The 72089-nt window shown below is 49.2% G+C and overlaps 1 protein-coding gene and 1 pseudogene across 1 annotated transcript; one reads left to right on the top strand and one right to left on the bottom strand.

Annotated features, from left to right (window-relative positions):
• Positions 1–14837: 14837 nt before the first annotated feature.
• On the top strand, positions 14838–47996 carry LOC130129082 (uncharacterized protein K02A2.6-like; annotated as a pseudogene).
• A 192-nt stretch (positions 47997–48188) lies between these two features.
• thap7 (THAP domain containing 7) lies at positions 48189–56253 on the bottom strand. The gene is made up of 5 exons (XM_056298837.1): positions 56189–56253; positions 55724–55803; positions 55412–55549; positions 55139–55249; positions 48189–50343 (listed from the first exon to the last, which is right to left on the bottom strand). Exons 2-5 carry the CDS (start codon positions 55801–55803, stop codon positions 48756–48758), a joined length of 1917 nt encoding a protein of 638 aa, XP_056154812.1. The 5' UTR covers positions 56189–56253; the 3' UTR covers positions 48189–48755.
• Positions 56254–72089: the final 15836 nt, after the last annotated feature.

Raw genomic sequence — 72089 nt, 5'->3', positions numbered from 1 at the left:
ACATCGCCTGGGCCTCCGGTACCATCATGGAGTGGAGCTCCTCCTGTCATGCCCAATGTCTCCAGGCGGCTCCCGCCCCATCCCCCCGACGTGCCCCTAGTACCCCGCCTCCCGACCTTTCCTCTGTTCCCCCTGAGTACCATGAGTTAGGTGAGGTTTTCAGCAAGACCCGAGCCCAATCTCTTCCTCCTCATCGGCCTTATGACTGTGCTATCGACCTCCACTCTGGGGCACCCCTCCCAAGCAGTCGTCTGTACAGTCTGACCATACTCGCGAAAGCTGCGATGGACGAGTACATCTCCGAGTCCTTGGCAGCGGGGCTCATTCGGCCCTCGTCCTCCCAGGTGGCAGCTGGATTCTTTTTCGTGAAGAAGGAGGACGGGGGCCTCCGACCCTGCATTGACTATCGCCAACTCAATGAGATAACCGTCAAAAACAAGTACCCCCTTCCTCTCATGAGTTCCACCCTTGAGCCCCTCACCCAGGCTACAGTCTTCACTAAGCTGGACCTCCGGTGTGCCTATCATCTGGTCCGGATCCGGAAGGGGGACGAGTGGAAGACAGCCTTTAAGATGCCCCGGGGTCATTACGAGTACCTGGTCATGCCGTTCGGCCTCACCAACGCCCCGGCGGTATTCCAGGCTCTCATGAATGACATTCTCCGCGACATGCTCGACGAGTTTGTGGTGGTGTACCTCGATGACATCCTCATCTTCTCCAGCACCCTCGAGGAACATGTCCAGCATGTCCGCCGGGTACTCGAACGTCTCCTCCGGATCCGGCTCTTCGTTAAGGCAGAGAAGTGCCGGTTCCATTCCCCTTCCGTTGACTACCTGGGCTTCGTCGTTGAGAGGGGACAGACCCGGGCCGACCCCCGCAAGATTCAGGCTGTGGTGGACTGGCCCGATCCCACATCACGGAAGGAATTACAGAGCTTCCTGGGGTTTGCGAACTTCTATCGGAGGTTCATCCGGAACTACAGCTGCGTGGCAGAACCTCTCACCAGGCTGACCTCCCCCTCCCAGCCTTCATCTGGTCCCCGGCTGCCCGCTCTGCGTTCCAGTCCCTCAAGGAGAAGTTCACCAGCGCCCCGGTCCTGCTCCACCCCGACCCCAAGAGGCAGTTCATCGTAGAGGTGGACGCCTCGGACCCGGGTTGGGGGCTGTCCTCGCCCAGCGGTCAGCGTCTGACCAGAAGGTCCACCCATGCGCCTTCTTCTCTCGCCGGTTCCTCCCCACCGAGGAGAACTACTGTTACATTTCACGTACTCCAAAATGGCTGAGAGGGTTATTGCATTGTGACATCATCCACAATAGCTCGCTGGAAAAAAGAAAAACGATGGAGGTGCATTCCCCGTGCCAATCCCGGACAATATGACCCTCTGTGGTCATATGTCCTCCCACCGACCCCGTATTGGCACGCCCACCGGAAGCGCTATTCCTCTTTCCATCTCCAACTAAATGAGATCGGTCGATGGCTGTTTCTCTCTCGCTGGGACTACGAGGAAAACTGCAAATACGCAAGTAATCTAGTGATATACTGGTATATTAGATACTAACTTATAGTTAGCTTACCTTTTATCGCCAAGATGTTCGTTAATCCGGTCGATCTGGCCGGATTCTACGCTTAGTGCGGGTGTGTTAAACCGGCGACGCTCCAATGGGACCCCCATCCGGACTGTGTCTCCCATATCCCGCATGTTCACTACACGGGCTACTTGAGGGATGTAGACCGTAATGAGATCGACTGCAATTTCTGTAAAACCATCAGAGGATCGGGGCGCCAAAGGTGGGCTGCCCTGTACCGTCAAAGATGGGGACTTGCAGATCCCTTCGCACCTGCTAACGAGGCGGCTAGCATGGTGCTACCTAGCTATAGCCATGGGGCGGAGGCTAGCAACATCCCTCCGATGCTTCCTAGCTACAGTCACGGGACGGCGGCTAGCATTAGCATCCCTCCGGAGCCAGAGGCTATCCCACCATCCGGGATAGTTAGAGAGGACTGGATCAATGAGATCCTATCTCTCCCTGGTGAATCCGTGGCATGTTATTCGGCGGGTGCGGAACCCGAGGATTCACTGCCTGAGGAAGTAGACGATCAGGGCGTGGAAGACGACCAGCCAAGTTCGTCTCAACCAAACAAAGATGGCGACGCCATGCAACGTGGGTCCGAAACATTCCTCGCCAGTTTCCGCGATCTGTTCGCGCGAGCGGTCAAGTCTGCCGACATCGTTACCGAGCCGGGCAATCCTCCAGATCCGGTGGTAGCCGATTTTCCACGAATGGCAGAGAGGGTCAGGGACTCCACTCTACCACCTTATCCTCACATCGAACGAGCGTTTAAGCGGGCGGAGGCGGATCCGCTACTTAAATCGTCCTCAAAGTTCAGTCAGAAGGGGGTTGACGTCTTAGCAGTCGAGGTTAGGAACCTCAACTACAAAGACTGGAAAATTCCGCAACCAGAGAGGGACGTTTTATCGTTCAACCCTAACACCAAGGTGGGGTCTCGCGATACTCCCAAACACCCTTCGCAGTGGGGCCAACAGGTGGATCGTTACGCGTGTGATGCATGGCACGCCAGTACACGCGCAGCTGGACTCGTCTCAACGGCTGGGATGATAACGGCGTACATGCGCAAGCTCTGCAGCCTATCAAACGTCGAGCAAAGCAAAGCCGCCATCGCTACAGCAGGTATCGACGGGGCCGAGTTCCGTGACGTAGTGGCCAGCGAAGCAGGTTGTGAGTACATCTTGGAAATGGAACGCATAGCTGACTCCCTGGGATCGCTGCTGTATTCCATCGCTCTAGAGTGCGGTTCTAGCGCAGCGGCCTCCACCCTTTCGCGCAGACGTCTCTGGCTAGAGACAGCCGGGGTAAAAGAGGAATTCTGCAAGGAGTGGCTGGCCCACTCCTGCGCAGGGAACCAGGGCCTGTTTGGAACGACCCCGGACATTATCAGCAAATACAAGGCCGCCCAGGCCGAGCACGAAACCTTGCACAAGGAGCTTCTCCCGATGATGAAGAACCCGCCTACCCCTAAGCCCGCGGTGGGCACAGGGCAGGGGGACAAGCCTGCGCGCAAGCAGAAATGGAGAGAGACTTATCCAAAAAGAGGTGGTAAAGTGGGGCGCGGGCGTGGACAGGGCTCACGTCCAAACTCCCAGTCTTCCACAGATCCAGCGGCCAAGGCGGCCAAGCCGGACAGCACAGACACTTCCAAGAAGGGAGCTGCCAAGTGACGTGTTTCGGCAGGATGTTACGACCCACACCAACAGACTGATTCCAGAGCCGTCTCCGGCGATATAGACGCTTGTTCAGGGGACACAGCGTGCGCAGGGCTAAACACTGCGCCTTTTATTTTGGTTTCTGATGCACAGTCTACTTGTTCTATTCCAAAGGTTGTGAATGTGAATAAAAGTTTTTATGTTGGTGATGATGGTGATTGCGTTTTAAAAGGTTTGAAACGCAAGTCTGATTGTCTGTCTGAATCTTTAGGTAAAGATGATGATAACAATGTAATAACATCCCTGCTGGAAATATTGGATGATAATGACATGAGCGCAAATGAGCCCCTGGGAGGGGACTATGAGGCGACAATGTTTAGTCTCTCTGATGGGTCAAATGGTAATTTGGAAAGGTTCAAAACGCCAATTCCCCCATCTGGGTCTCCTTTACAAGGACGAAGCCCCCCCATGGATGCAGGGCATGGCGGGCGGGGCTTCCCCAGACCCTTTACGCGCAACTTAAACGCGCTACCTGAACAGCAAGGTACAGGAGGCAACGAGACCTCTGTCACGCATGTTACACAGATGGAAGGATTTGGTCCCGTCGGCTTTTGTTTTGGATCAGATAGCCCACGGACACCAAATCCTATTCGAGAACGGTATTGTACCCCCGTACTTGGGAATAGTGCATACGGAACCGGGGTCGGTGGCCGAAGCACAAATCCTAGACAACGAACTCAGAGTTACTCTCGAAAGGGGCAATCACGGTGGTTCCTCGCCTAGAAAGAGAAGACGGGTTTTACAGCCGTTACTTTCTGGTCCCGAAGAAGGATGGGGGCATGCGCCCAATCCTAGATTTGAAACCCTTCAACAAGTATGTAGAGAAGGTCAGTTTCAAAATGCTATGTTGTGCTCGCGCACCAGAACCTGACCCGTGTGGCGAAACCCAAGACAGACGGAGCCGAGATGACTTCAAAAGCTACAAAGGGAGGTTTTATTGTGGGAGGGAAATGTATGGTGAAAAAAAAGGCGTTCTGTTAGTGGGATGTGTGAATAAACTATGTGTGGTGTCCCGTGGTTTGCGTGAATAACTATGTGTGAGTGTTTTTAGCCAATGTGTGGTGCGGTATGTAAATGACCAGGAGGTGTTGAAAAAAATGTGCGTGCACCTGGCGAGAAAGGCCAGTCCGTGATCCAAGAGGGGTTGTCCGAGAAAGTCCAGGTCCGAGAAGTCGAGTCCGAAAGGAGGGGTCCAGATAGAGGGACAAGGGGGGAGATCGCAGGAGAGGTCCGGGGAGAAACGTGAAGGTCGCTGGGGACGAGGGAGACGCGGGGAGCCGTGGAAATCGCGGAGGGAGAGTCTTGGGAGGAAACAGAGACACGAAGATAAGACACTGGGGAATAAACAGAAAGCAAGGAACGCTGGAGGGCTTGTCAGAACTTTACCGCAGGGTTCAGTACGTCGAAGCACTGAGAGACGTTCTGGGAGGCTTCTTGTAGAAGGCTGCCTGATTGCCGCAGGTGTGCCTGATGGATGATGGCAAACACCTGGTGCAGTGCAGCGCTCGTCTCCTCAGAGCGCGAGCCGAGCGCTCGGATGTTTCCGGCACGTCCGAGCTGGGGGAGTGGCTTGAACGTGCCGGGGAGGCAGCTCGGGGCGGTGTAAGCACAACAGGACCCCCCTTCCTACGGGAGACACCGGGCGACCGTCCGATGGCGTTGGGGTGGGCCCGATAGAACTCCTCCAGGAGTGCAGGGTCGGCCAGGTAGGACCGGGGAACCCAGCTGCGGTCCTCGGGCCCATAGCCAACCCAGTCCACCAGGTATTGGTACCCACGCCCCCGGCGGCGTACGGCGAGCAGCTGGTCGACATCCCAGACCATGTCACCACCGTCGAGGACCCTGGGGGGTGGAGGAGCTTGGACAGGGGGAGACAGGGGGCTGGTGGCTACCGGTTTGAGGCGCGAGACATGGAAGACGGGATGGATCTTGAGTGAGGAAGGGAGATGGAGACGCACCGCCGAAGGGTTGACGATGCGGTCGATGGTGTAGGGACCGACGTAGCGGGGAGCCAGCTTTCGGTTGAGGGTAGGGAGGGGCAGGTCCCGGGCCAGGAGCCATACCCTCTGGCCAGGTCGATAAGCTGGGGCCGGCACTCTCCGCCGGTTGGCGCTGCGCCGGGCCCGCTCTGTAGCTCGCAACATAGCGGCCCGGGCGGTCTTCCAAACGCGCCGACATCGGCAGAGATGGGCCCTCGTGGACGGGACCGCCACCTCCAACTCCTGATGGGGGAACAGAGGGGGTTGATAGCCCAGGGAACACTCGAAGGGGGACAAACCGGTAGCCGAACTCTCCATGGAGTTGAGCGAGTACTCCACCCAGGGCAGGTACTTGCTCCAGGAGGCGGGGTTGCTGGTGGTAACGCAACGCAAAGCCGCCTCCAGGGCTTGATTGGCCCGCTCTGCCTGCCCATTGGTCTGGGGGTGATACCCGGAGGAGAGGCTGACCGTGGCCCCAATCCCCTTACAGAAGGCCTGCCATACCTTCGAAGTGAACTGGGGACCACGGTCAGAGACAATGTCCAGGGGAATCCCATGAGGTCGGACGACGTGGGAGACGAGATGGTCCGCCGTCTCGGCTGCAGAGGGGAGTTTGGTGAGGGCAACAAAATGGACGGCCTTGGAAAACCGGTCGACAATGGTCAGAATGGTGTCATTGCCTTGGGACACGGGGAGGCCAGTTACGAAGTCCAAGGCAATGTGGGACCAAGTTCGGCTGGGGACAGGAAGGGGGCGCAGGAGACCTGCTGGAGGGCGATGGAGAGCCTTGCTGCGGGCGCAGGTGGTGCAGGCTGCCACGAACTCTCTGGTGTCTGCCTCCATGGTGGGCCACCAGAAACCCCTGCGGATGAAGGCCGCCGTTCGGTAGACACCGGGGTGGCAGGCAAGATGGCTGGAGTGGCCCCACTCCAGCACCTGGGGCCGGACAGAGGGAGGCACAAATAGCCGGTTCCGGGGTCCATTGCCTGGGTCGGGATGGGCGCGCTGGGCCCTTCTCACCACTGATTCGATGGCCCAGGTGACGGCACCCACCACCCGGGCCGGGGGAAGGATGGTGTCTGGGGCGTCAGGGGACCCCTCGGGAAACAGACGGGAGAGGGCGTCTGCCCTGACGTTCTTGGTGCCCGGGCGGTAGGTGAGGGTGAAGTCGAACCGGCTGAAGAAGAGAGCCCAGCGCGCCTGCCTGGGGTTGAGCCTCTTAGCCGTCCGTACGTAGGTCAGGTTTTTGTGATCGGACCATACGATGAACGGCTGCCCTGCTCCCTCCAGCCAGTGTCTCCACTCCTCTAGGGCGGCGTGGACGGCCAGCAACTCCCTGTTGCCGATGTCATAATTCTTCTCCGCAGGACTGAAACGCCGGGAGAAGAAGGCGCACGGGTGGATCTTCTGGTCCTCCTCCGACCGCTGGGAGAGGACGGCTCCGATGCCCGTGTCCGATGCGTCCACCTCCACGATGAACTGTCTGCACGGGTCCGGGTGGGCGAGCACCGGAGCCGTTGTGAACGGCCTCTTCAGGGCCAAGAAGGCGGCTTCCGCCTCCGAGGTCCAGGAGAAGGGGCGGAGGTTGGAGGTGAGTGCAGTGAGGGGGGCGGCCACACGGCTGAACCCCCTGATGAAGCGCCGGTAGAAGTTTGCAAACCCCAGGAAGCGCTGGAGTTGCGTCCTGTTGGTGGGCCGTGCCCACTCCTCCACCGCTCGGGTCTTCCTGGGGTCAGTGCGGACGAGCCCCTTCTCCACGATGTGGCCAAGGAACTCCACGGAGGCGGAGTGGAACACGCACTTCTCGGCTTTCACGAAGAGCCTGTTCTCCAGCAGCCGTTGGAGGACCAGGCGGACATGCTGGTGGTGTTCCTCCTCAGTCCTGGAGACAACGAGTATGTCATCCAGGTACACCACCGCGAACGTGTTCAGCATGTCCCGGAGCACGTCGTTGACCAATGCCTGGAATACGGCCGGGGCGTTGGTGAGGCCGAAGGGCATAACGAGGTACTCGAAATGCCCCAGGTGGGTGTTGAAGGCCGTCTTCCATTCATCCCCTTCCCGGATGCGCACCAGGTGGTACGCGCTGCGCAGGTCCAGCTTCGTGAACACCGTGGCGTGAGTGAGTGGCTCGAACGTGGAACTCATAAGGGGGAGTGGGTATTTATTTTTCACCGTGATATTATTTAACATTCGATAATCTATGCAAGGCCTCAGGCTGCCCTCCTTCTTTGCCACAAAAAAGAAGCCCGCCGCCACCGGGGAAGACGAGGGCCTTACGATTCCTGAGGCCAGGGACTCTGTGATATAATTGCGCATAGCACCCTTCTCTGGGACGGAGAGGTTATACAACCGACCGGTGGGAAGGGCGGCCCCGGGAAAGAGATCTATGGCGCAATCATAGGGACGGTGAGGGGGGAGGGAAAGTGCACTCTCTTTACTAAATACAGGGGCTAAATCGCGATAAATGGAAGGAACACCAGTGAGATCCGTGGGAGGAGGCACGGGTCTGAGGCCGCTGGACGGGGAGTGGGCGGAGCGAAGGCAGTTGGCATGACACGCAACGCTCCAACCCAAAATCCGCCCAGTAGACCAAGAGATGTAGGGATCGTGCCGTTCCAACCACGGTCTTCCTAACACCAGGGGCGCTGTGGGGGCGTGCAAAACCAAGAAACGGATAGCTTCCACGTGATTACCCGAAAGAGTGAGGGTGAGGGAAGCAGTGCTGTGTGTGATTTTACCAAGTGAACGTCCATCTAGGGCTTGGGCTGTGAGGGGTGTGTCTAGGGGGACGAGTGGAATGCCGGCCTGCCGGGCCAGCGAGATGTCCATCAAACACTCGTCCGCCCCCGAATCCAGGAGTGCACCAACAGACAGTGAGCGGTTACCCCAGGTGAGAGTGACCGGAAAAAGGTGGTTGTGCTCCTTCTTGGGCTGGGGGCTGAGGAAGGGTCGTCAGGCTCACTAGGACACCCCTCACTAGTGAGCCGGGTCTTTTTGGGCGAGTTGGGCAGGCCTTGATATAGTGGCCCGACCTCCCGCAGTAGAGGCAGAGGTGGCCATGCATCCTCTGCTCCCTAACTTCCAGCGGGAGCCGTGACCGACCCAACTGCATGGGCTCCTCCTCCGGCCTGGACCCAGAAGCCACCCAGGGTTGCGAGGGGGAGTGTGAGGGTGGAGAGAGCCCACGGGACGCTGACCCAGGGAAGGCACCGGTAGGACGGACGGGGGTTGGTCTATGGGAGGGGCCAGCGCGCGGGGCGCGTTCCTGGCGCCGCTCCCGCAGCCGTTCGTCCATCTGGAGGGCGAGGGTGACGAGCTCGTTGAAGGAGGCAGGGCGGTCCCGAACGATAAGATCTTTGATGGGCTCGCTCAGCCCCCTCCTGTACGCGCTCTTGAGCGCAGTGTCATCCCACCCACTGTCTGCCGCGAGTATCCTTACCTCCAGGGAATACTCTGCCACCGACCTGGCTCCCTGTTGGATGGAATGGAGGCGGCCGGCAGCGTCCTGCCCGTCAGCTGGGTGGTCGAACACCAGATTGAACTCGCGGCGGAAGGCACCATAGTCCGAGGCGAGCTGCTCGGTATGGCCTACTGCCGCTATGGCCCAGCTGAGGGCTTTGCCGGTGAGGAGGGACATGACAAGGGCTACCTTGGTATCTCCTGTCCTATACCTAGCTGGCTGGTGTTTGAACAGGAGCTCACACTGAACAAGGAAACCCCTGCACAGCTCGAACTCCCCACCGAAGGCCTTGGGGCAGGGGAGGTTAGGCTCACACCGGGGGTTCAGTGGGGGTTGACTCGGAGGGGGAACGTCAGGACCAGGAACGGGGAAACCGGAGGCCGAGCTGGGGGCAGAGACCGAGGCCAGGGCAGGGTGGTCGCTCATCCTGGAGACCGCTGTGGAGAGTGCAGCGATCTGCGCGGTGAGGGCATCTAACGCGCTCGTCGCGGCCTGGGAGCCGGACTGAAGATCGCTGATCTCTCCGGTGACACGGGTGAAGGCAGTAGTAAGCTCTGAGCTGAGAGAGGCAAGTTGGCAACTGTGACTTCTTACTACTGCCTCTAGGGGGACGGAGCTCTGGGGCGTCACAGGGACCGTCCGCTCCTTGGGTTTGCCTGGGTCCATAATGGCTTCGACGTTCTGTTGTGCTCGCGCACCAGAACCTGACCCGTGTGGCGAAACCCAAGACAGACAGACACGAGATGACTTCAAAAGCTACAAAGGGAGGTTTTATTGTGGGAGGGAAATGTATGGTGAAAAAAAGGTGTTCTGTTAGTGGGATGTGTGAATAAACTATGTGTGGTGTCCCGTGGTTTGCGTGAATAACTATGTGTGAGTGTTTTTAGCCAATGTGTGGTGCGGTATGTAAATGACCAGGAGGTGTTGAAAAAAATGTGCGTGCACCTGGCGAGAAAGTCCAGTCCGTGATCCAAGAGGGGTTGTCCGAGAAAGTCCAGGTCCGAGATCCGGGAAGTCGAGTCCGAAAGGAAGGGTCCAGATAGAGGGACAAGGGGGGAGATCGCAGGAGAGGTCCGGGGAGAAACGTGAAGGTCGCTGGGGACGAGGGAGACGCGGGGAGCCGTGGAAATCGCGGAGGGAGAGTCTTGGGAGGAAACAGAGACACGAAGATAAGACACTGGGGAATAAACAGAATGCAAGGAACGCTGGAGGGCTTGTCAGAACTTTACCGCAGGGTTCAGTACGTCGAAGCACTGAGAGACGTTCTAGGAGGCTTCTTGTAGAAGGCTGCCTGATTGCCACAGGTGTGCCTGATGGATGATGGCAAACACCTGGTGCAGTGCAGCGCTCGTCTCCTCAGAGCGCGAGCCGAGCGCTCGGATGTTTCCGGCACGTCCGAGCTGGGGGAGTGGCTTGAACGTGCCGGGGAGGCAGCTCGGGGCGGTGTAAGCACAACATGCTACGCACACCGGTTCTGCTGTCAATGGTGACACAGTCCGATTGGCTAACTTCGGTCGACCAAAAGATGCTTTCTATCATTGTCCGATTGCGGAAAGACACAGAAAGTATCTTCGGTTCTGTTACCGGGGTCAGTGTTACCAGTACACATGCCTCCCGTTCGGATATCGCCTCTCTCCTCTGACATTCACAAGGTGTGTGAAAGCAGCGCTCGGAGTGTTGATGTGCAAAGGTATGCGCTTGGCATGGTTCCTAGACGACCTGTTGGTGTTGGCCCGGTCGCCGGAACAAGCAATACTCCATACTCAGGAGTTGATGGAATTCATGGAGTACATGGGTTTCACTATCAACATAAAGAAGAGCGCGCCATGGCCTTCGTGCCAGGCAACGTATCTGGGTCTGAGTTTGGATACGGTATCCATGCACGCAACCCTTACGCAAGAGAGATGGCATTCCACCAGGACCACGTTAGCACATTTCGTCCCGGGGACATATGTCACTTATCGGATGATCAGGAGGCTGCTGGGCCTTCTGGCATCGGCTCACCAAGTTGTTCCTTTAGGTCTGTTGTTCATGAGGAGACTGCAATTGTGGTTCGCAGTTCACTTCTTGAAATACGGCAACGAACGCCGGTACAACAACCACCTTATCCTGGTCCCGCGCGTGGTAGCGCAGGACCTAGACCACTGGAACAGAGCCTGCGTGGACATGTCTGGGGTCCCTATGGGCCCCAGGGGACCCGAGGTAACGATTTATACGGATGCGTCCCTCTCGGGTTGGGGGGCCATCCTTGGCTACAAAACAGCGCGAGGAGTGTGGCCGTCTGGGGAGAAGGTCCACATCAACGCGCGCGAGACGGAGACAATTTGGCTGGCTATCCAGCATTTCGCTCAGGATCTCGTAGGCCGTCACATACTGATAATGACAGACAGCATGACGGCCAAGGCCTACATCAACCGCCAAGGCGGTATGAAGTCCAAGCGTTGCAGAGAGTTGGCCATGCAAATTTGGATTTGGGTCAACAGCAACGCGCTATCAATCAGGGCGCTTCATGTTCCTGGGAAGGACAACGAAGCAGCGGACATCCTCTCGAGAGGCGGTCCGCATGCGGACAATTGGAGCCTCAACCCAGCCATAGTGGCTATGATCTGGGAGAGGTTCGGGGTAGCTCAAGTGGATCTGTTCGCATCGAAACTCAATTACAAGTGCCCTCGTTGGTACTCGATGCTCCCGTCCGACCTAGTGCCGTTGGGGGTCAACGCGCTTGGACTAGATCCATGACCCGAGGAGATGCTTTACGCATTCCCCCCGCGCAGGTGCCTCCTAGACCTGGTGGTCAAGTTCGAGCGCACAGGGGGTCGGTTAGTTCTCGTGGCCCCGTACGAACCGAGCACCCCGTGGTTTCCGCGAATAGTGCCCTGGATAGTAGGCGAGAGGTTCGACGTCCCGGAGTGGGCGGACGCGCTCACGCAAGCAGGAGGGCTGCTACGGGAGGGCCCCTGGATAGGAGGCTCCCGATTAGCGGCGTGGATGCTTACAAAGCCAGGCTCTTAGCTATGGGACTTAGTGCGCAAGTGATTCGTGTCATCTTAGCGGCGCGTAAAGACTCCACGTATTCCAGGTACCAGGGGTACTGGAATCGATTTGACCAATTTTGCGCTGAACGCGACATGGACCCTTTGTCAGTAGGGATTGGCCCTATACTGACTTTTGTGGAGGTCTGTAGGAGTGATAGACTATGGTCTTTCTCCTCGGTCAAAGTCTGTGTATCAGCTCTCACGTTCTTCCGGGGGGAAGATCGAGGGTAGCACGGTTTTCACGCACCCGCTCATGACGCAGTACCTGTTGGGTGCTAAGAAGCTCTCAGCTAAGGAGCTTACGAGAGCTGAAACTTGGGATGCTTCCCTTGTTCTGCGCGCACTATAGAAAGATCCCTTTGAACCCATGTCTACGGCAGACATGCGTTATGTCTCGGCTAAGCTGGCTGTGCTCTTGGTACTTACCACCGCAGCGAGGGGTTGTGAGCTCACTGCACTCACCATCAAGGGGATGGTGTTTTCTGGTGATCTGATGGTCACGCTCTTTACAGACCCCAGTTTCGTGCCCAAAACTGTGTCTGTCCTGACGAGTAGGGCCCCGGTGGTGATACACGCGTTTCATCCGTCACCGGTGACTAGGGATGAGAAACGCTTGCACCTCTCGTGTCCTGTACGGGCTTTACGCATTTACATGCGGCGCACAGCAGATATTCGTAGGTCTGACAGGCTGCTGTTGACCTACAGAGTGAGCAAACCAGGTTATGCCCTTTCAACCCAGAGGCTAGCACACTGGCTGGTGGATGGTATTACGGAGGCGTATACCAAAGCGGGTAAAACAGCTCCTAAGCTGAAGGCGCATTCTACCCGAGGGACTGCTACGTCGATAGCTGTGTTGTCAGGTATCGACTGGGAGGTCATCCGCCAGGCGGCGGTTTGGAGTGGTGAGACCACTTTCTTACGGCATTATTACCGGCACGTTAATGTGCGGTCGGTTGCCGACGCTGTTCTGGAGCATCTCATCAGAACGCGTACCCCTTCCCACCAGGGGTTTGAAGGGTTCATTGGACGGCTAGGGAACGGAGGCACGAATCCTGTCGTTGTTCAATGCAATAACCCTCTCAGCCATTTTGGAGTACGTGAAATGTAACTTTGGGTTCGCGAAGCGAACCCTAGTTATATGAACAACGACAAAATGGCTGAGAATAGAGCCGCTCTCCTCCTACCCGGGCCACAGGTGTGGTGCTCATTTAGTTGGAGATGGTTCGACTTACAAAGAGGAATAGCGCTTCCGGTGGGCGTGCCAATACGGGGTCGGTGGGAGGACATATGACCACAGGGGGTCATATTGTCCGGGATTGGCACGGGGAATGCACCTCCATCGTTTTTCTTTTTTTCAGCGAGCTATTGTGGATGATGTCACAATGCAATAACCCTCTCAGCCATTTTGTCGTTGTTCATATAACTAGGGTTCGCTTCGCGAACCCAAAGTTATGTATGGATGAGGCTATTCTACCAGTGACCACTAGGTGGCACCTGTATTCGATATTGCTGTTGTCTGGGTTGTAACCAACAGAAGAAGAGTTCCTAGTAAAGCATGGAAATGAACAGCCGTGTGTGCGTTGTGGTCCCTGCATCGTGTGTGAAATTGTTTACACCATAGTGTTATTAGCCAGCTACATAATATAAATTGGCGACGAGATGTGGAGTAGAAACTTTTAGGCACCAAAGTAGCCGTGAAAAGGGAAGTTTTCTACTTGTTTGGACGAAGTCATCCACGCAGTTGTAGCGGAGAAGAAAGGGAAAAGGAACCAGAAGGACGCATCATGGCGGGAATTATTGGCGGTATGGAACCATTTGAGGAATCCGGTGAACAATGGGCAACGTATATTGAGCGTTTTGAGAATTATATCCTGGCTAATGAGATCAGGGATGCTAAGAAGGTGCCGGTTCTATTGAGTGTGATAGGGCCAAAGACCTACGAATTATTGCGCAGTCTGATTGCTCCAGATAAGCCTGGGGAGAAGACGTATGGTGACGTTGTAAAAGTGTTGAGAGGACATTTCGCCCCCAAACCGATAGTGATAGCAGAGAGATTCCGTTTCCACAAGAGGAATCAGGAGGACGGTGAGTCGGTGGCTCAGTATGTTGCTGTGCTTAAAGGACTTTCCGAGCATTGTGAGTTTGGTGGCTAGTTAGAGGATGCACTACGGGACAGGTTTGTTTGTGGACTGAAAAGTGACACGGTTCAGAAGCGCCTGTTGACCGAGGACAATTTGACCTTTCAGAAAGCGGTCACTTATGCAGTTTCAGCAGAAAAAGTGGCGCGTGACGCACAACAGTTGAGCGGCTCGTTAAAGGTAAATGCCGTTCTCTCTCAAACATCCCATGCCAAATGCAGGCGGTGTGGAAAGACAAATCATAGTGGTGATAACTGTTGGTATAAAGATAGAGACTGCCATCAATGCGGCAGGAAAGGCCACATTGGTCGCATGTGTAAAAGTAAACCCAAGAATGACTATGGCAGAGAGAGGAAATACAGAGAAGGGAAACCGGAGTTTAAAGGCAAAAGCAACACATCCAAACACAGTGGGAGAGACAAGAAGAAGAAAGTGCATTGTGTGGAGGCCAGTGACAATGAAGGTACAAGTGAAGGGACTAAATCTGACAATGATAACAAATTGCCATGTTATGCACTGTTTCGTAAGGGTAAATATTCACGTATATCTGTGTTACCGGAAATAAAAGGTAAGAAAATAGAAATGGAATTAGACACAGGGGCTGCTGTATCTTTAATTTCATGGGAACAGTATAAAAGTACAATGAAAAAGGTGCCATTGCAGCCTACTGATGTAGTCCTTAGGACGTATACAGGTGAACCTTTGTTACCAGAAGGGGTTATTAATGTGAAAGTAAACCTGAATAAGCAAACAGCTGAGTTACCATTGTATGTTGTAAAAGTGAATGCAGCTCCACTATTTGGTAGAGAGTGGCTGAGAGCTATTAAGCTTAACTGGAAAGACTTAAAAACTGTGTATGGTGTACAACTTGAAAAGAAAGACAGTTTAGATGCTGTACTAAAGCGGCATTCTGCTGTGTTCTCGGATGGGTTGGGTTCAATGAAAGACATTAAGGCGAGAGTGACTCTTAATAGCGTACCCAAATTCTGCCCACCACGTAATGTGCCCTATGCTCTGAGATCCAAAGTAGATGCTGAACTGACCCGCCTCACTGACCTTGGCGTGATCTCACCAGTGGAGCATAGTGACTGGGCCACACCCGTAGTTCCTGTCAACAAGAAGGATGGCACGGTGAGACTTTGTGGTGATTTCAAAGTCACCCTCAACCAAGCACTCTGTGTGGACAAGTATCCTATTCCACGCATTGAGGATCTCTTTGCATCGCTAGCTGGAGGTCAACGCTTCAGTAAACTGGACTTGTCAAACGCATACCTACAGATGGAAGTAGTGGAGGAGTCGAGGAAGCTACTGACTATTTCCACACAAAAAGGACTTTTCTGCTACAACCGCTTGCCCTTTGGTATTGCGTCGGCACCAGCGTTGTTCCAGAAGGCTATGGATCAAGTGCTCGTTGGATTGCCATTCACGCACTGTTATCTCGATGACATTCTGGTTAGTGGGCCAGATGAAGAGACCCACCTGAAAGCCCTGGACGACGTTCTCACGAGACTGGAGGAGTATGGTCTCCATGTCAAAAAGGATAAGTGCATGTTTTTCCAGGAGTCAGTAGAGTATCTAGGTCATATCATCGATGCTGCCGGGCTCCACAAGTCGCCAGAGAAGGAACGCGCTGTTGTGGAGGCACCGGCACCCACCAACGTTAGCCAACTACGCTCGCTCCTCGGAATGATAAACTGCTATGGACGTTTCATCCCGGACCTGGCAACCATCCTGCAACCACTGAACGCACTGCTGCACAAAGGGAAGAAATGGCAGTGGACTACAGCTTGTGAGGCAGCGTTCCGAAAAGTGAAAGAGCTCATGGTATCTCAGAAGGTGCTAACCCACTACAACCCTGAACTGCCCCTCCGTCTAGCCTGTGACGCTTCACCCTATGGGGTAGGGGCTGTACTCTCTCACGTCATGCCTGATGGTGTAGAGAAACCTATCGCTTATGCGTGAAGAACACTCAGCAAAGCAGAGCAGAACTACGCCCAGATTGAGCGAGAGGCGCTGGGGATAGTCTTTGGCATACGTAAGTTTCACCAGTATCTCTATGGTAACAAGTTCACTCTACTCACAGACCATCGCCCGCTGACCTCCATTCTCAGTCCAGTGAGGAGTACGCCATCGATGGCCGCAGCCCGCATGCAGCGCTGGGCACTCCTCTTGTCAGCGCATGATTACACTATAGAGTATCGTAAGGCTTCAGCACATACTAATGCAGATGGACTGTCAAGGTTGCCACTTCCAGACACTCACGATGACCAGATAGACACCATAGATGTGTTTTACATGTCACAGTACCAATCAGTACCACTGATATCCAAAACAACACTAGATCTGACCCTACACTGTCTCGCGTACTAGAGATGGTCACTACTGGACATTTTCCAAACACGAAAAACAGAGATACTGAACTGTCTGTTTTCCTGACTCGTCAAAATGACCTCACAATCCAACAGGGATGCCTCATGTGGGGCACACGAGTGGTAGTGCCACCCAAGCTACAGCCCCGGGTGCTCAACGAGCTACATACAGCACACCCAGGGGTAGTGAGGATGAAAAGCTTGGCACGGTCGTATGTCTGGTGGCCAGGTATTGACTCTCAGATCGAGCTCCAGGCCAAATCCTGCCACTCATGCCAGAGTAGTCAGAGAACCGAGTCTTGCCCCTCTACATCCATGGATGTGGCCTTCCAGTCCTTGGGAAAGGATTCACGTAGACTTTGCTGGTCCATTTGAAGGACACATGTATCTTGTGGTAGTAGATGCTCATTCTAAATGGCCCGAGGTGCAAATCATGGATAGCACCACAGCAAGCAAGACCATCACAGTACTGAGGGGCCTTTTCAGTCGCCACGGCCTTCCTCACATTCTTGTAAGCGACAATGGACCCCAGTTCTGTTCTGAGGAATTCGCCACATTCCTGAAAGCCAATGGAGTCAAGCACATTCGCTCAGCGCCGTATCACCCTGCTACGAACAGCCTGGCCGAGCGCTTTGTACAGACTTTCAAACACGCCCTCAAATCCACCAGTGCAACAGCGGCTCGACACATTCCTGTTGACGTATCGCAACACCCCGCACGCCACGACAAAGGAACCGCCGGCTATGCTGTTCACAAGGCGCATGCTACACACGCGACTGGACTTTCTCAAACCCAGTGTGGCTGGGGTTGTTCATCGCTCTCAAGACTCCCAGCAGCAACGCCGTCAACAACACTCCAAGGCCAGACACTTTGCAGTCGGTGAGTCTGTCCTTGTTCGTGATTACCGGAAGGGGGAGGAAAAGTGGACACAAGGAGTTATAATGACTCAAACGGGACCAGTGTCATACGAGGTCAAGGTGGGAGCACAGGGAGTGTGGAAACGCCATGTGCATCAGATGTTGACTCGAACAGAGCAGGCACACGCGGACGCTGCCAGCTCTGCAGTCCACCTTCCTACCAGCTTCCCTATGTCACCTCAACGTAGTGCTGGTGGTACTACACGTCACCTCGGTACCCCTGCATCTCACACTGATGAGAACACTAATCCAGTTCCAGTGGCTATCGAGTCCACGGAGACACCTCACTCCAGTGAACCAGCTGGTGCTGGACCTACTAAGATAGCGGAGACTGTTAGACACTCGCGCTATCCGGTGAGACATACTAAACCACCTGCACGTTACTCTGCTGAGTAAACACATTGATAATGTGGTAAAGAGACTGAGACTTTTGAGTATAAAAATATTGGGAAACAAATACGGGGTCTGAATGTATACCGGAAAATAACATTGTTTTGAATGTACTTTTGGGAAGTAACATTACGCCTTTGTTACTTAATCTTTGTACCGGGAAGTGATTTTTGCATTGTTGATGTACAACATATTTTAGTTGGGAGGACATGTTATGTATGGATGAGGCTATTCTACCAGTGACCACTAGGTGGCACCTGTATTCTATATTGCTGTTGTCTGGGTTTTAACCAACAGAAGAAGAGTTCCTAGTAAAGCATGGAAATGAACAGCCATGTGTGCGTTGTGGTCCCTGCATCGTGTGTGAAATTGTTTACACCATAGTGTTATTAGCCAGCTACATAATAACTACGATGTCGGGAACCGGGAGCTGCTGGCAGTGGTGGCTGCTCTGGAGGAGTGGCGCCATTGGCTGGAGGGGGCGGAACAGCCATTCACCATCTGGACGGATCATAAGAACTTGACGTTCATCCGGGCAACCAAGCGCCTCAATGGTCGGCAGGCACGGTGGGTCAGCTTCCTCAGTCGGTTTGACTTCACGCTGACTTATCGCCCCGGGTCCCGCAACACGAAGGCAGACTCCCTGTCCCGACAACACCCGAGGAGGGAGCCAGCTACAGAGGAGCCGACTCCCATCCTTCCTGAGGCCAGGGTGGTTGGCGTGGTTACCTGGGGCATCGAGACCGTGGTCAGGCAGGCGTTGCGCTCCCATCCCGCCCCCAGTCACGTCCCTCCACGCCGCCTATTCGTCCCGGACGCAGTCCGGCCCCGGGTTCTCCAGTGGGGCCATGCCAGTCAGTTTGCTTGCCACCCGGGTGTCCACCGCACCTTCACCTTTCTGGCTCGGCGTTTCTGGTGGCCCACCATGAGGAACGACGTCAGGGACTTCGTAGGGGCCTGCTCCGCCTGTGCTCGCAGCAAGGCCTCTCACCAGGCACCCGCGGGTCTGCTGCAGCCCCTCCCAACTCCAAGCCGGCCCTGGTCCCATGTGGCGTTGGATTTTGTCTCCGGACTGCCTCCCTCCCAGGGTAACACTGTGATCCTGACAGTGGTGGACCGCTTCAGTAAGGGAGTGCACCTGGTGGCCCTCCCCAGACTCCAATCGGCTTCTGAGATGGCGGACCTCCTGACGAGCCACGTGTTCCGTCTCCACGGCCTTCCCCTGGATGTCGTCTCGGACCGAGGGCCCCAGTTCGTCTCCCAGGTATGGGAGACGAACGGGCCTTTTGTAGGGCCTTTTGTAAAGGGTTGGGTGCCTCTGTTAGTCTCTCCTCTGGCTATCACCCACAGACTAACGGACTGACAGAGAGGATGAACCAGAGCATGGAGTCTGCCCTCCGGTGCGTGGCTGCCAAGAAGCCCAGCTCCTGGAGCCGGTTCCTCCCCTGGGTCGAGTATGCCATCAACTCCTTGGTCAGCTCTGCCACCGGCCTCTCACCTTTTGAGGCGTCCCTGGGCTACCGGCCGCCTCTCTTTGCTGCGCAGGAGTCGGAAGTGGCGGTTCCCTCCGTGCAGGCCCATCTGAACTGGTGTCGTCGCATCTGGGAGGTGACCAGAGCTGCTCTGCTCCAGGCAGCTGAGCGCGCCAGTCGGGGAGCCAACCGACGCCGGTCCCCAGCACCTACGTACCAACCAAGCCAAAGGATGTGGCTGTCCTCGAAGGATCTCCCGCTTCAGTCCACCGTGAAGAAGCTGAACCCCCGGTTTGGCGGGCCCTTTGAGACCAGGAAGGTTCTCAGCCCCGCGGCAGTGAGTCTTAAGCTTCCGGCTTCCTTGAAGACCCATCCCGTGTTTCATGTGTCTCGGGTTTAGCCTGTCTCCCACAGTCCTCTGATGCCTCCGGCCCCGGCTCCGCCTCCCCCTGAGATCATGGATGGGCACCCCCAGTGGAAGGTCCGCCAGCTGCTGGACGTCCGGCGCCGAGGACGGGGGTTCCAGTATTTGGTGGACTGGGAGGGCTACGGTCCGGAGGAACGTAGCTGGGTCTCCCGCCAGCTCATCCTGGACCCTGGGCTGCTCACTGAGTTCCATCATTCCCATCCCGACAAGCCGGGAAAGTCGCCTTGTGGCTCCCGTGGAGGGAGGGGGGGTACTGTTATGGCTCGCTCACCCCGCGCCGTGGCCCGCCCACCCCGTGCTGGCAGCCAATCGGCTCGTCAGGGCCGGGCTTAGTCATCAGGGCTGGGCTTAAGTTTGGTGGCCTTCTACGTGCCCGTTATCAGCTCGTGTTGTAACCTCCCCGCACCCGCAGTAGCGGCCACTCTCCTCTCACGGTCCTTTTCTCTCCGAACTCATCCCAGCCCTTGGTTCATGTTTGTCCCTTGCAAAGTTTCCCCGTCGAAGTGTCCTGCCGTGTTCTCGTTTGGATTACCCGCGAGCCTTTTCCCCCTTGGACTTTCCGTTTTTTCCTTGTCGCTCATTGCCTTCCTATGTTTGACTAGTTGTACGCGTAAGGAATAAAGTACGCCAGTTTTCGGCTAACCCCATCTCTGTCTGGTGTCGTGCGCTTGGGGTCTTCCACAAACCCTAACAAGAGGAGGGGAAAAGGAACACAAATTATTTTTATGCTATTGAAAAAAAGAAAATTTAAAAGAGAGTCATCAACTGCCCTCAATATTGACGGAGCTCCTTCTGAAGATCCAAAGGTAATTTGAAATTTTGTCACTGAGTTTTATGGAAAAATATATAAATCCAACTTTAATGCTAAACACTGTGCGAGCTTCCTGGAAAAAATCAAACCGATATCCCCTCAATCGATGAAGAATGTAAATCTGTTTATGATTCTGACCTATTTATTTGTGATTCTGACCTATTTATTTGCGATTCTGACCTATTTATTTGTGATTCTGACCTATCAGCTAATTAAATTAAAAATGCGTTATTTTCAACGAAAAAGGAAAGTCTCCAGGAATCGACGATTTGTCCGTCGAGTTGTATACTCACTTTTGAGAACTTATTCAAAGCCCACTGTCACATATGTACCAAGAATGCATCAGTCAGGGAGAGATGGTGGCTACAGTGAAGCAAGGCGTTATTATATCTCTTATCCCCAAACCCGATAAAGACCCCTTATCAATCGAAAATTGGCGTCCCATCACTCTTTTAACATATGATTATAAGATTTTGGCATTAGTATATGCGAACAGATTAAAGAGAGGGCTTAGACTGTTATAGCCAAAACTTAAACAGGATTCACGAAAAACCGGCATATTAGCTGTAACATAAGACTCATACTAGATCTGTTGGATTATGCAGATGCAGTTAATTCTAAAACACTTATTTTGTTCTTAGATGTGTACATTACATCCCCCTCCTTCAGGAAACACTTCAGATGGCCTCACGGTCCTTCACGATCTCACTTCTGACACCAATGGAGCGAATTCAGGAACCGCCACAGCCGGAACGCGAACCCGTATCGCCTGCACCGCGAGCGACAACGTTAACCAGTCGACTAATCGACTGGTTATCGACTGGTTAACGTTGTCGCCCGCGGTGTGGAATACACGAGTTCGCGCCCCGGCTGTGACGGTCCGGCCGGGGACGCCCTTCCCGAAGGAAGGGGGCAATGTAACGATCACAGATAAATTAGTCCATGGGCCAGACGATATTTCGGTACACTCAAGGTGGCAAAACTTACTTATAATTTTTGAAAGGATCCATGTCTGTAGATGATATTTTGGTATGATAACCATTCCTGAGTGGCAGCTGTATCACAGTTATCAGCTCATGAAGTTAACCACCCGCTAAACTAAATTGCATTTTAGACGCTGGTGCATATCCTGGTTTAGCCTCATGGTCAGGACATTTTTCAATGTTCTATAATATTGTCTTTGGTATCATTTTAAAGGGGACCTTCTTAGCTTTCATTCAAGCCCTGTTGTGGATATTTCTCACAAATATAGAGGTCACTTGAGCTCTTCAACCCGTCAATAACACACATCTTTCTGCAATTTTCGCCTAAACTATATACTTTCTTTTAGCCCTGTGGCATCTAGGAATATCAGGGACACAAAACACAAACACTGGAATACTCACAGGACTGTAAAGATTCAGGAAATGTATAATATACCAATACTATTTCATTGTGTGAGGTGACTGTGAACCTTAAATTAGAACTAGACCAAAGCCAGTTAGGTCACAAACTGGTCTCTATACATTTGTTTAAATACACAATCAAAATACATGATAAAAAGGAATACCATAGTGAGGTAATGAACTATTTTAATATTTTAAACAACATTGACATTTACATATACTTAGTCAATGATACATGTAATCCCATATCATTAGTGGGTATATGTAATGGTAATGGGTAGGGTAATGGGTATATGTGAATATGGTTACATTATTGTTATCAAGCTCTGGGTAACCAAGTCCAGAATCAACATCCTGTGCATCAATAGACTACTACCACAGTAATACCATCAGAATCATCACACTGTCATTCATCAAACTGCTCGTTTCTCTCATCATCTGACTCCCCAAGTTCAAAGTCCAGTTCTGGACCATCCTGCTGTTTTTGGTTACTGCATGTCTGTAACCTGCACATGTCTGTGCATGGAAGTCCATTTGACAGGCACATGCAGCTTGGCATTTTGCATGAATGCACACACTTGCATGTTAGCATTTCCAAGACCACATCTGGTGCAGGTGGGGAGCGCATCCAGTAAATGGCCAGCTTGCCTTCATCGTCTGTCCATCCATACTCAGTAGGGCTTGGCACCACAGGGTTAGCCTGCAGACAGCACTTCCATATTGCTGCCTGATAGTTGGCTCGTTGAACATGCATAAAGAGACAGTCTCTACATGGTGGCAGCTGGCTGGACTCAACCTCTCCCCTTTTGGTGCAGAAGAGCTGGTAACGCAGTTTGTTCACCTCAGCAGTGCTGCTATTAGCAACATACATCCGACAGGTGAACTGCTCAATTTTCTGGAACAGCTCATCACTCACATTCCATGTCTGTCCCAGTTGACTAAAAGTCTCTTGGCAGGAAGTGTGCTTTCTCACTATCTTCAGGGCATTCAGCTTCCCTCGACCAGCGAATGCACTGACAGTGTCGCAGCCTGTGAAGGCATGTAAGCCAATTAGGCTGTCACAGATGCTGTCTCCAAGTGAACTTGCCAGTTTGGTGATGTCGACAAACCGTGTGCGGTTCTGAGTCCCACACTTCTGGTAGATGGGACAGGTGATGTCCTTCTGGAAGCCAAGACAAAGCACCATGACTTCAGTGTCCTCAGCTGTGATGATAACTGACTTTGAGCCCGCATTTGCTGCATGCAATGCATGCAGGAGCAGACGGGTGTCAGCTTCTTCATGTGTGGAGTGCAGTTCTGCTGCTTCCTCACACCCATCTTCTGTCAACTTGTAGCAGGTTTCCTCACAGGTCATGTACAACACCTTGCCATGCAGCATAGCTCTGTATCGTGGGAGTTTCCACTCTTCCACCAGAAACTTGATGAGACTGGTCTTGTTGGAGGAACTGCACAGAAATTTTCTCCACTGCTGGACGTGGTGTCCCCCTGCAAGATTCTTGTACTGGAGAGTGATGTCTCCACCCCGGTTCAGTCGTTCAGCATCTTTGATCGAAGTCTGGTGATAGACATCAAAAACAACATCAATCCTCCCACTCTGTGCTCCCTCATGGAGGACCTGGGTCAAGGCTGACTCTGCCACCTGTGCAAAGGTTTTGTTGTTGCCATTCATTTTTTGGACCAGGCTCATCCCATCAATGATGGAAGTAGATGGGATTGGGATGTCTTCTGCAGGAGATACATTCTTTTCAAGCTCTCTGGCAAGTGCAGCCTTGTTTGTTTTTCGTAAGGACCCATCAGCATTTGCCAGTGCCCATGGTAGTGGGCCCAATGGGTAGGCAAGGACATCCTTCAGATTCACCTTCCTGCTTTCAGCCACCAGGATCATGTGACTGAAAAGGTTTCTATCTGCCTTCAGAACCACATCCTGTGCTTTCTTTCCATGAGCTTGTTTTGTGCTGACATTGAAGAATGTTTTCAGACTTTGCTTGGTCATCTTGTCGTGGAATTTCACAGGTGGTGGGTCTGCATCTAACCTTGTTTGCTGGAATGCTTGGTAGGCCTCTTCTCCTTTCTCAAGAGCTCTCAAGAGATCTATGGTCACATCAGGTGGAGCCATGTTGCCAGTGGAGAGGCTAACCAAATCAATCTCATCAGGGGACATAGGATTGAGCCAGTTATTCTCCATAAGGTCCATGAGAGACTGGACATCTGCTTCATCTCTCTTGATCCTTGGACTCTGTAGATCTGGATGAGACCATTTGCACCTGCCTTGACCTGTCAGGTCTCTCAGCTGTCTGAGGTACATGCTTCTATACTCAGCCGCGAGACAATATTTGGTCACAGCTCCTGGCTTCAAGCTGAATCCCTTTGTCCCTCCAGCTGTTTGGGTGTCTTTGTTCACCGTTTCTTCTATAGCTTGGTCAACAGGGATTCGGCCAAAGGGATTGGTGGAGCCCAGTTGGACTGAGAAGCCTCCTTCCATGAATTCTGTGTACACATCTGGGTGTGTGATGGGCAGCTCAGACATCTGGGCGTAGTAGTAGGGGAGGTAGCGTGCATAATTCATCCTGTCATAAGCAAAGCACCATTGGATCATTGCTCGAATGCTAGCCAAGTGTAGCATCCAGTCTCCCTCTCTGGATGCTCGGATGAGCCCCAACAAGATTTCAACCATGTCCAAATAGGACATCCAGAAGTTCGAGAGGCTGCCGTTTCCACCTCTAAGGAACTCACGGTAGACTTCAAATAGATCCATGATGCGTGTACAAGAGCTGTTCTTGAGGACCTCCTTCAAAGCATGTTGTGAGACTTCTTTCCCAAGGCTGTCAATGGTCTTCAGTGTCTCATTCAGGTGAACCATGTCATTCCTGTGAGTTTCTTCCAACCAGGACAGGAAACCATTCAAGGTCAGTCGCATGAGAGCCTCATACAGGAGCTTGTGTAGTCGCACTGCCCTGTTGTACTTGCGGCCATCCATAACACCAGCAATTGAGCCTTCTGCAATCATGCCAGACTCAATGCAGAGGTCTTTGAGTCCAGCATCTTGGAAACGCTTTCCTATTATTGCCAGCAGTGTGCAGATGGTGTGGAATACCCCAAGCCTAACGATGATATCATGGAACTTGTCATGGTGTTTCCATGTGATCTCGACAGCCTTGGCATACAGGGCTTGGTCAAAGACACAGACAACCTTCCTCAGGCCTAAGCACTGCATGATGCTCAGTGACTGGTTAAGCACCTCGTTGACAGTAGACATTTGTGTCGCTGGAGCATTGATGGTAGGCAGATAGCCTATATTGTCGGGGATGACCGTCATCTCTCCTCGAGTCAGGATGTTGAAGCCTGTCCAGCTGCTGACTGACTGTTCTTCTTGTTGTGACATGCGTGCTAGGACCCAAAGAAGGTTTTTCTCTCTGGCAAGCTTAGTATTGGCTGCAGTATCGGCATCTGACTTTTTGCTTTGTGGTGGCCCTACCCGTTGTCCAGCATTGTAAGTTGGTAACATTGGTGGGGGTCCATCAATGCTTCTCTTCTTTGTTTTGGGAACAGTGGGCATGGGTTGGACAGGAAGTGGGTTGACTGGCTTTGCTTGCACAGCAATCCCATTGACTCTGTGAGATGTTCCCTCACCACTGACAGTTTCTTCAAGACGGTCGATATTGTCCCAGGCTAAAGTTGTGAATATGCCAGGATGGATGTTAGCTGGAAGGGCAATGCCACTCCCTGATGATGAGAGTTTCTGGAGACACAGGGCAGTGTTGATCTCTTCCATCTGTGAATAGGACACACTGTGACCAAGTCGGTTGAGGATGTTTATCAACTCTACATTTCCTGTCAACGATTTGACACTGAATGGCAGAACAATGTGCTTGGAAGGCTTGGTATTTCCACATGTCACTGCATATACTATGTCATGGCCAAATGACTGCAGAAGGCACTGCACTCTCTGGGATGCATGATCAGGATCATTTGAGCCTGTGAGTAGAGAGTACAGGAAGATAATGAGCGACTCTGGAATGGTAGGACATTCTGCTTCTGGTTTGACTTCAGGCGGCCAGGTTTGAGGAACATCTTGACTTTTAATGTCTGCTCTCAATTTGATGGCTGCTTTGGCTATAACATCTTGTGCACTGACACTTTTCAGGGTCTGCAGCTCCCTTTTGAGAGACTGATTTTCTTTGGCAAGTTCCCTCATGGACAAGTTATCGGGATAGAGGAGGAATTTTCCTTTCTCATCAGGGAATATCTGCAAGGCTCCAGCAAACTCACTCTCCAGGTTTCGCCTTATGTGCTTCTTGGTTGATTCCTTGACTTGGGCAATGCCTTGGGAGTTCATTGAAGCTACCAGTCTAGAAGAGAGATCAGTCATTGTCATCACTTGAGGATTGCCAAAAAGCTCCATCCTGATGAAGAGGAACAGCTCATTGTATGCCTTATTCACAGCAGCTTCATACTGGGCTGCAGCATCATCATCTTCATTGCTGGCAACCTCTCCTTTGGAAACCTCTTCTTTGGTGTAAAGTCTATAGCATGACCTGTGGTAGTGCCCTTCAGCTGCTACAAGGTCTCTACTCACAATGGCAAGGATTCTGCTGTCCCTTTTCTTTGTGGCTGCACTCCTGATCTTTGCATCAGCTCGCAGTTCTCGACACTGCACCAGTACTTCTCTCGTATTCTGTCTCTTGGAATATTTGCTGTTTTTCTGACAAAATATGCACTCTGCATCATAAGTCCTAGATGTACTTGGAGCATGTCGAGCTACTCTCTTAGATTGTTTCTCTTCAGCAGAGACACAACTTTTCTTTTCTTTTGCAAGGAGGCCATCAAGAATTTGCTTCATAGTGAAGATACTGCGACACTTTCTGTGGTAGTAGATTGCTGGAATCTGTCCCTCAGGAATGTCTTTTGCCAGTTTCAAAACTGGTGCATGATTTCGTATCTGAGCTGCCCTGAGCAGAGTTCTCCATGAGTCGACACTTTGTAGTGAAACCAGCTTATCTGTATCATCAGAACAGTGGATAATGCACTCCGCCCGTGGGCGCTTTGGTATTGGGTAAAAACTTGCTTGTTCACCAGTGGCCATATTCAGTCAGTTTTCACCTGCCACATACAAACAAATACATGTAACTTAGGTGTATGAACACTACTAAAACAAAGTTTACTTTGCTTCACCAGCGTCATATTACCATTATTTATCTTACATAGCCACAAATAGATACATTACCTAGTTGCTATGCAACAGCTGTATTTTGTCCACATGAGGCCGCTAAAATCAACACAAGATGAAAGTTCCTCGTAGCCACTTTAACTAATCATATTAACATATACATTAAAAGAACATGCTAACATTATGGGAAATTAGCTTACAATCTTCTCCAGAGTGAGACAAGAAGATAGATACCAGTTTCCTCTATATGTGTTTAGTAGAAAGCTATCTGGCTGCACGTTAGCCTAGCTTAGCACAATGAATGGAAGTACACAGTACTGGTTATCCTTGGTTGTTGGCCAACTAAGAACTGTCCCAGAGTTTAAGCTAGGCTAATCAGTACCAGGGGTGTTGAAATGCTATATTTGTAAAAATCTGGGCAAATACACAATCGTGAGAGGCACAGAAACAGGTTTCCTGAAAGAAAAATGAAATAGCTGCTCATTTGGAAAGGTTATCATGTATTATTTTACTTCTGTTAGTGTACCAAATAAAATGGCACCAGTGAAGTTGTGTCACCTTGGGTGATATCGATATCTGGTCTGACCCATGGACTAACTGGCTTTGGTCTAGTTAGTTTCTTAATAATAATGCCCTTCTAATTTAAGGTTCACAATCACCTCACACAATGAAATAGTATGGGTATATTATACATTTCCTGAATCTTTACAGTCCTGTGAGTATTCCAGTTTTTGTGTTTTGTGTCCCTGATATTCCTAGATGCCACAGGGCTAAAAGAAAGTATATAGTTTAGGCGAACATTGCAGAAAGATGCGTGTTATTGACGGGTTGAAGAGCTCAAGTGACCTCTATATTTGTGAGAAATATCCACAATAGGGCTTGAATGAAAGCTAAGAAGGTCCCCTTTAAAATGATAACAAAGACAATATTATAGAACATTGAAAAATGTCCTGACCATGAGGCTAAACCAGGATATGCACCAGCGTCTAAAATGCTATTTACTTTAGGGGGTGGTTAACTTCATGAGCTGATAACTGTGATACAGCTGCCACTCAGGAATGGTTATCATACCAAAATATCATCTACAGACATGGATCCTTTCAAAAATTATAGGTAAGTTTTGCCACCTTGAGTGTACTGAAATAGGAAATTTTGGGCTCTGGCCCATGGACTATATGTGTTTCTGTTATTTGGCAGACGACTCCCGGTTGCACCGAGGGTACGTCTCCAGCGCTGCAGCATTACCTGTGAACTATTTGTTGTGTGCCAAATAAAATGACACGAACCAGCAAGAAGTCGTCTGACTTCTTATTTGCCTATGTCGACCTGAATCAAAGAACCGGGCGAGTCTTTTGCAAGAGCGAAGACTCAACAATTGGTGCCGTGACCCGGATTCTGGCTCGACGGACAATTTGACACACTCCGGGACTACAGCCAACCGTCGCCAACTCTCCATCCAAATTGCAGGAGCTCCGTAACTAAGGTAAGCAGAAGACCTTTTCTATAATAATTCTGCCGGACCCCAGTCCGTTTGCAAATTGGATGGAGAGGGGGAGATGGAGGAGAAAAGTCCCTACTAAAAAGTATGAGAAAATATAATTGTATTGTGGCATACCATGCAATGAATGTGTTTCACATGTAATGTTTAAAACACATAGAGAAACACCACAAGGGAAAGAAAGTAAGTGTCCTAGTTTAGTACAGCAAAACCATTTGGACAAAATAAGACGTAATTAAAAGTATGAGTCTGGGACCGTCTTTTTCTCTCCTGTAAAAACGGAGAGTTGTCGCAAATTTAGGAAGAAATAAGTAAGAGAAAGAATAAGGACACAGGGAAAGATTTGTTGTTTTTCACAAACTGTGGGGTGGTTTCCTGGTTTACGAGACTTTTTTGCCTGTGTGGAAGTTTAAAACACATACCAGGCTCCGAAACCAGTGTGTTTGCTTGTCAAATGGGGAAGGCCTAGCAGAATATAAGGGACAAGAGATAAGGTCAGGGACCTAGAACACTGTATGGCGCCTCCAGAGTAAAAGGGGACACTCGGGGAGTGATACCTGAGCGAGATTTGAAGTGAAGGTACAGCCGCCCCGTGTGGGTAGAAGCCTGCTGTATCGTTCTCGCTCGAGTGATCAAAGAACCGGCAGTTGACATTTGGTGACCCAACGGGGCCCCAACCTCTTCCGTGGCTGAGTTCCCCGCCCTCCCCCGGACCTAGAGTCCACTTGGTTGGCGCGTCAGTGTATGTGAACAAAGTGTGTCTTAAAATTGTCTGATAAAATTAAAGCAGTGCTAGATGGCTAGCAAAAACTACCTCAAGAGACATTAGGCAGGGTCCTGCACAAAGCCCTAATGTTAAGAGCATACAGGACTCTGCCCGGAGAAAGAAAGAAATTGGCAAAAAAAATAAAAAATAATAATAATTAGTGATTTGGGCACATGAAATGCAGGAAGAAGGCCCACTAGGGGCATGGACTGATCCACCACCCAGCGCACAACAACTAGAACAATATGAGGCACAAGCCCGCGTTAAAGCGGCTAAGGCGGAAGGAAAAGTTGAACAGACGGGATGTCTAACAAAGAAATCACAGATACGAAAAGCAGAATGAGAGGCAGACAGACAGGCCACCATGGCCCTCTGGTTTTTCGAAATGTTACAGACTATGCCGAAAACGCCGAAACCAACTCAGCCAGAAACAAAGCAGAAAAGCAGAAAAGAGCAGGATAAAGCAACCAAAGTAAAGGAGGAAGAAGCTGAAAAAGTGGGGCAAAACTAGGAGAACATCTTTACCCGACTATAGCAACCCAACCCACTGCCCCTCCACCATATAGCCACAACCCGTTCTTAGAAACACTCTCGGCGTCAAAAACGCGACCCCAGGGCACAGTACAAGATATACAGGCCCCTCTAATGACTGTTAAAAGCGGGGTCATAGGTGTAAGCATCGCCCCAGACAACGCAGAAGACGCTCCCGTCACTCAAGCAGACCTGGAGCAGAAACTCGCGCTTATAAGCAAACGCATGAACGAGGTAGAGGAGAAAAAAACAAAAAAAAGAATAATAGAGCTATGGGGAATGACCGCCCAAGAACAAGAGAGACGAGGAATGTCGTATGCAAGTAGCTTAGAAAGACATACTGAAGAGTCAGAAGAAGGGAACGAGAACGTAATGCAAAAACCAGACAGTAGGAATAGAGGGGACGAAGAGTGAAAAGAGATGGATGAGGGAAAGAAGATAAAGCAAGAAGCAGCAACTAAAGCTAAGACTGGGAAAAAGAAAGTTGTACAAAATGTAGACAGTAAGAGTGAGGATAATACAAGTGATTCAGAAGGGAAAAGCACAGGAAGAAGTTAAATGGTTGGTTAAAGAACTCATACCCAGATATGGGTTGTCAAGAACAATCAGATCAGATAATGGTACCCACTTCACAAGTGAGGACCTTCAGAAGGTTGAGGAAATGTTTGGGATCAAACACAAATCCGGCTCAGTCTATCACCCTGCCTCCCAGGGACTGGTGGAAAGAGCAAATAGGACAATCAAGGAACAATTGGGGAAATTATGTAGTGAACTAAGCCTGAAATGGCTAGACGCCATACCATTGGTACTGTTCAACATGAGATCTCAACCAAATGCAGCACATGGGTTAACCCCTCATGAGGTGCTAACGGGTAGAAAAATGCCATGTCCATTCAACACTTGCCCTACCACAGACGGACACACTCTTATAGGACAAAAGAGAACAGATTGGTGATTATGTAACAATGCTTAACATAGCGGTGAAGTGTTTGTCCTCACAGGTACAGGAAGCACTTCTGCATGATCCAGACGACGTCGTCCCACCACCGGTGGAAATAGGGGAATGGGTGTTGAGGGAACAACACCGAGGAAATTGGAGTGAACCACATTGGCTCGGACCATTCCAAGTGGCCCGAGCTACAGACTACTCCCTGAAAGTCTGGTTGCAAACAGGCAGACTAAGCAACTGGTGGCAGAAGACTCAGTGCTGCAAGACAGACGCTCCGACCGAGCGGACACCGACTGACATCAGGAAAAACCTGAAGGACCTCGACAGTGACTATGACAACCCCGACGAGACCTAGACATGACACAGGAAATCCATTTAGGCTACTCGGATGTGACAGACTCCAAGGACTGATTACCCTATGGTGTCTCTCACTGATGATAGCAGGACCACTGTTGTGGAGGAAAATGGCTCAGGCCTTACGAGAACGATCTAACCTAGAGTCAATTCATATTAAGAGACCTGGAACCCCACTAACTGATATCGCTAATGATACCAATCTGACCCAATTACACCAACACATAACTAAAAGAGCAGTCAACACAGCTCTCAGGGACAAATGTTTATCAATTTACGGGGGAATGGAACTAAATTATACTACAGGGAAAAGCTACACTTTCCAATTCGACCTATGTGATGTAATTAACTGTGGGAGGAATCCCCAGGCATGGAGAGGCTATGATATATACCTCTGTGTAATACCGGGGCAACACCCCGATAGGCTTTCGGGTTGGTGGTGCCCAACTTGGGTTTATGTTTGGTATAGTACAAGTCCTTCCTATGTACCTCAACCCCGATTAGCCTCAGACGGGAAATTAAAGGCGGCCCTAGTCAGGGGACAGCTACAAGATAGAGGAAACCCAAAAAAGAACAACCCTCTCCTGCTTAGCATAGGAGGGTTACACCAAAACCCCTTCCCACCACCATCCGGGGGGACCGGCTGCCGAGGTACGACTGAAGGTTTCTTCTACGTTATAATAGGAGTGGGCGTAGCAGGAAGAGACCCCATGGGGCTAGTTAGAATAAATATGTTACCTAAACCCTCCATAGGAAACACATCAGGCCCCAATGCCCTACCCAGCCAAATCCAAGAAGTATCCGTGTTTGACAGTACCAAAATCTCCGCTAGGAAAGTTATGACCGTGGAAACAGGTTATGCCCAAGAAAACAGGTGGATTAATTTGATGGGGTAGGCGGCAAAATTAGCTCAAAAAACAAAATGTGTAGTGTGCTCAGAACCAAGACCAAACTTATTGATGGTTCCCACCGCTATTGACACCAATTCAACATATCAGGACTGCTTGATCGAAATAATGGGAAAAGATAACCCTAGTTCAGATTGTCTACCCCTGGACTCCATTTATACGGTCACCCCTAGAGAAGCCATTGCCCCCGTGTTTAATCCACTCATAATTCCCTATAACCTCACATGCCTGACTCGCCATAACAGTAGCACATCCTCTGCTATATATGGAACCCTAAACAGCAAATATTGCCGAGTAACACATAATGTTAGTAGTTGGCAGAATGGCAGCCAGCTAATGGTTGCACGCGCAGATGTTTGGTGGTTCTGTGGTGGGAGAGCATTATTCGGGTACCTATCACCTAACTGGGAAGGCCAACGCACCCTTATCTCTCTCATCAGCCCAATAGCCATCATGGGACCTGAGGTTGTCCACCCTAAGTCACCACTGTACGTCAGGGTTCCCGTTAACAAGAAATCTAAACGAGAGTTCCTGAGAGAATTCAATTATAAAACCCCAATATATATAGATGCAATAGGTGTACCACGAGGGATCCCGGATGAATACAAACTAGCAAACCCTATAGCCAGCGGGTTCGAAGCGTTCTTCACCTCGGGAATCTCCACCTCCGCTAAGAATGTAGAAAGGATAAATTATATCCATTTTAATGTTCAACGACTGAGCAATTTCACGAGGGATGGCCTAGAAACCATCCATGGTCAATTACAGGCCACCTCTGGTTACATACCAGAATCGATTAGCGTTGGACGCCCTGCTGGCTGAAAAAGGAGGTGTCTGTGCAATGTTCGGCTCTCAGTGTTGTACTTTTATCCCAAATAATACCGCGCCTGATGGCACACTTACCAGGGCATTAACAGGTCTAAAGATGCTCTCAGACGAGCTCCAGGAACATTCAGGGGTAAATGACCCATTTGGAAACTGGATGACAAGGTGGTTCGGTAAATGGGGGAACTGGCTGTCCTCCTTAGCCGGGCCCATAATGGTCATAATAATAGTATTGATTATTGGAATTTGCTTCTGTATACCTATGTCCAAGGCCTTATGCATTCGATGCATGGACAAACACATGAAATCTAGTGTAATGTCCCTCCCCCTGCCCTACCAGATGACAGAAGTAGAATTGCTCAGGCCTCTCAACCCAGATGGAGAAAGCCTGTTAAAAGGTGAGACAGGGTCTTTTAGGGAGGATAACCACTCTCTCAACAGATACCATTCTGGGATGTTCTGTATGGACCATCCCCCACGAGACGAAGGGGGCCTAGAGGGACCGGACCTCAGCGAGCTGGATTCGGATGACCCAGACAGCCCCCTGGACAGCCGTGTCTCAAGGAGGATCCATAAAGCATGCATTCTACGTTTATGTCTCTATGCTTGTAGAAACGGCCTAGCCTCCCTCAGTTAACTACACTTTGTATTACTTATATACATCTCTGCTGTGTGCAATGAAGAAACGCTTGCTGCTTGTATTTAGCACCGATGTACCCACACGCTACACATAGGCCTCGCATGTCATTTGGGAAGCCACAGCGGTGCCTTGCAAGGATGCCTGGGGGACATCCCACCCTGGGGCAGAATCAATGACCGAATACTGATATAGATACCCACGCACCACACTTAAAATATTATATGAGGTGATAAATCACCTCAACAGGGGGACTAAAGGAGCTGGGCCTGAGAGTAGGAACATTGTACGCCGGCCTGATAGAGACAGCCTTGGAGTAGAAACACTATGTGCACCCACCTCATTAGGACGGCCTTGGAGCAGGACCGCCATGCACATAAACCTGATTAGGACACGCGCTACACCTGCAAGACAACATGAGGGAAACGGGATCAACAGTGACGAAAGGAAACCAAAAAAGAAGATCAAGCCTGTCTCTGAAAAAGACCCACGCCTTGTTGTTTTAGTATATATCACTATGTGTTTCTGTTATTTGGCAGACGACTCCCGGTTGCACCGAGGGTACGTCTCCAGTGCTGCAGCATTACTTGTGAACTATTTGTTGTGTGCCAATAAAATGACACGAACCAGCAAGAAGTCGTCTGACTTCTTATTTACCTATGTCGACCTGAATCAAAGAACCGGGCGAGTCTTTTGCAAAAGATAAGACTTAACAGAATGTAACATTACACTAGGCTTTAGTGAAGTTGTTGTGGGTTTTTGTAATATTTCGAAATAATAGTATAGTATTATGAGTAGTATTAGTAGTAGGCTCTTAGTTAAAACAAAAACAAAAACTGCCTTTCCCTCAGTGCGCCCCTGTGGATCGACCGCGTCAGGGCGCCCTTAGCATTCGCCTATACTGCCTATACGTAAGGCCAACTCTGGGGATTTGGTTATCTTTTCTTACAGTCCAAATAGTTTTCATTTTCAGGAACGAATATTGCAGCTCCTGTGTGTCCTGTAACCACGTCTGTGGAACCACCCGCTTTCTCCTTCCTCTATCAGCTGCTCCCGTTAGGGGGCGCCATAGCGGATCATTTGTTTCCATCTCTCCCTTTCCTCTGCATCTTCCTCTGTCACACCAGCCACCTGCATGTCCTCCCTCACCACATCCATAAACCTCCTCTTTGGCCTTCCTCTTCTCCTCTTCCCTGGCAGCTCCATATTCAGCATCCTTCTCCCAGTATACCCAGCATCTCTCCTCCACACATGTCCAAACCATCTCCATCTGGCCTCTCTTGCTTTGTCTCCAAACCGTCCAACCTGAGCTGTCCCTCTAATATACTCGTTGCTCATCCTGTCTTTCTTCATCACTCCCAATGAAAATCTTATCATCTTCATCTCTGCCACCTCCAGCTCCACCTCCTGTCTTTTCATCAGTACCACTGTCTCCAAACCATACAACATAGCTGGTCTCACTACCATCTTGTAAACCTTCCCTTTTAACTCTTGCTGGTACCCTTCTGTCACACATCACTCCTGACACTCTTCTCCACCCACTCCACCCTGCCTGCACTCTCTTCTTCACCTCTCTTCTGCACTCCCCGTTACTTTTAACAGTTGACCCCAAGTATTTAAACTCACCCACCTTGGTCACCTCTACTCCTTGCACATGAGTGTAGGTCCACATGAGTGTACTCTGGGCCTGCAGGTCCACATGAGTGTACCACTGCCTGTAGTTCTAGTTATTATACGGGGTCCAAGCTGAGGGGGCTGGGGGCCATACGTTGCACAGCAGCGCGGCGGTTAGCATCCGAAATGTTGCATTACCGCCATCTACTGAATTTATATGAAAATGTCCACTGACAAAATAAAATAAGGCCTCCCACCCATTTCCCACTCTGCTATAACTTTTCTATTTCTCATGTTTCTGAGAGGGACTAAAAGCCTCTCCCAGCAGCTGCTTCACACTTTCTACAGAAATTTCCATAACACCCAGAATGTCCTTGCTGCATCTACTATTATGTCAATCCTCTCAGGCTTTCTTTCTACTCCAGCAGTACAGTTGATTACCATTGCCAAAAAGCCCAGCCCCCCCAAAAAACTTCATCTAATCCTTACATTAACTTTTGCACTGTGAGTGTAACAACAACAAAATTAATCTGCACCTTTCCAAACCAGAAACCCTGGATGACCAGTGAGGTCTGGCAGCTGCTGAAAGCCCAAGATGCAGCGTTCAAGTCAGGTAACTGCGAGGCCTACAGCGCAGCCAGATCCAACCAGTGGCGGCTGGCCAGTACAGGGCGCCGGGGCGCCGCCCCATTCACATATCAAGAGATGGAAATCTACTTAAACATGTTAAATATAATTTAGTTGTATAATGCAAATAATTATGAAATAAAGGTGTTTTTCAGTCTGTGAGCGCCTGTCAGCAGCCATTTAATATTGATTCCAAAGGGTATTTAGTTGATTTCTGTCTTTACGTCTCATTTGGATTATTGTAACTCATTGTATGTTGGTGTAGCTCAGTTGTCACTTCGTCGCCTGCAGCTTGTACAAAATGCAGTTGCTTGCCTGCTGACAGGAAAGAAGCGACGTGATCACATAACGCCTGTACTGGCCTCCCTTCATTGGCTTCCTGTCTGTTTTAGGATCCAGTTTAAGATTTTATTACTTGTTTTTAAGACTTTAAATGGGCTGGCACCATCTTATTTATCTGAGCTAACATATTATCATACATCAGTCAGAGCACTCAGGTCAACAAACCAGATGCTCTTACATGTTCCCAGATCCAGGCTTAAGAATAGGGGCAACAGAGCCTTTGCAGTTGCTGTCCCTGATCTCTGGAACAACTTACCAGTACACATCAGATCTGCTCAGACCCTAGAGACTTTTACATCTTTGTTAAAGTTTAAATCTTTGTTAAACCTATTCTCGCTGGCATTTAATTCAAGTTGAGCTTGATACAATGATTTTATTGTGTTACTCTTATGTTTTATTGTTTATGTTATATTATTTACATTAAAGAAATAACCAAGACTGCCCTTTTCCAGTTACGTAACAGAGCTAAAATTCGGTCTTTTCTCTCCATGGCTGATGCAGAGACTCCAATACATGCATTTGTTTCATCCAGACTTGATTACTGTAATGTTGTGTTCTCAGGTCTGTCACATTCTAGTACTAAAAGTCTTCAGATGGTTCAGAATGCTGCTGCTAGAATCCTAACTAAAACTTGGAAATTTGACCATATTACACCAATTCTTGCCTCCCTTCATTGGCTTCATGTCCATGTTAGATCAGAATACAAGGTGCTTCTGCTGACTTATAAAATCCTAAATGGACTTGCCCCATCCTACCTGTCTGATCTCCTTAAACCTTACATGCCATCTCAAGCTCTTCGTTCTCAAAATACAGGGCTCCTGTGTGTACCCAAAGTTAAAAAGAAATCAGCTGGTGGCAGCAGGGCCTTTTCCTATCAGGCTCCACTGTTGTGGAATAACCTGCCTGCTGCCATCAGACCATCCAAGTCTGTTGAGTCTTTAAATCCAAACTTAAAACTCATCTTTTTGCCTTAGTTTACAATTAGTTGCCTTTAAGTTGAGTGCTTCACAACCTGTACTGCATGGTGGGTTGGTTTTCTGTCTCAATGAATTTACCAACCACTGTTCTGCCAACGAGATTATCGAGTATAGATTACAGTGTATAGATTATGACTAATTGATGACTTAATTGATTATGGCTAATGACTATTGAAAACTGTTCTCTTCTCTAACATGTCTTTTCTCTCTCTCAGAATGATGTCTTCTCCTTTCTCTTTTTCTGTGTGTGAATGGTGTCATGTGAGTCTCTCTTGCATGCATGTGCAGTCGGTTCTCCCCCCAGGTCTCCGTGGTGATGGTGGTCGCCATTTGGATGCTACCTACCCTTCCTCTCCTCATATAAGTTTTTGTTTTTACATGATGATGCTGGTCGCGTGGCTTGGGTCCTGGACTGTTCCGTTGGCATGTGGACACTGCTTGGCATCCTGTGCATCATGTTCTTCATACATTTTATGTCCATTATAATTCTGTTCTCCTCTTTCAATGTTGTATCATATAAATTGCGTGAACACAACATCCATTGCACGCTGTCCATCTTGGGAGAGACATCCCTCCTCTGTTGCTCTCCCTGAGGTTTCTTCATGTTGTTTCTCCCTGTTAAGGGTTTTTTTAGGGAGTTGTTCCTTATCCGATGAGAGGGTCTAAGGACAGGATGTTGTGTTGCTGTTAAGCCCACTGAGGCACATTTGTAATTTGTGATATTGGGCTATACAAATAAAATTGATTTGATATTTTTATAGTGTTTTTTATAATGTTTTCTTTACATATATTTTTATATTCATACGTGTTACTTATTTTATATTGTATTTTAAGCTTGTGCAGCACTTTGGTTCAACTGTGGTTGTTTCAAATGTGCTATATAAATAAATTTGACTGTCTGAATACATATACTTCCTGGGTGATGGGCGCCGGCCAAGCGATACTGTAGCGAATTCGGGGGGCAGCTCGGGACGCCGCCACAGCCGGGACGCCGCCACAGCCGGGACGCGAACCCGTATCTCTCACTCAGCAAGCGACGATGTTAACCAGTCGACTAAAGGGTCCGACCCGTTAGTCAAGGACCAACGTGTCTACTTATCCATGCACGTTACAATACCTTATGTAAGCCCTCAAACATTTGGCGAGCAAGTGACCTGAGGTGGCCATGTGATTGGTTTCTTCAGATTTTCCAGGGGGCGCAGTTCTGTGCGCCCCAGACACTCCCACTTTTATTGACAGCGAACTGTTATTGTTTTAATGTTTTTTGACCTAATGTGATTGGACAGTTCTCATGGCTGTCAATCATGTTAACACCCACCACAACGCCTCGTCTCGACTGTCAATCATCCACCGTCGACAAAACCCTGATAAAATCTATAGGCTACATTGTCCTTCTTAATAACTCTGTGGCTTTGTGGACATTAAAGCAGCTGTCAGGTGTGCTCCGCCAAGGTAAATTGCGCCCCCCCCTGTAACATTTATAGCACCAGCCACCACTGGATCCAACCTCAAAAAGGGCATCAGAACAGTAAAACATAACTATGCCCTATGAATAGAGGACCACTTTCACAATAAATCCGATCCCCGGCGAACGTAGCAAGGCATTCAGTCTATCACAGACTACAAAACCTCCAATAGAGGTCCCACTGTCCATGATTCCTCCCTGCCAGACGAGCTCAATCATTTCTATGCCCGCTTTGACAAGGACTATACTGACCCAGCCACAAAAATCCCCACCCATCCAGAAAACCAGGTGCTCACTCTATCGATCGCAGAGGTCAGAGAATCACTGCACAGAGTGAACACGCGGAAGGCCGGCGGACCGGAAGACATACCGGGTCGGGTCCTCTTGGAATGCTCCGACCAGTTGGCTGAGGTCTTCACAACTATATTTAACCTCTCACTGGCCCAATGCATAGTCCCTGCATGCTTCAAGACCACCTCTATCATTCCTGTCCCCAAGAAACCAACAGCCACATGTCTGAATGACTACCGACCCATAGCACTCACCCCCATTGCCATGAAGAGAGACTGGTTCTGGCTCACATCAAAAGAGAGACTGGTTGAGAGACTGGTTCTTGAGAGACTGGTTCCGGCTCACATCAGAAACATTATCCCCCCCACATTCGACCCACATCAGTTCGCCTACCATCACACAACATCTATGGAGGATGCCATTGCCACTGACCTGCACTTTGCTTGGACCCACCTTGAACTTAACAACACATACATCCGGGTGCTCTTCATAGATTATAGCTCTGCCTTCAACACTATCAACCCTACCAAACTAACCAACAAACTCCTCCCCCTTGGCCTCAATCCCTCCCTCTGTAACTGGACCCCGGACTTCCTGACCAACAGACCTCAGTCTGTTAGGTTAGGTGACCACACCTCCTCCACCCTAACCCTCAGCACAGGTGACCCTCAAGGCTGTGTTCTGAGCCCTCTCCTTTTCTCCCTCTTTACCCATGACTGCTTGCCAACTCACCCTTCAAATGTTATCGTTAAGTTTGCGGATGAGACCACAGTCATTGGCCGTATCACCAACAATGATGAGACGGCCTATAGGGATGAGATTCAGCACCTCACATCATGGTGCACAACCAAAAATCTTGCCCTCAATGTGCAGAAGATGAAGGAGCCAATTGCGGACTTCAGGAGGTCTAGAAGCTGCAGCCACTCCCCCATACACATCAATGGGGTGGAAGTGGAGTATGTCTCCAGCTTTAAATTCCTTGGAGTCCACACCAGCAAGGAACTTTCCTGGACATCAAACACCCAGGCCCTTGTGAGAAAGACCCAACAATGCCTGCATTTCCTGAAGAGGCTGAGGAGCGCCCGTCTATCCCCCAAAATTCTCACCAACTTCTACCACTGCACCACAGAGAGCATCCTGACCGGCTGCATCTCAGTGTGGTATACCAACTGTACATCAGTAGGCCACAAAGCTCTGCAGCAGGTCATCAAGGCGGCCCAGGATATCACTGGTCCCCAGCTCCATAAAAGACATTTATCACAAACTCTGCGTTCAAAGGGGTCTCAGCATCAGCAAAGATCCCAACCACCCCAACCATGGACTGTTCTCCCCCCTGCACTCTGGGAGGTGTTACAGGAGCCTCAGAGCCCGCACTACCAGGCTCAAAAACAGCTTCTTTCTCCAAGCTGTTACCCACCTGAACCCGGCTATCCACTGAATGTCTGTAGATATTTTTAAATATTTTGTACTCGTGCTCTTTTTTAATGTATTTTTAGCTTTTAGTCTTCATCTGTGTCTATCTTATACTGTGTTTGTCTGTGTCTGTCTTGCACTCCTTGTCAAAGCCACAGCTCTTATTTCATTTTTATGTGCCCGGACATTGTTTTTAATGGCAATAAATTGAATTGATTTGAATTGAATTAAAAAGCAAAACTGAGCATGCTTCCTGACTGACTGGTCCTCCTTAGCTTCTTGTCTCACATCATTATCGTTTCTCTTCATTCTCTTAGCAGCTTCAGCATCATCTGTTTCACCTTCTCTTCCTTGATTCTTTTTGGACACTGTGCAGACCACACATCATGATTTCTCTTGCAGTGCAGGCACTCTGTTTGTGCTTTCTCAGCTATTTTTATGGACGTGGTGAGGGAGGACATGCAGGTGGCTGGTGTGACAGAGGAAGATGCAGAGGACAGGAAGCGATGGAAATGGATGATCCGCTGTGGCGACCCCTAATGGGAGCATCCCATAGTAGTAGTACTAGTAGTAGTAGTAGCAGCAGCAGCAGTAGTAGCAGTAGTAGTAGTAGCAGAAGTAGTAGTAGTAGTAGTAGCAGTAGTAGTAGTGGTGGTAGTAGCAGTAGGTTGTACTAGTAGTAGTAGTAGTAGTAGCAGCAGCAGTAGAAGTAGCAAGTAGTAGTATCAGTAGTAGCAGTAGTAGCAGTGGTACCAGTAGTAGCAGTAGTAGTAGCAGCAGCAGCAGTAGTAGTACTACTACTAGTAGTGGTAGCAGTCATCATAGTAGTAGTAGTAGCAGTAGCAGTAGTAGTAGTAGCAGTAGCAATAGGAGTGGTAGAGCCTAAGGTGACCCCATCCCTATTCGCCATTAATTTCCATATGCCAAGACACCACACACCTGACTCACCAACATCAGTGCAGAGGTGGTGAAGCAGTGAACACCACTGACGACTTGCAGCCAGAAAATGCAAACATGTGATTTTGTAAGGAAAGTAGCTGGTGGGAGGTTGGGGCACCATACAATCAGTTTGGCCTGGCGTGGGTCTGGGTCCCAGAGACTCTGCTTATTCCCACTTCAGTTATCAAGCTCCAGATAGGCTGTCACTACCACGTGTGTCCACCATGAAAATATGATTGCATATTTTCAGTATAGTCATACGTCGCCAGCAGGAAAGGGTCTGTCATAAAAACATTGATAGTTAATGCATCAGGTTATCAAACCTGGGTTACATACACAAATCCTATTAAAATTAATTAATTAATTCATTCATTCATTCATTATCAGCCGCTTTTCCGGGGTCGGGTCGCGTTGGCAGCAAGCTAAGTAGGGCACTCCAGACATCCCTCTCCCCAGCAACGCCCTCCAGCTCCTCCTGGGGGATCCCAAGGCGTTACCAGGCCAGATTGGACATGTAGTCCCTCCAGCGAGTTCTGGGTCTACCCCTGGGTCTCCTCCCAGTTGGCCGTTCCCGGTAAACCCGCAAAGGAAGGCGCCCAGGAGACATCCTAATCAGATGCCCGAACCACCTGCCTCCTTTCGTAGAGCAGCGGCTCTACTCCGAGCTCCCTCCGGATGTCCGAGCTCCTCACCCTATCTCTAAGGCTGAGCCCAGACACCCTACGGAGAAAACTCATTTCAGCCGCTTGTATCCGCGATGTCACCCTTTCGGTCACTACCCAGAGCTCATGACCATATGTTAAGGTGGAACGAAGATTGACTGGTAAATTGAGAGCTTTGCCTTCCGGCTCAGCTCCTTCTTCACCACAACGGTCCGGTACAACGTCCGCATTACTGCTGATGCTGCACCAATCCGCCTGTCAATCCCCCGCTCCGTCCTACTCCCCCCCCCCCGAATTCGTTATGTTGTGGTGATAGACAAATGAGGGTAGATTCACCAGGAGCTGCTGCTCCTTTAAGGCAGACATTCAGAGTGCTGACGTAGGCACTGCTTAGGGTTTCCGGGGGGAGCCATGTTTGCAGCAGCTAGCGGTTAGCTGGTTGCCACGAGAGATTGTGCTGTATCGGTGTCGTGTTGTGTGGCGAGTAAACGGAATGGACTCCACTCGATCTCACCGTATCCTCATTCCTGCACTCGGTGACCCCGCACGTTGACAACGAACATGTCGACCCAAAGCGATGACGACACCGCTCCGGCTCTGAGTGATGCTAACGGTATGGTTCGTGTTAGCGCTAGCATCTCAGCAGCAACGGTGAAGTTGCCCGAGTTTTGGCAGCACAGTCCCCCGGCCATGGTTTCAGCACATTGAAGCCCAGGTCGAGCTGGGAGGAATAACGCGGGACGTTACGAGGTATTTCCATGTGGTGGCAGCGTTGGATGCCGAGACGACGGCCCGAGCTATGGGGCTACTGGAAGCCCCCCCGGCTGTGGGAAAATACGGCGCACTCTTGAGTGCGGACCAGTCTACTCGCCAATGCGGACCAGTCTAAGGGCGAGGTAGACTGGTCCCCGGGATGGACGAAGCTTTCGACGACGCCAAGGCTGCGCTGGCCAATGCCGCTTTGATGGCGCACCCGTGGGCGGCGCCTGGCAGCCCCTTGCCTTCGTTAGCAAACAACTTAAGGACAACGAGCGGAAGTACAGCACCTTCGACCTGGAGCTCCTGGGTCTCTTCCTCGCCCCCCGGCACTTCAGGTTCCTGTTGGAAGGCCGCCGTTTCACTGCCTTTGTCTACCACAAGCCACTGACTTTTGCCATGGCCAAGACCTCCGAGCCGTGGTCCGGGCGCCAACAGCGTCAGCTCTCGGCCATCTCGGAGTTTACCACGGACATCCGGCACGTGGCTGGCAAGGACAACTTGGTCGCTGACTGCCTCTCCCGGGCGGTGGCAGGGTCCGTTCACTTGGGACTCGATTACGCTGCCATGGCTGCAGTCCAAGCCGCTGACGTGGACATCCAGGCCTATCGGACGGCCGCTACGGGGCTACGGTTGGAGGATGTGGTGTTTGACAGTGCCAAAGCCACGCTCCTCTGTGACGTTTCCACGGGCCAGCCCCGCCCCATGGTGCCCACCGGCTGGCAGCGCCGTGTTTTTGACGTTATCCATGGTCTTTCCGACCCGGGTGTGAAGGCGTCCACTAAGCTGGTGGGGGCCAAGTTCATCTAGCCCGGCTTCAGGAAAGACGTCAAGGCCTGGGCTGACTCCTGCGTGGTGTGCCAGCGTTCCAAAGTACACCGTCATACCAAAGCCCCCTTGGCACCATTGCTGGTGCCTGAGAGGCGTTTTGACCATGTGACCATGTGAATGTGGACTTGGTGGGCCCCCTGCCTCCCTCCCCTCACCTTCTCACCATGGTGGACAGGACCACCAGGTGGCCGGAAGCTGTTCCCCTGTCATCGACCACATCTACTGAGGTGGCCTAGGCGTTCATTGGGTCCTGGGTGGCCCGTTTTGGCACGCCGGCTGACCTCACCTCTGACAGGGGCCCGCAGTTCACGCCGGAGCTCTGGACTGACTGGGGGGGAAGCTCCATCACACAACAGTGTACAAACCGCAGGGCAACGGACTTTGTGAGTGGTTTCATCGGTCTATGAAGGCTGCTCTTCGTGCCAGCCTCACGGACAGCAACTGGGTCGATCACCTCCCGTGGGTCATGCTCGGTCTTCGCTCTGCCCCCAAGGAAGACCTCCAGTCCTCGTCTGCCGAGCTGGTTTACGGCCAGCCGCTGCGTGTCCCGGGTGAGTTTCTCCCGGACGCTGTGGCCCCCTGGTCAGGAGCTTCTGATCAGGCTGTGGCCTGGGACAGTGCCAACGCTTTCGCTCTGATCCCTACATCTAACCACTGCCTCCCTAAGTCCTACATCCCCAAGGATCTGCTGTCGGCCAGGTATGTCTTCATCCGCCACGACAGCCACCGTACCCCCCTGCAGCCCCCCTTCGACGGGCCCTTCCGCATCCTGGAAGCGGGGCCTAAGACCTTTGTGGTGGACATGGGGGGCAAGCCGGAGTGGGTCTCGGTGGACCGTCTCAAGCTTGCCCATTTGGACCTGCACGGGCCGGTCGAACTTGCCCTGCCCTCGCGGCGTGGACGCCCCCCTTCTCAGGCCCCTGGTCCAGCCTCGGCCCCTTCCCGGTTCCGGCTCTGTCCCCTGCCCCTGCCCCCGCCCCCATACCCATTCAGCACAGCCGTTTTGGCCGCCTGGTCCGCCCCCCCAGACGCTGACTGTTTCACTGAGGACATTTCGCCTGTTGTCTGTTTGTGTTTTGCTGAGTACTTTTGTGTTGCATTTTTTCGTGATGGTGAATTCTGGGGGGGCCTGTGTGGTGATACACAAATGAGGGTATCCAAAGGAGTTGAATCAAGTGCAACTGGTCTTGGTATATATCCGTGAAAACGTTTCGCCTCTCATCCAAGAGGCTTCCTCAGTTCGTGCCTTCCTGAATAGACGAAGCTAGTCTGACTGGCTGGTGATGAGACTCAGAATTTATCCTCTTGGAGTCGTTGTCAGAGCTATAGATGTCCATGGCTCTTTGTGTCCCGATGTTTACCAACGCCCGTCGCTAACAGAGCCATAGATATGAGTGGCTCTTTTGTGTACCGATGTTTGGCCGCCCCCGTCGTTATCGGAGCTATTGATATGCTTGGCTCTCCTGTGCTCCGATGTCCAGCCGCGCCCGTCGCCATCGGAGCTATTGATTTGCATTTGTTTAGCAGCGACGGTCGTTGGGGCTGTTAGTTTCGATTTCATTGGTCAGTGGTCATGAGAGTCGTTGGAGCCGTTAGTGACCGACTGTAGTTCTTGGAGGCTAAGCTTCTTGAGTCTCCTGGGTAGAGATGAAAGGACGGCGTTGTAAGTGGGAGATAGGTGGTGTTGCAGACCTCCTCCTCGGTTGAGGGATGGTTTTTCCAGTTTCGCATAGATGGCTTCCTTCACCCCTCTTTCAAACCATCTATCTTCTCTGTCCAAAATGTGTACGTTGCTGCAGCAACGTACACATTTTGAATCAAGTCCAGTTGCACTTGATTCAACTCCTTTGGATAACCATGACCTGGATGAATGAGAACAGTCACAGACACAAATGAGGGTAGATTCAGCAGGGGCTGCTGCTCCTTTAAGGCAGACGTTCAGAGTGATGACGTAGGCACTGCTTAGAGTTTCCGGGGTGGCGCCATGTTTGAGCAGCCTAGCGGTTGGTTAGCTGGTTGCCAGGAGAAATTGTGCTGTATCGGTGTCGTTTTGTGTGGCGAGTAAACGGGATTGACTCGACTCGATCTCTCCGTCTCCTCATTCCTGCTCTCCCACAATATTACATTTTATACGTGAGCTAATTTTTAGGAAGATGGATGTACTGTATTGTACACAGTACTTTTACCGACCTAGCAACCCACTTTTTATGCGTTTTTTTTTATAAACTGTCATGAACACACTTGGCAAACAAACGCCAAAAACGAAATTCAAACTGGTATTTTTTTCAAGTTTTACAGTTAATCTGTTTCCTTCAATGTAAATGTAGGCCAGAGTTTATAGTCGGGTTCCACTCTTGTAGCCAGCAGGAAGCAGTCTAAGGCCTGTAAACTGGCTGGGGGTCCCAACACCACCATTAACCAGGCTGAAGAGCTGGCAGTCAGAACACTTCATGGTCTATCAGGGTTTGGCATCCTCGTCTGAAACACTGGCCCTCATTCATCAGCCGTTTGTACAGTGGCTTGCAAAAGTATTCATACCCCTTGATCTTTTCCACATTTTGTCACATTACAACCACAAACATAAATATATTTTATTGGAATTTTATGTGAAAGACCAACACAAAGTGGCACACAATTGTGAAGTACAAAGAAAATTATACATGATTTTAAAAATTTTTTACAAATAAAAAACTGAAAAGTGCGGTGTGCAAAAGTATTCAGCCCCCCTGAGTCAATACTTGGTGGAACCGCCTTTTGCTGCAATTACAGCTGCAAGTCTTTTGGGGTATGTCTCTACCACCTTTGCACATCTAGAGACTGAAATGTTTGCCCATTTTTCTGTGCAAAACAGCTCAAGCTCAGTCAGATTAGATGGAGAGCGTTTGTGAACGGCAGTTTTCAGATCTTGCCACAGATTCTCAATTGGATTTAGGTCTGGACTTTGACTGAGCCATTCTAACATATGAATATGTTTTGTTTTAAACCAGTCCATTGGAGCCCTGGCTTTATGTTTAGGGTCATTGTCCTGCTGGAAGGTGAACCTCCACCCCAGTCTCGTCTTTTGCAGACTCCAACAGGTTTTCTTCCAAGATTGCCCTGTATTTGGCTCCATCCATCTTCCCATCAACTCTGACCATCTTCCCTGTCCCTGCTGAAGAGAAGCACCCCCAGAGCATGATACTGCCACCACCATGTTTGACAGTGGGGATGCTGTGTTCAGAGTGATGTGCAGTGTTAGTTTTCCGCCACACATAGCGTTTTACATTTAGGCCAAAAAGTTCAATTTTGGTCTCATCTGACCAGAGCACCTTCTTCCACATGTTTGCTGTGTCCCCCACATGGCTTCTGGCAAACTGCAAACGGGACTTCTTATGGTTTTCTTTTAACAATGGCTTTCTTCTTGCCACTCTTCCATAAAGGCCAGATTTGTGCAGTGCATGACCAATAGTTGTCCTGTGGACGGACTCCCCCACCTGAGCTGTGGAACTCTGAAGTTCGTCCAGAGTCACCATGGGCCTCTTGGCTGCATCTCTGATCAGTGCTCTCCTTGTTCGGCCTGTAAGTTTAGGTGGACAGCCGTGTCTTGGTAGGTTTGCAGTTGTGCCATATTCTTTCCATTTCCGGATGATGGATTGAACAGTGCTCCGTGAGATATTCAAAGCTTGGGAAATCTTTTTATAGCCTAACCCAGCTTTAAACTTCTCCACAACTTTATCCCTGACCCGTCTGGTGTGTTCCTTGGACTTCATGATGCTGTTTGCTCCCCAATATTCTCTTAACAAACCTCTGAGGCCGTCACAGAACAACTGTATTTGTACTGAGATTAGATTACACACAGGTTGACTCTATTTAGTCATTAGGTCAACATTCGATCATTCAGCAATCATCAGGCAACTTCTGAAGGCAATGGGTTACACTCAGAGAAAAGGGGGCTTAATACTTTTGCACACCGCACTTTTCAGTTTTTTATTTGTAAAAAAAATGTAAAATCATCTATCATTTTCTTTGTACTTCACACTTGTGTGCCACTTTGTGTTGGTCTTTCACATAAAATTCCAATAAAACATATTTGTTTGTGGTCCTAACGTGACAAAATGTGGAAAAGTTCAAGGGGTATGAATACTTTCACAAGCCACTGTATGTACACATTTGTTCTTACACATTTGTCTCAGACAGTGTAAAACCCAGGTAACCCTCAACTCAGACCCATGTAGAACCCAGGTAACCCCAAATTGAGACCAGTGTAGAACCCAGGTAACCCTGAACTCAAATCTGTGTAGAACCCGGGTAACCCTGAATTGAGACCAGTGTAGAACCCGGGTAACCCTGAACTCAGACCCATGTAGACCTGGGTAATCTGGAACTCAGACCAGTGTAGAACCCGAGTAACCCTCAATTCAGACCAGTGTAGAACCTGGGTAACCCCTGAACTCAGACATCAGCTGGCTGACACTGATGTCTTTGTGAGCCTGGGTGATGGCTCGTTGCAAGAGGTAGACAACAGATGTTAGGGGGGAGAATTACAAATGACCATCAGGCTTTGCCTCTGCTTGTGACTCTCGAGAGCTAAAAAAGTCCATGGATGTATAAGAACAGATTTGTACATATTAATGTTTGATGGCCCATTTTGTGGTACAGAGTGAAGATCGGGAACCCTCGCTGCCTACAGAGGTACAGCATAGTTGAGTGGGATAATTTATTTAAGCTCAGATTTAAATCATCCTTCTTGTTATTGTCCTCAGATAACCCACTGCTGGTTTCTGGTCTTCCCCTGAGGTGTCAGTGTCACTTCCAGAGAACATCTTAGCATAGTAAAGGTAGGTATGCATATTTCACAACACCCCTTTGTCCAATTATAATGATTAAATGAAAAGAACACAGTAGGCCATCATGTTTGACAAAACAGTCTTTCTACTCTCCTCCTACATGCCTGTCATCTGCAGCCACATGGACCACACCAGCCTACCATTAGAAGAGTCAGAGCTTGATACTGAATTACTGGAGCACAAATTAAATGTGGGTGTATGACACGTTTCTTCATTGTTTTCAAACAGTAAAAAAAAATGGAAACAGTGTCTTGTCATTGGGGGAAAAACTGTTGTGTTGATCTGTTGGTTAAAGAAATCTTTATTGCAGATGATGTCCCCTAGAAGTTCAACACATCATCATGTCACATGGCCTCTCTGCTGTGCTGGAGCTCACAGGCCTAGAATCATCTTAGAGGACACAGATGGTTATCAAGCTGTGTTTCTTCTTCAGAATTCACTTTGGAAATTCTGACTAGTTTTGCCAAAGGAGTACAACAAATATCTATCTATACATATGGTGTGTGTGTGTGTGTGTGTGTGTGTGTGTGTGTGTGTGTGTGTGTGTGTGTGTGTGTGTGTCTGTGTGTGTGTCTGTGTTCTATAAAATGATTTTGTGGGTCAATGAAAACATGTTTTGTAGTCATTCTGTAAAACAATACAGTTGTCTCATTGTAGGGATCAGGATGGTTTTTGTTGTATCACAATGTCATAGTTTACAACATAACTTCAACTGGCAAATTCATTACTCAACTGAAGATGAAACCCCTCAAGATGTTCTTTCAGTTTCTGTCTCACATCCTCTTTCATTACCACAACAGGTTTGTATAAAATGGATTGCTGCCCACCATTCCCATAAGAAGAGGCATTTTCAACTCTAGCTTCTCTGGGTATGTTCTCTAACCTCTGCCTACCATTATCCCCTGTCATCTGTCCAAAGTCTCTCTGATGACCCACTTCTGAAACAAGCATGTTTTGTGAATCTTCAGCCACTCTTTGCATCCAAATTATACTTTCTAACTCATCCTCAGTAGGAACAGACACAAGACAAAGTTCACCTTCATTAGTTTCCTCTATCCGGAACTCATGTCGCTCCAGTCCTCCATGATCTTCTGGACCAGCGTGCTCACTTTCCCTGGCACACAAGTCTGTGAGCAGCACACCTTGCTGAGAGCCTAGGTCAGACGACAGGGACTGAGCATGATTGTCACGCTGTAGTACCTCAGCAGAAGTCATTGGATTCAGGCCAGACTGCACTTGGATTTGCAGCAGGGCTTGGGGAACAGGTGGCGTTGTGCCTCTGTGGAAGTTTGGAGCTGTATCTACACATGTACCAAGTGGTCTTTCCAGCCTCATTAACTGTAGGCCTTTAACATCATCAGTCACATCAGCATAACAATGGTAGTTTTCAGATCCCCCCTTTGATGCTTCTGCTCTTCCAGCCAATACTTCTTTTTCTTTATCATTAAGTTGTTCTCGAAGATGTTTGTCAAATTCTTCAACTCTCTCATTTACCTGACACCTCAATGAGACGCCATGCATTGTCAGCTGTCCAGCTTTCCTCGTTTCTGAAATTCTGCATATGACTTGGCCCCTTTTGTCCTCCCCACCTCTCCCACAGTATAAGCAGTATCCCCTCTCCTCTTCAGGCCTGTGGTTTGTATCTGTTTGAGTCAAATGCCCACCCCGATCCACCTCCTCCCCAGTTCTGTTATCATACAGCCCTGTGTCCTCAGTCTCTTCATCAAGCTCTCTCTCATCCTTGTTAGCCAGATAAAAACCTCTACCTCCTCTGTGTCTACTTGCTCTACACCGTCCAGTCTCAGCACCTGGCATCCAACTTCCATTACTTTTACATCCATCTTTTGAGAGAAACATGACCTGCTTCAAATGTTTTTCACGTAGCTGCAAGAGGGCACTACGTAACCGGCTCTCCCTCCTCCTGGCTGCGTTCAGCTGTCGTAAGGCCTTCTCCAAGCAGTCAATAACTCGGTCATAACGTCTCCTCCACAGCAAGGGGCAGAGCTGGGCATAGCTGTGCTCTTTCCCCAAGTAGAATCCTGGAGGAGGAGGCAGGCGTCTCATGTAATGTGATGGAGAGAGGGGACGAGGAACAGGTGGTGACTGAAGATTAGCTGGGGGGAGTTGATGACTGTCCTGCTGGAGGAGGTCTTCAATATCTGAGGCAACTTGATCATGCTTTCCTTTTGGCACTGAGACACAAACATCCTCCCCACGTTTACTTTCGGCTTCCTCAGTTTGTTCTTGAAAGGCATCTTTGGTAGCTGCCTCTGCTTTCAAAGGCTGGGGTTTCTTCCTGAAAATTAAACATTAGCTGATAAACTCATCAAGATTATGGTATAACCATCTTTTAAACCTTTTACATCTGCACCAATAAGGTTATGTCGGTTGCTTGATCGTTTAATCCACAAGACTTCAAGTCAAACAAAGTAATAATTTCAGTGATAAAGAATGAAAATACTTCTAGTAATTAAAAAACATTAATTAAAAAAGTGCATGTTTACTACACTGAACTCCTGAAGAACAACTGCTCCATCAAGAAACAAACCACAGCTAACTGTTATACATTTCACGCTCAGTATGTGGGTAATATGAAATAGCACAGCACAATCATTTGTACCTTTACAGTTCAATTTTTTACAAACATATTTGTTCACAAAAATCCTGTATTTGTCAGTTCATGTTAAAATGGTCCATTCAAATGAAAAATTGAATTAAAAGGGGAAGCAGTGCCAAGGGTGCTATGACCCACTTTGTCTGGATTTAATTTGACTTGCATCAATGATGAACTAATTAGTTCAATATCACTATCGGAGTTGTGGGATAAGTCTCAGAATGAACCATTGTCCTGTCTTCTACCTATTCTAAGATACCGTAGTGCAATCTGTATTTATTTGCCCCGCCTGTCTACAGAAACTGATTGATTGACAGACCTCATCACTGCATTATAATAACCGGCCTGGTTGTATCACATTCTCAAATATAATATTGGAGCATGAAAACAGGAAATAGAAGAAGGAAAATATTAAATAAAAATGAGATGAATAAGATGTACTAATCATTATATGAATTAATTTTTCAACACAAACAAATTATAAATAGCAACATTTATAGGAATGAAATGAAATGAAATCTCATCTTATCAATGCCCTCCAGCTCCTCCTGGGGGATCCCAAGGCGTTCCCAGGCCAGACTGGACATACAGTACCTCCAGCGAGTTCTGGGTTTACCCTAGGATCTCCTCCCTGTTGGGCGTGCCCGGAAAACTTCCAAAGGGAGGCATCCTAATCAGATGCCCGAACCACCTCAACTGGCTCCTTTCGACGCAAAGGAGCAGTGGCTCTACTCCGAGCTCTCTCCAGATGTCTGAGCTCATCACCCTATCTCTAAGGCTGATCCCAGACACCCTACAGGGGAAACTCATTTCAGCCGATTGTATCCGCGATCTCACCCTTTCGGTCACTACCCAAAGCTCATGACCATAGGTGAGGGTTGGAATGAAGATTGACTGGTAAATTGAGAGCTTTGCCTTCCAGCTCAGCTCCCTCTTCACCACAATGGTCCGGTACAACATCCGCATTACTGCTGATGCTGCAATCCACCTGTCAATCTCCCACTCCATCCTTCACTTCACTCTTGAACAAGACCCCAAGATACTTGAACTCCTTCAAGGCAACAACTCATCCCCAACCCGGATGCAGCAAGCCACCATTTTCCAGTAGAGAACCATGGCCTCAGACTTGGAGGTGCTGACTCTCATCTTGGCCATTTCGCACTCAGCTGCAAACTGCCCCAGTGCATGCTGGAGGTCGTGTTCTGATGAAGCCAACAAAACCACATCATCTGCGAAGAGCAGAGATACAATTTTGAGGTTCCAAAAATGGACACACTCCTCACCTTGGCTGCGCCTTGAGATCCTGTCCATGAATATCACAAACAGAATCGGAGACAAGGGACAACCTTAGCGGAGTACGACACCCACTGAAAACGTGTTTGACTTTGTGCCGAGAATACGGACACTGCTCTCACTTTGGCTATACAAGGACTGGCTGGCTCAGCCAGCTAGCAACTGCCCTGGTACCCTAACTCCTGTAGTATCCCACAGAGTGCCCCGCGGTACATGGTTGTAAGCCTTCTCCAAGTCCACAAAACACATGTAGACTGGCTGGTCAAACTTCCATGCCTCCCTCATCACTTATGCAAGGGTAAAGAGTTGGTCCGTTGTACCATGGCCAGAACGGAATCCGCATTGTTCCTACTGGATCCGAGGTTCGACAATCGGTTGCAGCATCCTTTCCAGTACCTTAGAGTAGACTTTCCCAGGGAGGCTGAGCAATGTGATGCCCTGATAATTGGAACACACCATTCGGTCCCCTTCCTTAGATATGGGAACCACCACCCCAGTCTGCCACTCCACAGGTACTGTCCCAGACCTCCATGCAACACTGAAGAGACATGTCAGCAAGACAGCCCAACACTGTCCAGAGCCTTCAGCATCTAAGGGCGAATCTCATCCACACCCGACGCCTTGCCACCGAGGAGCTTCTTAACTACCTCAGAGACCTCTGCCAGGGATATGGGTGGGGCTTCCCCCGAGTCTTCAGACTCTACCTCCTCCACTGAGGACATGTTAGCCAGGTTCAGGAGCCCCTCAAAGTGTTCTTTCCACCGCCTGACAACATCCCCTGTCCGGGTCAGCAGTTCCCCTCCCCAGCTGAACACAGCCTGAGTGAAGCCCTGCTTCCCCTTCCTGAGTCACCGGATGGTTTGCTAGAACTTCCTGAGGCTAACCAAAAGTCCTCCTCCACAGCCTCACTAAACTCCTCACACACCCGAGTTTTTGCCTCCATGACCACCGAAGCTGCAGCCCTTCTGGACTTCCGATACCTGTCTGCTGCTTCAGGAGAGCCCTGGGCCAACCAAGCCCAAAAGGCCTCCTTCTTCAGCCTGACAGCTTCCCTCACTGCTGGTGTCCATCAGCAGATCCTTAGGTTGCCACTTAAACAGGCACCGATGACCTTGACCAAAACTTCTACTTGCTGCATCTGCAATAGAGGCTTTGAACATGGCCCACTCAGACTCCATGTCCCCAGCCTCCCTCGGGATACACGAGAACTTCCGGAGGTGAGAGTTGAAGAAGTAATGGACAGGGGCCTCCGCCAGATGTTCCCAGTTCACCGTCACTACATATTTGGGTTTGCCAGGTCTATCGGGCAGCCTTCCCCGCCATCTGATTCAACTCACCACCAGGTGGTGATCAGCTGACAGCTCTGCTCCTCTCTTCACCCGAGTGTCCAAAACATATGGCCACAGATCTGATGATGCGACCACAAAGTCTATCATCCATCTTCGGCCTACCAGAACACCTTATCTTCAAACATGGCGTTTGTTATGGCCAATCCATGACTCGCACAGAAGTCCAATAACAAGGCACTGCTTGGGTTCCAATCAAGGAGGCCGTTCCTCCCAATCGAGCCCCTCCAGATTTCTCCATCATTGCTCACGTGAGCGTTGAAGTCCCCCAGCAGAACTATAGAGTCCCCAGGAAGGGACTATCCAGGACACCACCCAGAGACTCCAAGAAGGCCGGATACCCTAAACTGCTATTCAGTGCATAAGCAAACAGTCAGAGCCTTCCCCCCAGTGACTCGCAGTTGTATAGAGGCGACCCTCTCATTCCCTGGGGAGAACGCCAATGTAGCGGTCCTCAACCGGGGATGTGTGAGTATCCCCACACCTGCCGGACGCCTGTCACCTTGGCCAACTCTGGAAAAGTAAAGAGTCCAGCCCCTTTCCATTTGGTACCAGAGCCCATGCTATGTGTGAAGGTGAGCCCACCTATATCTAGTTGGTACCGCTCCACCTCCCTCACCAGCTCAGGCTCCTTCCCTGCCAGAGAGGTGACATTCCACGTCCTGAGGACCAATCCCCAGTCCCTGCCTTTGCCTGTCACCTGGCCTGCATTGCACCCTACTCCAATGCTCATCCCCGCTTGTGGTGGGTCCACGGGGTGGTGGCTCCATGTTGTTTTTTCAGGCTGGCACTGACTGGGCTCCATGGGCCAAGGCCATGCAAGCTCCCTTCCCAGGTCTGGCTCCAGGAGGGGGCCCTGGTTTCCCTTTTCCGGGCGAGGTGCTGTAGCTCTGCTGGTGTACTTTCATTGCGTTTCTTGGGAATCGCTCTTAGTCTGGCCCCTCCCCTGGGACCAATTTACCTTTGGAGATCCTATCAGGAGCTATTGCCCTTGACAACACAGCTCCCAGGATCACTGAGACACCCAAACCACTCCACCACGTTAAGGTGGCAATAAACACACCAAAAGAATAAATCTGATTTATGAGAAAAATATTAAATACTACAAACGAAGAGGAGAGTAAATATAAATAATTTAAAATATATTTTGAGTACAATTAGCCTTACTTATTGTTTTATATGACTGTAAATTATTTATCAAAATATTTTGATTTGCTGCTGGATTGGATGGATGGATGGATTTCACTAGTGGAGAAGGTAGCAATCGGGCTTTCACAACATAAAGCAACAAAATATAAAAAATATCATTATCATTATTACAGCACATTTTTATACAATATTGAATAGACATTCGTTTAATTTTCAAAAAATGACCTCAGCTCATACACTAAGAAAAAAAAACTATACTGATTGATTTCACCTACTGAACACCTGTCCCTAATCCACGATGAAAGACATGGTCATAGACCGTCCCACACATTAGCCCAGTCTCAAAGGGAAAGGAAAATGGGAACACTTAGCCGGAATGATTCCTCATTCATCCAGTTTGGGACAAAACTATTTAATCATATATTCAGTTTAATCCTGACGTAAGTAAATTGATTACAATGTTATTTTCTTATTGACTTATCAATATACTATCTTGACCAAAATCTTCAACCGAAAGCCCTGTCTCAATAAAATGCTGTGCTACTGGGGATTCACTATTATTTCTATTAGTTCTCCTATGTTGTGTCTTACATTGTGTGTTGAATGAGAAATATGTAAATATATTTGGCTCTAGTTAACTTTGAGCCATACATAATGTGATTCTTTAAGATTTATGTAAATCTGTTTACCTCACTTGGATTCCTTCACGTTTTCGAGGCCTTCCTGTTCTTTTGCTTTTGGGATCCTGTATTGGTTCAAACACTGATGGAAAAGCATCTTCCCTGAGTCTTCGGATGCCACTATGAAACAACAATGGATGCAACACTGTCATGCATGTTTCAGACCAACTCCTTTCCATTTTGAAGGGTAAGATTTAGTCACAATTTTGGTCAGTTTCTTTCCATTAATGTGCAATGACAGACAGCTGTGATTCACTCTATACAAACTGTAACACAACAGACCTGTATCCCGTGAGTTCAAAGCTCTCTGGGGTGAAATGTTTTGAGCAGAAATAGACAAAGTCAGTTTGAGGATCCCACAGGCCAACGCGGTGGGAATTGGTTATCCACAAGTTCCTTCGCGTTGCTCCTTTGGGTAACCTGGTCACAACAGTACAAGTTATTATACTGACCCCCTGTTCCCTGCTGTAACACAACACAGTGCGAGATGGACTGTATAATATCAAGTTATTAAAGTGGTCTTTTGGCTCTAGATGTATATTGTGTGGTGCCAATGCTCACACGAATCATAATGTGATGAGAGAAAAACCTCACTTGTGAAAAGTGATGCCAGCCTTGCGAGTTTCACGATTGTCCCGGGATTTGCAGCCGCCTGCTGAGCAGTGTCTTGGCATCTAGAATAGTCAAAACTTTAGTTAATACTGCATCCTGCAGACTCAACATTATCTTAAATACTAAGCAATGTAAATGGCACTAACACTGAACGTTCAAACACTTAAGTAATACCTACGATCGGGGGAGTACTTATTGCAGAGAAATTCCCCGGGAAAATGCAACAACGCTTGTAACAGTTCAACCAAAACCCTTCTGATTCTGATTCTAACGCCGTGCTTTCTAAACTCCAACCAATTTTGCCCTCCTGTCAGACGCAGAACAGCTGTCCTCTGCATTGTCGAAATGGTGCAAGATGTGGATCGTTTCTATCCCACTAAACCCCAAGTGTTCCATCATGTGTTTAGTCCGCAGGATATATAAATAATAAGAAATTCAAATTACTACCTTCGCACTGACAAGCTGTTGCTCTCCTTCTTCTTCTTCTTGGTCTTCTTCTTCTTCGTCCGCTTCCGCTTCTTCTTCGTCTCTTCTTCTTCTTCTTGAATCAGGAACACTGCCATTTCACGTACATGAAGTACAGCCCACAGCAGTGCAACACAAGGAAAAAGCACATATCCCAAAACTACAACACATCTTCTTCTTCTGCCCCCTCCTTCTCCTCCTTCTTCTTCTTCTTCTTCTTCTTCTTCTTCGGCTTCTTAGTCTTTTTCTTCTTCTGGTGGATAACAAACCGTCATTAAAGGTCCATACCGCCGCCTCCTGTACTGGAGTGTGGTAACGATATGACTTTATAGACCCTTTTACTGTTTGTAAACAGTGATGACGTAGTGTGAATGCGCATGCATTTAGGCAACGGAAGTATGGCGGAGTTAGCTAGTTTGTCAAACTATGCAAGGGGATTAACGATAAAAGACCGTGAAAGTTACCTGAATAAATTAACTTTGGCGAACGGCAACCGACTTCCAGATCCGTATGGTATTACCGAGTGGGTGGAAGACGTTACTAAGTGGCCTAATATCCAGTGGCCATATATATATATATATATATATATATATATATATATATATATATATATTTGGTGGAGAAACCGAGCGTATACACAAGAGAGAAGTTGCGTTGCGGGCATACAAGTCACTGAATGCTACAACTATGTTGTGTGTGGTCACATACAAAATGTAAAATACCATGACATAGACTCTTGAGTTTTGTGTCCTGAAATTCCAAGTCTTGTTTTGTGCACAACGCAAAGATTCAGTTTACTGTCACAGAGGAGGGAATAAACCGGAGAAATATTCACATTTAAGAGGCTAAAAGCAGAGAATTACACAATTTTTCGGTAACACTTTAGTATGGGGAACATAAAAAACTTAATTACTAGTGAATTAGTAATGATCAAGATGTCACTTTAGTATGGGGAACATATTCTAAGTAACAAAAACTTAATTTACAGTAATTTAACACTATTAACACTTATAGTTTTGTGTTTTGTTATGTAAGAACAGAGCATATTCATTAAGTGTTAGTAAGGGAGAATGACTCTTCTTGTGGTACTACCACCTTATAAAGTCCATACTAAGCAAAGTATATTGAGATGGTACTACTAATAAGCAATAATTCTGAGGTTATAGAGGGAAAACTCATAGTTAATGGCTTACTGGTTGTATAATAACGCCATGCAGAATAAGGCATTAATGAGTACGTAATAATGACCAATTAACAGCCAATATGTTGCTAATTTGCATGCTAATAAGCACCTAATTAATGGTGACTACGTTCCCCATACTAAAGTGTTACCAATTTTTCTTATAAATGACTCAGATCAAGGTGTTGTCAAAGTGTATATTTAATAACAGCTCTCAATTAAAAGTTGCAGTTCTAAATTATTTTGAGAGGGAAACAAAAACAATGTTACATGTTCTGACAAGTCACAGTGCAGTGCTGTTTGTGAAATGGCAACATATGAATGATACTAATTTTTTAGATTTTGTGGGAACAACACTTCTGCAGAGGTTTGTGAGAGCGCCACACACCATCACAACATCATCGAGAATGTTAACATGTGACACTGGAATTACTGTCTGCAAAATCTTAAAGTTCTTCCATCGCCCAATTACTTGTTCCACATGTATCCTTACACGAGACAGTTGTCTCCATGAGTCCACCTCCTTTGCAGAGAGTTGCTTTTTTTCCTTTTGTGAAATGAGGTATACGAAGGGTGGCACTATAAACTGTAAATTCATCTTGGATTAGAAATCCCCTATCTGCCAGAATCTCATCGTTATGTTCCAAAAGTTCCGAAAACCCTGATTCCTTTGTTATCTGCTTGTCAGAAACCCGCCCACCCCAACCAGGGGACAGAAATGAAATTGCTCCAGCTGGAGTGATGCCAATCAAATATTTAATGGTGTTGGTGTGTTTATAATTTGACCATGTCTGGGCCCTGGCAGTCAGATTACTGGGTCTAGCAATGAAAACCTCTGTGCAGTCTATGATGTACCGGCATCTTTTAAAGTCTTGCTTGAAGATTTTAGGCATGTTCTTTAGTATAGCTCCCTTACTTGGCCATTTAATGAGTGGCTTGAGGACTATGGCCATAGCAGGCATCCAGCTCCGACAAATATTTGATAATGTGGATTTTGATACCTTAAATCTATAGGCTAAATCAGTATTAGTTAGGCCCAGCCTTAATTTCATTAGCACAACCAATAGATGATCCTGTAGAAAGAGGTTTTGGCAAATTCTTTCTACACTGTCTGTTATTTTTGCACACAGCCAGTCAAAGATAATGGAGGTAAGTCCTGTGAAAAAAATCAGCTGTCCCATGTTGAACTTAATAGTGGCATAGGAAAAGGTAGAGTTTTGCAGCTCCTCTTTAAGCTTCTCATTTTCAGCCCGTAGTTTTTCACACTCCTGCTGCAAGTTGACATAGTCCTTCTGAAGCTGAGGGTACCTCAGGTTCAGATCATCATAGTCTGTCCTTGGGACTGGGATGTCCTCTTCAGCTTTAACAGAAAAGCCAACAGTTAGGATATGCCGGCACAAGCTCACAACAAATTGGTTGATTGCACAACAAAAATATGTTCTTACCAGGATAGTGATCCATGCTGCTGACTTGTCCTGGAGTTTCAGAAGGAGCAGGCTGATTGGGTGGAGTGTAAACCCTTTTCATCTCGTCTCCTTTTCCTATGGTACCTTAACATAAAAAATGCTAAATTAATGAACAAAAATACTGATCAGAGGCCATATTACAGGGAATTCCTAACTTGCAGATCCTATCTTAACTGTTTGGTTACGATTAGATATTAGGTTATGACTTGCTTAATGCCAACTGGAGAAAAATCCTATCTTAGACATCCCTATCTTCACTTTAAACTTAAGACGGTAAATATTTGTAATACAGCCCCATTTTCTCAAAGCCAGCAGCTGCAAGCTCCAAAGTGCACTGAATTGCATGAAAGGAAAGAGGGGAAAAAGCAATTCTAAAACGATTAGAAAGTGACTTGTGTTGCTAAGGGACCACTTGAAGACACATGTTTGTTGGCATACGCTTCTTTACTTGAACCACCCATGTCACTTTCCTTCTCCCCTCTTACAGTCACTTACATCCTATCTTGTCCTCTAGCTCCCCTTACTGTCCTCCAACTGCATCAACTCAAGACATCACATGTCCCCTTTGCAAAAGATAACATTTCTATCACCAACTATACAATCACTGCGGTGCTTATGCTGAACTGTATAACTATAAGCTATGAACAGTCTTGCAATAACAACAGAATACCTTGACCATAAAACAAATAACAGTTTAGAAATAACAGTCTCATGCAGCCACTACTAGGTCATTAAAAATAACAGTTTTGAAATAACAGTTTCATACAGACAGTACTAGGACTACAAGAAATAAGTCTCAAAATAACAGTTTCATACCGACAATAGGCTACTCTTGTTTTAGTTTACCGTACTCACATAACATAGTCCTGTGCCCAAGCGGGTGGCCTCCTGACCGACCCCTTGCAGAGGGGGCTGAGCATGTAGTGGGTCAGGCTGGACTCGGCTACAGTCTATGTCAGAACCCTCGGGAGGAAGGACCTGCCCAGGGTCCGCGTGACCCTGAAGGGGTAGGGCTGATGTGAGATAGGATACATTCCAGGTGCCCCCATCAGACAGTCTGTAAGTGTACCCGAAGAGGGCAAGAGTACTCTGACTGTCTCTTGCGTAGTATACCTGGTCTTGTCTGTGAATGTGTTCTCATTCATCCAGGTCATGGTTATCCAAAGGAGTTGAATCAAGTGCAACTGGACTTGGTATATATCCGTGAAGACGTTACGCCTCTCATCCAAGAGGCTTCCTCAGTTCGTGCCTTTCTGAATAGACGAAGCTAGTCTGACTGGCTGGTGATGAGACTCAGAATTTATCCTCTTGGAGTCGTTGTCAGAGCTATAGATGTCCATGGCGCTTTGTGTCCCGATGTTTACCAACGCCCGTCGCTAACAGAACCATATATATGAGTGGCTCTTTTGTGTACCGATGTACACAGAGGGCTTAGCACAGTCATGCTGTATGTTTTTGGCGTCTCCGAGAAACTCAGGAGAATTTTCAACAAACACCGCATCCCGGTATACTTCAAACCCAGCAACACCCTCCGACAAAGACTGGTTCATCCCAAAGACCATGTACCACACTCCCAAAAAAGCAATCTGGTGTATGCTGTACAACGCAATGAGGATTGCACTGACCTATAAATAGGAGAAACCAAACAACCACTACACAAACGGATGGCCCAACACAGAAGGCCAAACTCCTCAGGACAAGACTCAACAGTCTATCTACACCTAAAGGAGAAGACACACTCCTTTGAGGACAGCAACATACACATTTTGGACAGGAAAGATAGATGGTTTGAAAGAGGGGTGAGGGAAGCCATCTATGTGAAACTGGAAAAAACCATCCCTCAACAGAGGAAGAGGTCTGCGACAACACCTATCTCCCAATTACAATGCCGTCCTTTCATCTCTACCCAGGAGACTCAAGAAGCCTAGACTCCAAGAACAACAGTCGGTCACTAACGGCTCCAACGACTCTCATGACCACTGAACAATGAAGTCGAAACTAACACCCCCAACGACCGTCGCTGCTAAACAAAATGCAAATCAATAGCTCTGATGGCGACGGGCGCGGCCAAACATCGGTACACAAATGAGCCACTCATATCTATAGCTCTGTTAGCAACGGGTGTTGGCAAACATCGGGACACAAAGAGCCATGGACATCTATAGCTCTGACAATGACTCCAAGAGGATAAATTCTGAGTCTCATCACCAGCCAGTCAGACTAGCTTCGTCTAGTCAGAAAGGCACGAACTGAGGAAGCCTCTTGGATGAGAGGCGAAACGTCTTCACGGATATATACCAAGACCAGTTGCATTTGATTCAACTCCTTTGGATATACCTGGTCTCCTACCTCTGACCCAAGACCCAGGAGGAAAGTTCACTGCTTTTGCCCTTCTCTTCTTGTCTGCATACTCCTTCATCTTCCTCTGCTTCTCTTTCACAGTTTGTGCTGTGTTTTGTGCTTGTAGGGATGTGACAAGCTGTGGTTTGTGGAGGCCTGTCACATGGAGTTTGGTGTGCATCTGACATCCGTGCAACAGCTCTGCAGGGGAGCATTGAGTGGTGGCATGCCTGGTTGCCCTGTAAACCTGGAGAAAGTCTCTGGTTGATGCTGTCCACTCCTTTCCTTCTATTTTCGCAGTCAGTAGACTATCCTTCAGACATCGATTAAACCTCTAAATTTCCCCTTTGGCCTGTGGGTAGTAGAGTGAGGAGCATTTGTGTGCAATTCCCCTGTCCTTGAGAAAAGATTCCATTTCCTGTGAAATCAGTTGACTACCATTGTCTGAGATTAACTCTTTTGGGTTTCCTTTCCTGCTGAACACTGTAGACAGGAAGTGGATTACTGATGCAGAAGTAAATTGAGACATGAATGCAACCTCAGACCACTTGCTAAAGTAATATATGAGGGTAAAAGCAAAAAGGGCAACCAGGGGCTGTGGACTCAAAAGGGCCTACAATGTCTATTGCTACTTTTTCCCATGCAGCATCTGGGAATGGAACAGGTTGCATAGGCATAGTATGTGTAACAGCTGCATTGTCATGCTGCTGACATGTGAGGGACGATTTGATTGTGGCTTCGACTTATGCATCCATCCCAGGCCACCAGTAGAGGTCCCTGAGACGTTTCGTTCTGACGATGCCCTGATGTGTCTCATGAGCCAGTCGTATCAGTTGTGGCTGCAGTTGCTGTGGCAGCAGTAGACGGTGGTCTCCCCACAGGACACATCCATCCGCTACGGACAGTTCTACTCTCAGTCTGTAGTAGGGTGTAAGTGTTGGATCCAGACCTGAGTGTGGCCATCTTGTGGCGATGAACTGGCGCAGCTGTGACTGAACAGGGCATGCTGACAGGCCTCCTTGAATTCATCTGCAGACACAGCTGAGAAGCTGCCGATGAGTGCCACCACCTCCAGCTCGTCCTCCTTTCCCTGATCAGCAGTTAGCAACGGGTGTCTGGACAGACAGTCAGCTGTGACATTTTCTGTGCCAGGTCTGTACTGCATGTCATAATTAAACGACAGCAACCTAGCCGACCACCTAGCTCTATGCATACCAGCTCTCTCCAACCCCTTAGAGGAGAGTTGTGTAGTGAGGGGGCTGTGGTCTGTACGTAATGTGAAGCGTCTGCCCCACAGGTAGGTTCTCCATTTCTCTGTTGCCCAGACACACCCCAAAGCTTCTTTCGCCACCATGGAGTACTTCCGCTCTGCTGATGAAAGCGTGCGTGACGTGAACGCCACTGTTCTCTTGGAGTTGTCTGGGTGTATTTGAGTCAGCACAGCCCCAACTCCATAATCTGAAGCATCAGTGGTTACGATGGTGGGCAGATCAGGGTCAAACAAGGTCAGCGCGGGACTGTGTACAATCAACTGTTTCACTGTTTCAAAGCTCTGCTGTGCACTCGTGGTCCAGACATATGTGGCATCTGGTGAGTCCAGCATAAGTTCCAAATTTTCTGTTTGCCCCTCAACAGCCACCTGTACTGTGCACATTATTTTATTCCCAGTGCGAGCTACAGTATCTACATTTAATATAGTCACTTCAGGCACAGTGCTCTCTACTTGTTCCACATCATCTATAATTCCGCTTACTCTCTTTGGCCCCCTACACACCTTTGCAAAATGCCCCTGTTTCCTGCAGTTATTACAGCGGGCCGTCCTGGCGGGGCAAGATGGGTAGGAAGATTTATGGTCATGTGCTTCACCTCTGAAGCATGTTAGCCCTTGTCTGTGAATGTTCTCATTCATCCAGGTCATGGTTATCCAGAGGAGTTGAATCAAGTGCAACTGGACTTGGTTATATATCCGTGAAGACGTTTCGCCTCTCATCCAAGAGGCTTCATCAGTTCGTGGCTTTCTGACTAGACCAAGCTAGTCTGACTGGCTGGTGATGAAACTCAGATATTTATCCTCTTTGGAGTCGTTATCAGAGCTATTGATGTCCATGGCTCTTTGTGTTCCGATGTTTAGCAACGCCCGTCGTTATCAGAGGTATTGATATGCGTGGCTCTTTTGTGTTCCGATGTTTAGCCACGCCCGTCGTTATCAGAGGTATTGATATGCGTGGCTCTTTGTGATCCGATATTAAGCAGCGACGGTCGTTGGGGGTGTTAGTTTAGACTTCGTTAGTGCTCCATTCAGTGGTCATGAGTCGTTGGAGCCGTTAGTGACCGACTGTTGTTCTTGGAGGCTAGGCTTCTTGAGTCTCCTGGGTAGAGATGAAAGGACGGCATTGTAAGTGGGAGATAGGTGTTGTCGCAGACCTCTTCCTCTGTTGAGGGATGGTTTTTCCAGTTTCACATAGATGGCTTCCTTCACCCTTCTTTCAAACCATCTATCTTCCCTGTCCAAAATGTGTACGTTGCTGTCCTCGAAGGAGTGTGTCTTCTCCTTTAGGTGTAGATAAACTGCTGAGTCTTGCCCTGAGGAGTTTGGCCTTCTGTGTTGGGCCATCCGTTTGTGTAGTGGTTGTTTGGTTTCTCCTATTTATAGGTCAGTGCAATCCTCATTGCATTGTACAGCATACAACAGATTGCTTTTTTGAGTGTGTGGTACACGGTCTTTGGGATGAACCAGTCTTTGTCGGAGTGTGTTGCTGGGTTTGACGTATACCGGGATGCGGTGTTTGTTGAAAATTCTCCTGAGTTTCTCGGGGGACGCCAGAAACATACGGGATGACTATGTTATTCCTTCTGTTCCTTTTCTCCTCGTCGCTCCTCCGGTTGGTCTTTTTGGAACGTGTTGCAGTTTTCACAAAGGTCCAACTGGGGTAGCCGCAGGTTTTTAAAGCCCCCCTCAGGTGTTTGTGTTCTTCCCGTTGGGCCTGAGTGCTGCTGGGCACATTGTCAGCTCTGTGTTGCAGAGTTCTGATGACGCTCAGTTTGTGTTCCAGAGGGTGGTGTGAGTCGAAAAGTAGATATTGGTCTGTGTGTGTGTAGGTTTCCTGTAAACCCCAATGTGGAGGCTCCTGTCTTCCCCAATGTCGACGTCACAGTCCAAGAAGGGCAAACTGCTGTTAGCCCTTGTCTCTTGGCGTTGTCTCGCGTGGACGCTGGCGGAACCCTGGTTGTGTCCACCGGCTGCACACCCACAGCTGCCGCGGGCGGCGCTGCAGCCGCAGTTCCCTGGTTCATGATTTTAGCATTAGATGTGACGGATTCAATTAGTCCAGCAATAGTCCCAGCCTTTTCCAGAGTTAGGGGCACCTCCAGCAGCAAACGCTCTTTTATCCGATTGGAGTTCGTCTTTTCCACCAACTGGTCCCGTAGCACGTCATCCTCAAACGTTTTAGAGTCGCACGTAGCAGCGAGTTCTCTCAGCGCGGACACGTGCTGTGCCTGATTCTCCGTGATGCTGACTCCGTTTTCTAAACTTGTATCTTTCAGTCACCACGTTAACAGCAGGAACGAAAAACCTCATCAGTGCAGCTACCGTTGCATCATAAGATTCATCTTCGCAAGTCAGTGTGTAAAATAATCTCTGCCCCTCAGCACCGAGGTTATGGATGAGAAGCGCGCGCATTCTAGCTTCCGCCATTTTCTCCGCCGAAGCTAGCAGACACATTTCAAAAGCACGTAGCCAGCTTGAAAAGCTTATCGAAGGCTCACCCGGAGACAGGAGGAAAGGTGGCACTGGGTTCACAATCCAAACCTCGTCGCCAATATGTTGTGTTGCTAAGGGACCACTCGAAGGCACACGTCTGTTAGCCCAGCGTTTCTCAAACCTCTCCTGGAGGACCACTTGTCCTGCATGTTTTAGATCTCTCCCTGCTCCAACACAGCTGATTTAAATGATCAGTTTTGTTATTAGGCAGCTTCGGGAGCTCATAACGAGTTGATCATTTGAATCAGCTACGTTGGAGCAGGGAGAGATCTAAAACATGCAGGACAAGTGGTCCTCCAGGTGAGGTTTGAGAAACGCTGTGTTAGCATATGCTTCTTTACTTGAACCATCCACGTCACTCTCCTTCTCCCCTCTTACAGTCCCTTACAGCCTATCTTGTCCTCTAGCTACCCTTACTGTCCTCCAACTGCATCAACTCAAGACATCACAAAGTGTTAGGCCTAATTATTCTTACCTTTCCACCTTTGCCTCGGGGTTCGGACTTTGTTTTGTGTACTTAAACACACAGGGCACAAAATCAGGATTCTGTGAGTCCAGTGACGCCTCACCGGTAACTAGCCAGACACACCACATTAGCCAGATAATAGCGGCTAACGCTGCTTATCGGTTACTGTAGCTATTAGTCTCCATCTAAACCAGTCATTCCAGTGAAACCACAGAGTAGATAGATAACGTACCTGAGAGAACATGAACATTGCACACGCCAGCATCTGGATCGGGTCCTCAGACCAGTTTTCATCAATACGTTTGATGGCTTGCAGCTACAGGCGCCTCCGGTGGCTCTGAAATGGCCGTGATCCCGTCGGGATTGGGTAAAACTTCAGTCCGCTGTTGGTAGAGTAGCGATTCGTACAGCCAAACACACAACAACCGCACATTTTGATGCTGCTTATCCTTCTGAATAAACTTTGTCATCTCCTCTTCCTCGTCTGAATCCGTGAATGAATGGGAGACTGGGGGGTAGCGTTTCACTTCCGTTGCCTAAATGCGCGTGCATACTTTTGATGACGTAGCTGTAAAAGGGTCATTGGCTGCTGCTGTATGTCGGCGCTATGCAGCTGCCCGTCCGCCATATTGGAGCGGACAATATCCGGACGTAAACCAATATGATGTGTATTGAGAGATGCAGACTTCTCTACATAAATCGTCTGTAACTCGATTAATTTTGAACAGATTTTCACGAAATTTGGTTTGATATAACCGTGATAAATTGATAAATGAGACTGGCTACTTGGAATTAAAGTTACTGGTGGGTAGTTCTAATCACCTCTATGCCAAAACAAAACAACGACTATTTTTGTTCCCCATGACTCCAGTTAACAGAACATCCAGTCAGCTGATCCGAGGCAAATACAGTATAAGTTATTTATACAGTTTGTTATTTATCGATGTTTCAGGTCAGTTTACTATTTATATTTATTGTTGCTGAATAGATGAAATCCATATTCATTATGTTGTTGTCATATAGGCCAGATTGCTATTTATATCCACTGTTTTGAATAGATCAGATTGTACTTATAACTTTTGAGATTGCTTTTTCTGATGTATTGTCATGTCTTTATTTTGTTTTGATTGTTCTTTGTCTGCCCGTCCAATAGTTTTCTTATGTATTGTTATGTTTTTACTTCTGTATTAATTGTTGTTTGTTTGCCTGCCCAGGGACTGCAGATGCAAATTAGCTGCCGGCTAACTCTGGTGCAACTGTAAAATTGCGCCTTGTCCTGTCAAATACACAATAAACTAAACTAAACTAAGTCCACTTCAGCAAGCTCCAGTACACAAAAATTGTTAATCTCAAATATTTTATTTCAGTGTAAAAGATCCAACACTCTTTCCACCACACTGACAAAAACTTGCTTACATAAGTTTGCTTACATAAGTTTGCTGTATGAACAAGTTCAGTAAAACTGGAAGTCCTGTTTAACACAGGTGTAACCCTGTGGTTAAATTATAGGCATTAAATATATCATATTGCACTATTAGATAAGAGTTTGGCCTGTTTGTTATTTTGTTGACCTTTTGAATATGAATATATTATATTGTTGATATTGTTCTGCAAAACAGTTGTTTACCAATGTCAAATGCATTTACTTTTATTGTTGAGAACTTACCATTGTTGTGATTGGTTGGCTGTGGAGAGAATAACTTACCTTGAATGTGATTGGTTGAGAGGGCAGCGGGGAACGTCAGCGGAAGAGACTGAACTGGGAGAGAGGGGAGGTCACTCGTCCCTTGTGTGAGCCAAACGGAGCAGTTTGATGTCGAGTTGTTATATGCTATTTTGCGGTGAGAGAAATGTAATTGAAGTTTAGTGAACAGTGATGTGTGCGGGTGTCTGACCGAGACCCATCCCGGGAACTGTTTGTGTGGACTGGGGAGACAAACTGACTACTCGTCAGTCCCATATGTGGACCCAGCTACGTTACGGAGCGAGCTAGCCAGTCGGTGTTCGTTGCTAGCACAGCAAGACGCGCAAATGGACTGGATGCGGTAAGGGGCTTGCCCCACAGTGAGTCGGGCCGTCTTCTAGTTTAGCGAAGTAAGGATTATCAGTTACAGTGTAGTGTTGTGTTCATGCGACCATCGAGGAACGCAGAAGGAGTCGTCTGTTGCCGTGTTGTGCTGCCGAGGCGAGCGCACGGTTCGACCGTGAGATGGTGCTAACGGCTAACTAACCAGTTAGCTAGGATGGCTGCCGACCTGACGTTCGGCAGCCATCCAATATGTTTGGGCTCTGGAGGTTAGAGTCGTGGGTCTGTTAATAAGAATTTCAGTGCAGTTTGTAGGTAGCTGGTCCCAGCTGCTGAGTCACCTGATCGGGCTCTGACCAGTATGACTGCAGCTTGTACTGGCGGTGGGCGTGTTTGATCCTGACCTAGTCCCCCACAGACAGAGAGGGAGTCTGTATTCGGCGGGAGGCATGAAACCTCTGTTTCATCCGGGCCTGTGAGCTTCGGACCTGAGTTCTGGCTTTCTGGAGCCCTGGGCTCTCTTGTGCAGTGGCTGGCTCCGCTCTCAAGTGGTGCAGTGGTTGCTTTAGTTCCCGCCCGATCATGAGCAGAGCCGGTGTCACCCCTGTGGTGGAGTGCTTGGATGCCCGAATGGCTGAGTGCAGTGCTGAAGGTTTTCCCTTCCTCCAGACAGGCTCGAATTCCATTCGAGAGTTTTCTTCAGTCTTTCCACCCCTCCATTACTCTCCGGGTGGTACACTGCTGTCCTGATGTGCTTGATGGACCACAGTGACAGGAACTCTGAGAACTCTGCCGATGCAAATTGGGGTCCATTGTCCATCGTGATGACACTGGGCATGCCCCAGTGCCCAAACAGCTTGTCAAGGCAGTCGATGATGGTGTGTGAGGTGATGGAGCCCAGTTCGATGGCCTCTGGCCACTTCGAATGAAGGTCATGCACGACCAGCAAGTAGCAGGCATGCCCGGGTGCCCCGTGGAGCTCTCCACAGAGGTCGATCTGGATGTGCTCCCATGGCGTGGATGGCCACGGGGTTGGAGTGAGGGGTGCTGTGGTAGGCTAGCCGGTTTTCCCACTCAGAAGGCAGCAGGTGCAGTTATGCACCAGTTCCTCTGCATCAGAGTCTATGTGAGGCCACCACACGGTGTCTCTGCAGCGCTGCTTCACCTTGACCACCCCCAGATGCCCATCATGTGCCATTTGCAGCACTCTGGCCCTTAATAGTCTCTGGTACAATGGCGCGGTGGCCACAGGGGAGGCACACATCCCCCCAGCAGGAGAGCTCATCACGGACTTTATGGTAGGGGAGCAACCTGTCATCCACCTTGGCAGGCCAGCCATCTTGGACATAGGCACGAAGGGTTGTGAGTGTCTCATTGTCAGCCGAGGCCTGCTGCAGCTCGGCCAGGGTGTCTACTGTGCTGAGGGGCCCATGCAGCATGTGGGCACAGTCGTTTTTGTCATCCTCTGGCGTCACCCCTCTTACCTCTTTGGTCAGAGAGATGGCTCGGGACAGAAGGTCATCCACCGTATTGGTACGCCCCGGCATAAACTCAAATCTGAAGTTGTATTGATTCAGTCTATCCACCCATCTCAGTAGTCTCATGGGCCTGTGCCCTGAACCTTGGGTCGCCAGCAGAGCCGTCAGCGCCTGATGATCTGTGTGGATAATGAAAGCCCTGGCATACAGGTAGACATGCCAACGTTCGCATGCGCACAGGCAGGCAAGAGCTTCCCTCTCCACCACTGAGTACTTCTGCTCTGCCGGAGTGAGTGCCCGCGAGGCAAAAGCCACTGGACGCTCTAATCCCTCATGGACATGGGAGAGCACTGCAACAAGTGCCACCCCAGAGGCATCACAGGTGATCATGGTGGGCGCAGTCAGGCTGAAATGGGCCAAAGTGGACGGGGATGTGAGCTGCTGTTTGATGATGGCTACATCCAAAGGAGTTGAATCAAGTGCAACTGGACTTGGTATATATCCGTGAAGACATTTCGCCTCTCATCCAAGAGGCTTCCTCAGTTCGTGCCTTTCTGATTAGACGAAGCTAGTCTGACTAGCTGGTGATGAGACTCAGAATTTAGTCAGAAAGGCACAAACTGACGAAGCCTCTTGGATGAGAGGCGAAATGTCTTCACGGATATATACCAAGTCCAGTTGCACTCGATTCAACTCCTTTGGATAACCATGACCTGGATGAATGAGAACATTCACAGACATGATGGCTATAGCCTCCCAGCATGCTGGAGTCCAGTCCCATACAGTATCCTTCTGTAGCAGCTGGCGCAGGGCGGCCGTTGAATCGGAGTAGTGTTACATGAAACGGAGATAGTAAGCAGCCATCCCCAGAAAAGAGGACAGCTGGGATGGTGACTGTGGGTCCGGCAGGGACAGAATGGCCTCCGTGTGGGACATGATTGGGGGGATGCCCCCCTTGGAGAGCCGGAAACCCAGGAACTCGACCTCCTTGGCACTAAACATACACTTCTCAGTGTTCAGTATGACCCCGTGTTGCTTGAAGCGCTGGAAGAATTGTTCCAGGCAAGCATCGTGCAGTGTGGCGGAGGGTGCGTGTACCATCACGTCATCCAGGTAGATGGCGACCCCCTGAATGCCAGCTAGGATGAGTGACATTATTTTCTGAAAACAGCTTGGGGCTGATGACAGCCCTAAAGCCATGCGCTTGTATCTGAACACCCCTACATGTGAGACAAAAGCTGTGAGGTCCGTGCTGGCTGGTGCCAGGGGAACCTGCAGGTAGCTGTGGCATAAATCCATTTTGCTGAAAACTGTGGCGCCATGGAAATGGCTAGTCAGCTCCTCAGCTGCGGGGAGTGGGTATTTGTCGGGGATGATGGCTTTGTTGACGTCCGTCAGATCCACGCAGAGGCACAGTCCACCACCCCGCTTCTTGGCTATTACCAGGTTGGAAATCCAGGGTGAGGCATTGACTGGTTTGATGATGTCCTCCTTCACCAGGCGGTGTATCTCCTCTTCCACCCCATCCTGGAGGGCCAGGGGAATGCGTCGTAGTGGCTGAATTACCGGGCGGACCGATGAGTCCACAGTAGGCTGGTGCACAAACCCAGATATGCAGCCCAGTCCTCCGAACAGTTCTGGGTAACGTTCGGGCCAGGAGGTGGAGACCTGCAGGACACGCAGGCCCACAGCGTCAGTCAGTGTAAAGTCCAGGGCATGGAACAAGTCTAGCCCCATGATGTTAGCCCCTTTCTGTGTGATGTAGAACCCGGTTTCAGGGACGTACTGGTGATTATACACCACGGGAAGGCAGACTACTCCCAAAGTGGCGATGGGGGCGTGGCCTTAGCCCGACAGGGAGTTGGCTGCCGCTTCCAGGGGCACGTGACGGAAGAGCCGGTCATATGTGGGTTTGTTCAGAAATGACACCTTTGCCCCCGTGTCAGCAAGGAGCGGTATGTAGGCTCCGCCCACAAGGCGTGTGCAGTGGCTGAATGAGGCCCGTTGGCTCTGAACTGTGTTGATAGGAACTGCAGCAGCCTGTGGGTCTGCAGGGGGGGAGCGGCACCAGCGTGCAAAGTGATTCATCTTGTTGCAGTTATGAAAGCGTTTGCCCTGGGCAGGACATGATTTGTCCCGAGATACATGCTTTGTGGAGCCACAGTTAGTACAAAGCTTAGGCCCACTCTCCCTAGACCCCATGTCTGCTACTCTTTGCACATCAAACCTGTCACTGTCCATGTCATCCGCCTCTGCCATCTCCTGGGCAACAGTAGGTACTTTAAGCAGAGACGCGTTTAAGCAGTGAACTGCCGGTAGCAGTGACGTCACGGGCTCCTGCACAGCGCGAGAGAACTTGTGCGCTTCCAGCAGAGCCGTTTCCAACTGCTTCCCAATCACTATTGTAATGTCCGTAGACGCCTTGTCTTACTGACATAAGAATAATTCAAGAACGAGCCGACTTCGTAGGTTCTTAACTGTGTAGCTTTTACTAGCGTTCATCCGACATACAACCTTCATCACATGCGCGTCTCACTTCCTGTATACGTCACACGCACTGCACGTACACCCGTGAGTAGGTCAAGTTAAACACGTGACCTTTCATTCATTACATCTCCCCCTCTAAGATTATTTTCTAAACATTTCTCTGAACATTTACTGCCAACAATTTTAACCTGTATATCACCCCCCTTTTCACAAAAAATTAAAAATCTCCCACAGTACACAAGTCCATACGCCTCACAAATCCAGCCGGATTGCTGGCTTGCTCACCCTGCCAGAGCGAGTAACATATGGTGTGGAAGTTGGCATTTCTGCTGCTCGGGACTCATCCGTGTTTCCACTCTCCCCTGGAGTGACATGGTCAGGATCCCTGCTGACAAAGGTGAGTGTTTTGGGTGTGGCCAACAGGTGGCGCCTGTTCCTTCTGTAATGTTCACCTTGAGCTGTCTCCACTATGTAGGATCTGGGAGTGGAGCTCTGACTGTGAACAACTGCTGGCATTGTCCATGTTTTCTGTCCATCAGGTTTGGTGAGTACTGCGTCACCCGAGTTCAGTGGGCGCAGTGTCCGCACGCCGTTCCTGCGGTTGTAGTAGAAAGCCTGCCTCGATTTGGCTGCGGCGTCAGCGGTTTTGATCAGTTCCTCTTTAGGCCAGGCCGGTT

Source organism: Lampris incognitus, chromosome 18, assembly GCF_029633865.1.
Source record: "Lampris incognitus isolate fLamInc1 chromosome 18, fLamInc1.hap2, whole genome shotgun sequence".
Classification (NCBI taxonomy): Eukaryota; Metazoa; Chordata; class Actinopteri; order Lampriformes; family Lampridae; genus Lampris; species Lampris incognitus.
Note: the sequence above shows the minus strand (reverse complement) of the source record. Positions and strands in the feature narration are given on the sequence as shown.

Excerpts from the sequence above, each read along its gene's own strand:
- thap7 (XM_056298837.1), bottom strand. The coding sequence starts at position 55,803 with ATGCCAAGACACTGCTCAGCAGGCGGCTGCAAATCCCGGGACAATCGT. Across the intron at positions 55,250-55,411 it reads TTTGAACTCACGGGATACAG|TGGCATCCGAAGACTCAGGG; the intron begins GTCTGTTGTGTT and ends GTTGTTTCATAG. Across the intron at positions 50,344-55,138 it reads CGTGAAGGAATCCAAGTGAG|GAAGAAACCCCAGCCTTTGA; the intron begins GTAAACAGATTT and ends TTTAATTTTCAG.